Below are 72089 nucleotides of genomic sequence, written 5' to 3'. Positions count from 1 at the left end.
TTCTAGGCAGCATGTTTAAGAGGAACATGGGCAAATACAGCACAGGAATGTTTCTAAGTAGAATGAGCGTGAGTGTAAGGGGGTTTAGAAACCATCTCAAAGAAGGAACAGTCGAAAAAATCAGAGCATGGTGGCTTAAGAGGAGACAAGATGCAAAAATCTGAAGGGCTGTCACAAAAGGGAGAGAAGAGCCTTGGTCTATTGCACTAATAGGGTGGTGTAAACTTCTCTGAGAGTCACTGCTACGTTCCAGGAAGCGCGAAGAGTGGAAGTGATCATTGAGGATGTTGCTTGCATTGCAACAGACATCCCCGTGTCCTGGCTGTGGGTAGGCAGGAACAGAGGTGCTGTCAGAACGTGCAGTGGGGGAATTCCCTGGTGGTCCAGTGGATGGGACTCCCAGCTTTCACTGGTGAGGGCCCGGGTTCAATCGCTGGTCAGGAACTAAGATCCCACAAGCCTCGTAGTAGTTAAAAAAAAAAAAGTACGTGTAGTGGTACCTCTGTGAGGCCTCCTCTTTGGGGATCGTTCGCATAGGGCAATTTCAGTTGATTCTGGAAGACCAAGGCTACATTCCGGAAATAGGCATGTGGACAAAGCATCCCCCTACCCCCCAGCCTCTCCACCCAATTAGGCTTTCAGAACGGTCTAGCTAGAGACCCAGCCCTTACTTCTTCTGGTCTGCTATTTGCTTTACCTTTCCACTCTATTTTTAAAGTATAGGACTTTATTAGACTGCGGTTTTGAAACTCACCTACATTTTAAAAGCCATTCCTTTCCAGTTCAAGGACAGATAGACTTTGGATTTCAGGACACATGCTGGGCAATACAGATTTATTAATTGAATAACTAAATATGGATTAGCATTCTTCCAGAGGCAGAAACATGAAATGACCCTGTTGTGTGTTCCCTTTCAAGGGTAAGAGCGTTCCTTCCTGAGTCCTCCCTGTAGACTTCCTTCCAGTCTCACTGGCCAGGATTGTCTCACATGCTTGTTGCCTAAAACAAATCTCTTTGGCAAGAGAAATTACCTCTGTGGGGCTAAAAAGAGACTGTGCCTCCCCTGAAGAGCATGGCTTCTTGGAGGACAATGAACATTTGGGTTCTATTAGCAAAAGGAAGAAGGGTGAGTGGCAGGCATAGCCGGTTGACTATTGGGTAGGCACCTGAGTTTATCTGCCACAAGATAAGATAAACTGAAACCCTCAAAGTGATAATCTTGCCATTTCTCCCTTCCTGTCAACCTCAGGAAAGTCCTTCGTTTATTTATCCAACCAACCGTCAGTCATTTCAGTTCTGGATATCTTTTGGAAATGGGAGACTCCTGGGTGACAGGCTTAGGGCAAAGCACCAGAGGAAGTAAACCCTTAAGTTCAAAGGATGTATCACCAAGTTCCATTCATAGATATTAACCCATGATACCTACTCTCTTCTTGTACTGGTACTTTTCCTAGTATACAAAGGCCAATCAGAGAACGAGCTCTAATTTTAGGGGAATAGCACCATCTCAGTGTGGTTGCAATGGAATGTTCCTGAGAAGATCCATTTTTATGAGTGTCTTATGCTAAGTCCAAGAAGCTTGCATACATTTTTCTGCTTACTCAGTGTCTTGTCAGTAATGTTTGCTTCCCCCCTCCACAGTAATTCTAATCTCAAAGGAATGTGCCTTTTCCTTCTGGGATGATCATCTGGGGGGCCCCACTTTCCAAAGAGCCTGTGTAAGCCTGGGAAATGCCACTGACAAGCAAAGGTTTTCTGGTCAGTCATTCTTCCATGGGCATTTTACTGTCTCTTGATAATGTCTCGGATGAAACTTAGGCTCTCGCCTGATGCTCATATTCTTTTCTAGGCTCATTACAGTCTCCACGTTCCTGAAGGATTGGTCCATTGGTAGAAACTCAGTTATTAGGCACTGGTTTCCAAATTACTATTAATGATTGCTATCATGCCTCTATTATAATAATCATTATTGTACTTTAGCTCACTAGCTGGTTGTTTCCACACCAGTCTTTTTTTCCACTGATGCGGTCGTTATTTCCACGCCAAAGAAGAAAGTATGAGTCCTTGTGATGTTTTCTCCATTTACAGAGTTCTCCACCAATTTATCTATTTGAAAGAGGTATAAGATGATTGCTCCGTTCCTTCTTCTACTCTGCTTGCTGTAGTTCAGTGCATCAGTAAAAATGATATGTATATGCAGTTTATAAGTTTATAAGTTAATAGTTCTCAGTAAAATACCTGCCTAATTGATCATCACCTTTCATAAAACATCTTTTAAATGTATGTAGATAGAAACTTTGAGTTTTAATTAGATCAAAAACTTTCACGGTAAGTACTTAGAGGGGATAACACACATATGGCAATTAACCTTTTATGTCCTTCAGTGCTAATTTTTTTATAGCCATATTTTTGGTTCCCCCAAAGATTTCCAAAATGGCAAGGATTGTATCTGACATGTTTTTGTATCTTTGACAATACTTAAAGCAATGTGTGGGGACACATAATAGATGTTAAATAATGTGAATCATATTGAACTGAAATTCTAGCCTTGCCTTCCTGTGATTCTAGAGTAGCCAAAATAGATGGGATGATGATCAATCTCTTTTGAAATCTGTCAACAAAATAAAGTTAAAAATTTGGCTCAACAATGAGAAAACAAATACCCCTATCAAAAAATGGGCAAAAGACCTGAGCAGATACCTCAGCAAAGAAGATTTATAGATAACAAATGAGTGTATGAAGAGATATTCACATCATATGTCATCAGAGAATTGCAAATTAAGACAACACTTACTGGTACCACTACATACCTATTAGAATGGTCAAAATCCAGAACACTGACAACACCGAACGTGGAGCAACAGGAACTCTCACTCATTGCTGATGGGAATGCAAAACAGTACAGTCACTTTGGAAGACAATGTGGTTGTTTCTTACAAAACTAAACACATTCTTACCACCTGAGCCAGCAGTTATGCTCTTTTGTGTTTACATGAGTTTAAATGAGTTGAAAACTTATGTCCACACAAAAACCTGCACATAGATATTTATAGCAGCTTTATTCATAATTTCCAAACCTTAGAAGCAGCCAAAATGCTCTTCAGTACGTGATTCCAAGTAAATGACATTCTAGAAAAGGCAAAACTATGGAAACGGTAAAAAGATCAGTGGTTTCCAGGAGTGGCAGGGTCAGAGGAGGAGGGAAGGATGAATAGGCAGGGCACAGAGGATCTGGTGGGCAGTGAAATTATTCTGTATGATACTATAATAATGGACACATGACATTATTTATTTGTCAAAACCCATAGAATATACAACACCAAGAGTGAACCCTAATATGAGGTGTGGATTTTGGGCGACAATGGTGTGCCCATGTATGTTCTTCTATTGTAACAGATGTACCAATCTGGTGAGTGATGGTGATAATGGGAAAGCCTATGCATGCGTTGGGCAGGCGGTATATGGGAAACCTCTATACCTTCTGTTCAACTTTGCCGTGAACTTAAAACTGCTCTAAAATAAAGTCTGTTTTTTTGGTTTTTTTTTTTAAATTGGGTATGATTGTATAGAATAGTATCGTGTTGAATAAGGTCCCCATGAATTTATGGCTCTGGGTCATTTTTTGAACAAAGTCTGCCGAGAATTGCCATTTCCCCCTTTGCAGAAATCACTTTGAACGTGCAAAGCAGATCTGTATGGAGTGGCATTTCTCTAAGTATGTACAAAACGGTACAGGAACTCAGGGCATAGCCAAAAGCTTTAAACCTGTCATCTAAAGGTTCTGTATCTGTTTCATTTTTTCTCACCAGGCCTCAGATTGGGAAAAGCTTTCAGCTTACCAGTTATTATTCTGCTCTGCCATCATTCCCCCATGTTTATAGCAGAATCTTCAAGCATTTCACACTGAAGGTTGAAGTCCCTGAAGGCATAAACCACATTTCCTCAGCCGGCTGGTTACTGCTGCCTTCCCTGCTGACTCCTGACCATCAGTGATCCACAGATGTGCCCACTCTGCACAAACCCTACCATGTCCTCTTACTTTGCAACTCATTTTGCAGTATAAACAAGCTCAAATTCAGTCGTATTGGGTGGAATGATGTAACTCTAGTTGAGATCATCAGAGATCTGCTATATACATTCTTATAATATTTCAATAAACATTCATTGAGCATCATTTGTGTGATAGACACTTTGTGTTGGGGGTTATGTATCACCCCCAACGAGCTGATTCTTATATCAGTTAAGATGCTTTCAGCAGCAGGTAACAGAAAATTGTGTGGCGTAAACAATAAGGAAATTTCTTTTCTCTATTGACATGAAGTTCAGAGGGAAGGCTATTCCACGTGACTCAACACATGATCAAGGATGCGGATTTTTTCCATTTTTCTGTTCTGCTACTCTTAGGGCTTTGGCTTTGTCCTCACGTCATCACCCACCCCGGGAGGAGAGTCAGTCCAAGTGTCCCTGCTGCATGCAACAATGTCGAGAGGAAGAAAAGGAACATCTCTCATGATGTCTCCTTTTTAGGAGGAAGAGAATCTTTCCCAGCAGCCCCCAGTCCTTTTACATCTCATTGGCCAGAAGGGGATCACAAACTCAACCCTAGAATAATCCTTAACTAGGGAAGGGTGATAACCACAATAGACTTCAGCAAATCAAGAAGACTCTCCACGTAGAATAGAATCGCTGTGTGAGTCAACTGGGGTAGTTGGTGACGAAAACAGATGGGGGAATGAATGTTGAGTTGGTAACCAACAGCTTCTGGTTGAGGACACAGGTATGTATAACAGGATGCTAAAGATGACTGTTCCCTTTTCCTCAGAACTTTGGATGAAGCCCGAGTAGAGGACACATCCCCGCACATTCTACGGAGAGGTGCTAGAGATGCCTGTAGTACAACACTTGACCCCTCAGCAGGCAACAATACTCACCCTCTTCAGACTATGTACCCTCTGTGTACTCATGGCTCTGGCTGCCTTTACTCAGCATATGTTTGAGATCCATCTATTATTACAAAATCAGTAGTTTGTTTCTTCTCATCACTGAGCAAAATTCCATGGTTTGTTTATCCATTTATCAGAGATTATACCCCATGAGCATTTACAGTTTAGGATGAGTGAGTGAGTGCATCAGCTCCTTTCCAGAGAGCAGGATTTGGCCCCAGGGGCTAGAGCTCTGGGGTGTTCCCACTGCAGAGGGATGACCCCCAAGGCCAGAAATGTGCTGAGAGCAGACGACACTGTGCCAGCGAGCTGCTTCCACCGGTGGAGGGGGACCAGATGCAAGTCCCAGGGAACTCCTGGGGATTCTCTAAGAAGGTGAGAAAGCACAGATTTCCCTCTCCTTATAACTTGTCACCAGGGCTCATTTTGTTCTGAGATTTTTGGGCAAGAATCCAAGTTATACCATGGGCTGCTGCAATGGAATTTTTCCCCTCCTGCCTGACAAAGTCCTGGAAAACAGAAGGCAGAGGGAGACAGGGAGGTTCCCCTACCGTCTCAACCCAGCAGGATACATTATTAGCAAACTCTTGGCCTTGAACTTAGGAGTCAAGTCCAGTATATCTATTTCAATTCCAATTTTCTGTTGGTGTTACAGTAATCCTAGACCTCAGCACATCCAGAGCTATGAGCTAAACATTTAATTCCTTCGTATATTTAACTCATGTGGTTATGAGTCACTGTTAATACATTCAACAGATATGCCGGTCTCCAAGCTGAATATACAAAGTCAGGGTTTTAACTGTTTTTCTTAGTGATTTACTCATGTCTGCATACCGGCCGTCCAGCTTGGCCGATCAAAGCCATCTTGAAATATTTAACTTAGAATTCAGTATAGGACTAAAACATGTCAACTATTTCTAAGATCTCTATCCAGAGACACAGATCACTCATCAAAGTCAAGTTTCAAACCAAGTTACAGTAGGAAGTAAAATCAACTATGTATTTTATACATTAATATTAAACTTGGAATAAATGAAAATTTACATCATGTAGGAAATTTTCATGCATATAGAAACAAGCATATTGTGTCTTTCACAAAATTGAAAAAAAAAAGGAACATTTATCTGGTGAGCAATAATTTTCTTTCTTTCTTTCTTTCTTTCTTTTGGCCACACCACGCAGCTTGTGGGATATCTTAGTTACCTGACCAGGGATCGAACCTGGGGCCCTGGCAGTGGAAGCTTGGAGTCCTAACCACTGGTCTGCTGGGGAATTCTGGGACTGAAGCCTTAACCTGTTTCTGTCTCCAGACGGCCAGTGTCAGAATTGAATTAACTGCTTGGTGGTGTGGAAAATACATCCACGTTGGAACAGATTTTCTATAACCTGCTTTTTTTTTTCACCACTGATACTTCCTGGACTTCTTTTCCTATGAATATTTAGAGTTACTCCTTGTTTTTTTTTTTTTTTCTTTTTAAGGGATATTACGGAACATAGGTTTTTTTTTTTATTTGTTTTTAACAAACTGTGTTGGGTCTTCGTTGCTTCGCCCAGTCTTTCTCTAGTTGCCGCGAGCGGGGGCTACTGTTCGTGCGTGGGCTTCTCATTGCAGTGGCTTCGCTTGTTGCAGAGCATGGGCTCTAGGCATGCAGGCTTCAGTAGTTGTGGTGCGTGGGCTCAGTAGTTGTGGCTCGTGGGCTCAGTAGTCGTGGCTCGTGGGCTCTAGAGTGCAGGCTCAGTAGTTGTGGCACACGGGCTTAGTTTTTCCGCAGCATGTAGGATCTTCCCGGATGAGGGCTCGAACCCGTGTCCCCTGCATTGGCAGGCGGATTCTTAACCACTGCACCACTAGGGAAGCCCCCTCCTTGTTCTTTATAATATTTTCACAGTATTCCATTCAATGGAATGAATTATATAACGAGTTGCATATTTGTAGACACTTAAGTTTCTGTTATAAATGATGCATCAATTAATATCATTGAATAATATTCTAGTATAAAGCTTATCCCTATCTGAATTTACCTTGATGGTTTATTCAGTTACTTGCTTATAGTCTGACACCCCCTGGGATATGAGCCCCATGAAAGTAGGGTCTTGTCTCTTGTTCCTCATTATATTGCTAGCACCCAGGAGTTAATATTATTTGTTGTTATTTCTGGGAGCACTTGGACATTTCTAGATCCCTTCCACGAGGCATGAAAGCCAAGGGGAACGTGGCGGGAGGTAGCTACTTCTGCTCTCTCCCTGCCTAGTTCCCTCACTTAGCCACTTAATAACTCTTTTCTGCCTAAGCAGTGCCCTTTTGGAGATTTGCTTCTCTGAAACCTTCAAAGTTTCCAGTCTGAAAATTAGGAACCAGTTCAGGTCTCTGGAATTCCACCCCCCCGCCCAGCTCCTTTCCTTTTTACAACTTATCTGGCTGCATGGGGTAGGTGGGGAGCCAGGACACGTTCAGTCACTCACATCCCTAGACCCCTTTGCTCCTGATGGAATCCAATGGATTATTTCCCATCTGTGTATCTTCTTTGGTGATGTGTCTATTAAGGTCTTTTGCCCATTTTGTAAATCGGGTTTTTTGTTCTTTTATTTTGAGTTTTAAGGGTTCTTTATATATTTTGGATAACAGTCTTTTATCAGATGTATCTTTTGCAAATATTTTCTCCTAGTCTGTGGCTTGTCTTCTAATCCTCTTGACTGTCTTTCATGGGGCAGAAATTTTTAATTTTAATGAAATCCAGCTTATTAGTTATTTCTTTCATGGATCATGCCTTTAGTGTCATATCTAAGTCATCTCCAAACCCAAGGTCATCTAGGTTTTCTCCTATGTTATCTTCTAGGACTTTTTTGTATTTTACATTTAGGTCTATGATCCATTTTCGTTTTTGTGAAGGGCATAAGTTCTATGTCTAGGCTCTTTTTTTTTTTTTTGCATGTGGATATCCAGCCGTTCCAGCACCATTTGTTGAAGTATGTGAATTTTTTCAATCTTTACTTTGACCTAGCCAACCCTGATTAGCAACACAGGGTTTCAGGAAAGCAAAACCTGTCTTTTTCCGTTTGATTTTCCAAAATCTCTATGGCTTGTCTGAGTGGTTCCTCGTTTAGTTTTACCGCCTTAATTTTCAAGACTGCATGCTAAATTTTTGTCTTTGGAGGTCTCTGATAAATGATACCTCCGTCTGAAATCAGTTGAGAGATTGATACAGGAGTCAGCCAGATGAAGATAAAAATCCTACTTTTGTTAACATTAAACACCTACCGGAGAAAGTGGTTTATTGTGAGAGCCACGTGGGCTCGCGTGTGCTCCTTGCCTCCTGACCCTCCAAAGTTGAGACCTCAGAACAGGTCACCCAAGGGACAACTGGAGCTTCCAGAACAGACTCATTTGCCTGAGTGTGCATGATGGAGGCTTGATGTGGGGTTTTCTTAGAGGTTCCCAAGCTTACACCCACTCCCATCACCCTCCAACCCCCCCCCCACATTTAATATTTATCCATTTTAAACTGGAATGCCAAGAGCACCCTTTGCTTTCCTTCATGAACAGGCTTTTACAACCAGGAAATGATCCTGTTTCCAAATCCAAAGTGATATGGAATAAGTGTCTTAGCAAAATATTTCAAAAAACAAAGTTGTCTTGTTGTCATGGACCCCTGTTCTTTGTATGAGACACATAATGTTAACTGCTTGGTGTATCTGGAGTCCCGTTCCAGGAGGAGTTTGCCTGCAGCCTGGGGTCCGGACAATGGCTGCCTTTGGGACCTCACCTCCACCGCCTGGAAATGCTAAGGAGGGACTGTAGCACCTGCCTCTTGGGAGGAACACAATCCAACTTGGACACCAGCCTCTAGTTTTGCAGAAACCATAAAACTGAACCAAAACATACAAACAAAATAGCTACTGGGAGTTCCTGAGTTCAGGTTTACAGTGTGTGCGTAATCTTGCCAAAATATAACTTACCTTTTCTTCTTGGCTTGTTTCTGGAGCTGAATGGCAGACCCAGCAGTGGGAGGCTCTCATGGCCCACAGCTGGGCCTTGTCTTTGGCTGATATATATAGTACTCCTATTGGCACATTTAGTGAATCTTTGGTTTAAGTGTCAGGTGGTTAAGAAGGTTATTTTTGCTCCTGGCAAACATGTTAAGAGGAGAAGTTGACTCACCTGGTCTGGAGGGAAAAGACTATGTCAATTGCTAAAATCAAGACCTAATCCCTTAGCAGTTTAGGCAGCAGGAAGGTACAGACAAGAAACTTATTCCCTTCACACTCCAGCCTAAATTTGGAACTACTAAGCCAGCTGGGAACGGTTGAGCAAAACTAGGTGGTCCCAAGAGGACCTAGCCAGGCTGCTAGGACAGAGCCGGCATAAACAGCCAACTTCTTTCTCAGATCCGTGGGCCCCAATCGCTCAGCCCAGGACTCAGGAGCCTGGGCCAACTGCATGGCTCTAAGGGGTGGGTGACTACACGGGGGGAGTCGCTAGAGAAAAGCAGGGGTCTGCCTTCTTCAGAAAGCCACAAACGCCTTAGACTCTCCCTGACTTTCAGATCCCAGACTCTAGCATTCACTTTTGACCAGCTTCTCAACCTGAAATTCATGAACACGGAAACAAGTTGTATGTTGAATTACCTACTGCTGGAGCACTTGAGGTGGTGGTGGTCTGTGTGTAGGGGGGTGGGAGGGTGGAGGGGTGGTGGATAGAAAGGATTTGCCGTTGTGGTTGTTCAGCTGAATTCAGCCTACTGCAGCCTCTCTTCCTTTCCTCGTGTGCCCCCGTATCACACTCTGTGGGGCTGGTCCTCTGGTCCTCTGTCTCCCAGTGCTGGATCAAGTCAGCAGGCCTAAGCTTTATTTGTGGGAATGGGAGTAGAGTCTGGGGAAGGGACATTCTCAAAGCCCATATGCTGATTGCCACCTAAAGGTTGTTTCAGGGGCAGAGAGAAGCACAGGAGGGAGGAAGCAAAGGGAGTTTGAACTGGATGAGCTGGTGGCCTTTCCAGATCTCACTGGTGTGGGCTGCTGCCCCTCCCTGGCCTGTAGGTGTGCACATCAGTGATGCAAGGACCCTTGAAGCCAGATGTGGGTGGACCCACTGTGTCGCCATTAGCTAGACATGTGCTTAGTAGATCTTCTATTAAAAAATTAATTCTTAATTATACCATGTGATATATTAATAGATCTTCCTTATAAACATTTAAACATTACAGATCAGGCTAAAGTCTGCTTTGATCATCACCTATGATGCTGGTCCCCTCCACAGAGGTAACCCACGTTACCACATTTTCCAGAGTCCCTGCTTATGTAACTAGAGAAAACATACAGCATTATTCTGCGGCCTGGGGGTTGTTCACATACGTGCTGTTACCCTGTAAGTATAGTTTTGCCACTTGCTTTTTTGTGCTGAGCGATATTTTGGAAGGCTTCCATGTCAGTGCCTTTAGATTTCATGCTAATTCTTTAGATGTTCTTACCTCTTGCATGTGTGAAGTCAGCCCCTTCCGTCACGCTCTATGCTTGCTGAATGGAAGGGACATCATCTTATACTGTCTTTGGTCTCTTCAGGGTATCCAGACTGCCCTGCCTCCAAAGTCCCCAAGGCACCCTGTCCCTGAGACAGGCTAAGACCTGGGACCCTTTGCTGAAGTGCTTGCACTTGGAGAAACGTCTCTCTGAGCCACGGAATACAAAGAAACTAGAAGGCAGGGGTCCCCAACAATTTTGGCACCAGGGACCAGTTTTGCGGAAGACAATTTTTCCACGGGGGCAGTGGTGGGGGATGGTTCAGGTGGTAATGAGAGCGATGGGGAGCCCCGGATGAAGCTTCGCTCACTCACCGCTAACCTCCTGCTGTGCGGCCCGGTTCCTAACAGGCTGCAGACTGGTACCGGTCCATGGCCCGGGGGCTGGGGAGCCCTGCTCTAAGGGACTGAAAATAATTGCATGCCTGCACAGGTGGGGCAAATTATGAACAGTAAGGTACAAAACGACCAAAACCCAGCTTCCACTCATGAGGTGCCAGGAGCAAAAGCAGGGGCTGCGCACGATTCCTGCACACGGCACCACCCGGGGGTGGGCAGACCACCTAAGCCGTCCCTCTGGCCTGACCCACCAGTCCTCCCCCATCCTCCCCCCATTTAAGGGACCAGCCCACCCTTGGGGGACAAGCAAGGGCACCTGTTACTGGTTTTCCCTCGCTCATACTGCAGCGTGAGTCCCAGTAAAGCCTCGCCTGAATTTCTCGTCTGGCCTCTTAGCAATTTCTATTGATTAAGGACTCTGAGAACTCTGGTCGGTAACAGCCCAGTTTTGGATGTGCTGCATGCCCCTCTCTTGGTTTTTGTTTTCATAAAGAAAACCTTTGGATCTCTCAGTGTCTGCAGGGCCAGCCTGGAAAGCCCTACCTGGAGTCTCAGAACAGTGACAAAGAGGCAGTGATGACTCAGTTGAGAAAACACAGTCCTCCTGTTTTGTTTTACTGTACTTTTTATTTGCACACAGCCTGCCAACTAGGTCAGCTCTAGAAACACAGTGTGTTATTCTTTTTCACTTGGACTCTGAACTAACAGAGGTGGCAGCTAAGAGGCTGAAAATGCCAGCAAGGGGTTTTGCCAGTGGTCAGCTTGGTTTACAGGCTCCGGAGGTTCCTGTTTTATGAAAGTTTTCATGGGGGCACTGGACTGGCCATTCAGAAGGACTGAAACCACTAGGGAGCTTGTACTTTGCTGGTGACTTTTCCCAGATAAAGTCTGGAGTCTATATATTCAGTTTCATATATTTCCTGACTGTGAAACTAATTAGCTCCTAGAATAGGCCCCCAAGGAAATAAACTCACAACTAGACAGTTTTGCTTTGGTTCACACTCTGGAAGATAAAATGGAGAAGATATTAAGATATTTTATTTCCTTTTGAGTTTAGGAAAAAGTTTTTCTTAATCTCTATTGATTTCATACCTCCTTTCTCAACATATCCTAAATGTAATAGTATGCAATAGTGTAGTTATAAACATAGGTATTAAACGTAGGGTTTAATAAACACTTTGCACTTAGGTATGTTAAAACCCAGTATAGGAACTTCCCTGGTGGTGCAGTGGTTAAGAATCCACCTGCCAACACAGGGGACACGGGTTCAATCCCTGATCCGGGAGGATCCCACATGCCGTGGAGCAACTAAGCCTGTATGCCACAACTACTGAGCCGGCACTCTAGAGCCCGTGAGCCACAACTACTGAGCCTGCGCTCTAGAGCCCGTGAGCCACAACTACTGAGCCTGCGCTCTAGAGCCCACGAGCCATAACTACTGAAGCCTGCACGCCTACAACCCGTGCTCCACAACAAGAGAAGCCACCACAATGAGAAGCACGCGCACCGCAACAGAGTAGCCCCACTCTCCACTAGAAAAAGCCCGCGCACAGCAACAAAGACCCAATGCAGCCAAAAATAAATAAAATTAATTAATTAATTAATTTTTAAAAACCCCAATATAAGTGAAACCAAATAAGTAGGAATTATTTAAAATAGGACCACTGTAAATGAAAATGAACTATGGCATGCATTTGGAAGATAGTTTATCTGCAAAAATTTCTCCAAGATGTTTCTATGAAAACTTAAGTAGCTTAACCCACTCTCACCCCCTCCTTTTGTGGTGGAGAATTAGAAAACCTACTTAGACCATTTTCCTGGTTTTTCCCTTTTTTTCTTCTTGGGATGGAAAATAAAAACCTCCAATTTGCCTGCTAAAATGTATTCAACTAGCAATCATTTTTTCATTTGTTTTCATTTCTAACTAGTGTTTACAACTTCCAGTTCCACCTTCTTTTTCTTTTATCACCCTTCTTTCATACTGCTTCCTTTGGTTTCCACTCCTCCCGTTATGTTCACAACAAACTTTACTATGCCACTTCCATTACTGTTTAGCTCTGCGTCCCAGTGTCTTTTGATACTTTTGGATTAGCCTTTTAATCCTTTCTTCTCTTTTCTCTTTGTTGATTCATTGCTATTGTGAGTTAATGAAAGTGTGATTCTTCTGCACATGATAAATCCCAGTGGCCACTGTAAAAAGCTTTGGCATCTGGAATTTTAAGTCTTTGACCTGCGGTGTGAGCAGTGAGGTATTAAAGATTATGCTTTCCATGCAGCAAAGTAACAGCAGGGCTCCTGTGGTTATTAAAAAATTATATCTTTCATTTCCTGAGAGTACCAGTGTTTAACTGTCTTGGCAGCGTTAAAACTTTCCAGCAGTATTAACTGGAAACTCTCACCAGTGGTATAGTTCCGAGAAGTAAGGAAACACTAAAACTGTGATTTTGATGATGGGTGGCAATTACAAGCTGTTTTCCATCCAGTTTTTCAAGGAGAGTGTAGGGCAAGCTTCCTTCTGTACCACCAATAGCCCAGCAGTGATGGATCCCAATGAGGTACCGAGTTTTTTTGAAAGATGGCATTCCATAAAGTTCTGTTGAGGATTTGTGGCTGTCATAAAAAGCAGTGAAATGCTGCTTTATCACATCTTTACTGCTGTTGAGTTCAGATGCACATTGCTCATGCCAAACTTGTCATTGTAAATGTAAACATATTACGCAATTTAGGTTAAAACGTTCTTGGTTAAAAAATGCTATGTAAATTCTTATAAAAATTAATATCACCAGCTCTGAAATAGCAGGCTCTTTTTGCATCAAAGACTCTCGTTCCACGAAAAAGAGAAACTGCCCTTTTCTTTTGAATTAGATGATGGTTTTGAAGTTTGTAATTAAAAATGAATACTTAAAAAAATTCAAGCTTACTGATTACAAATATTATGCCATGGTTGAGACATCATTTGGAATATAGGTGGATATAGATGAAAATTTTTATCCTAAACAAGTCACTAACAAATCAAATCCAGCAGTATATTAAATGATAAACCATGATCAATTACAGTTATTCAAGGCATGAAAGGATGACATTATACATACTAGGAAAAGTACTGACTATGTCACATTTGTAGATTGAAATATTGCTGTCCAGTTGCTCATTAAGCCTGTTTCTTCGCCCTCCCAGGCACACACCTAGACCACATTTCTTAGCCTCCCTTGCACTTAGGTATGGATCCTTGCCTGAGTTCTGTCAAATGGAATGTTAGCTGAAAATGATGTGAGCCAGTTCCGCTCCACCCATATTTTTGTGTGTGCAGTGGGTTACTCTTTGCCTCTCTGCCTCCACCTGCTGGCTGGGTGCAGAGAATCTGAAGCCCTAACGGATGGCAGCGTCACAAGATGGAAGAGATGGGTCCTTGAATAATCACTTGGAAGACTACCTCAAGGACATTTGCATCTGTCGTGTGAGTGGTAATAGTTTCTTAAGCTACTAAAATTTTGAGGTTTGCTAGAGCAGTTAGCCCCCTTGACTAACACTGATAACAAAAAGGCATTTGATAAAATCCAACACCTACTGCTAATTTAAAAAAATTGTCAAATGGAACAGGATTCTTTATTAACTTGTTAAAAATATCTACCTTATATCAAATGCAAACATCGTTCTTAATGATGGAGTACTATAGGCATTTTCATTAAAATAAACAAGAATGCCTGCTGCTACCACTATTAATGATTACTGGCTTCAACAGGGGAGAAATGAAATTATCATTATTTGAGATGAAAAGATCATCCACCTAGAAAATCCAGGAAAAATCAACTACAAAATTATTAGGGACTAAGGGACTTTAATAAAGTCATCTTACAAAATAAAAATTAAACATTCATATATTTTCTATGACCTTTAAAAAGTAAATTATATATCTTCCAATATATATAAAAGAGTCATAAAAACAGGAAGATACTACTTAAAAAGAGATAAAATGCTCTGTGAAATTAAAAAATGATAGCCAAAATAAAAATTCAATAGAAATTTAGAAAAGTTTGAGATATTTTCTTAGAAAGAGAACAAAAATTCAGAGATGAACAAAAGGAGAGGGAAGATAAGAAAACTGGAGCATCCATCCAGCTGGTGAAAAGGAATTCCAGAGACAAAGAGCAAGCAGAAGGAGGAACTTATCACGTATGTAATTCAAGAATATTCCACTGAATTGAATGACAAAACTAAAGCCCATGCTTTACTCAGATTTTGTTAGTTTTTATCTAATGTACTTTTTCTTTTCTAGGATATGTTACATTTACATCATGTCTCCTTAGGCTCTTCTTGGCTGTCACCGTTTCTCAGACTGTTGATCTTGATAGTTTTGAGGAGTACTGGTTTTGAGGAGTATTTTGTAAAATGTCCATCTGCCTAGATTTGTGTGACTGGACAAGTCATGACTAGAATGAAGTTATAGATTTTGGGGAGGAAGATCACAGAGGTCAAGTGCCATTTTCAGCACACAGTGTGAAGGGTACATACTCTCAACATGACTTACTACTGTTGATATCGACCTTCACCTGGTGGAGGTAGTGTTTGTCAAGTTTCTCTACTGTAACAAATACTCATCCCCCACCCTGTTCCCATACTGTACTCTTTGGGAGGAAGTCACTATCTGCTGTCCAGACTGAAGGAGTGGAGGGCCTTATACTGCACCTCAACGGTGGCACATCTTTATAAATCAGTTGGATAAACACCTAGGAGTGTGATTGCCTGATCATATGGTAAGACCTTATTTAGTTGTGTGAGAAAACGCCCAACGGTTTTTAAAGTGACTATACCATTTTGTATTTCCATCAGCAACGAATGAGCTTTCCTGTTGCTCTGTAACCTCAGCAGAAATTGACGTTGTCAGTTTCTTGGATTTTAACCATTCTAACAGGTGTGTAGCGGTATCTCATTATTGTTTTCTTTGCTATCTTTTTAAGTTATATGAGTTTAATGAACCTGTGCCTGGTAATTTAGGAGTATCTCTTTCTCTTGTCTGATGCTTGCGCCAATTCTTGTTCATGTATTATCTTTTTGCATACCTGATTATGTTTGATTATATGATGGACGTTACATTTGAAAAATTATTCACAGTGTATGTAAAATGACATTTTCTTCCTCCAGAGAAGATTTTCATTTGTTTCTGCCTGGTGCCTGAGGGTACTAGTCATCCAGAACTACAGTATTCTAATTCCAGGGTTAGAGATTTTTCTAGTCCACCCAGATAACAAAGCAGGGTTGCTTTCCCTATAGTTCATCTTACTCCTAGATGTATCCCTTGGAGGTCAAAATTCTGACTCCCTTCTCCTTGTCCTCCAGACTTTGAGGCTGTTAATAGCACTGTTAATGTCTCAGCCAGCTTTTCCAAATCATCAAATGCTCCCTAGGCAAAAGAAGCGCCAAATGTTGGGCTTGGCAGTATGAATTTCTCTTCTCCCAGATCTTAACCTGGCAATTTCACATGATCTTATTAGGTTTTTCTAATGTTTTCAGGATGATCTTGTTTTATTTCCCACTGTCAGGAGTGAAAGCAGGGTCCTGGGTTCCCTTTGCTTTACCCCATATCCCAGGTCTAAAACTGGCTTAAAAAGGTTATGACAAATATAGCTCTGTAATTATATTTTGGGAAGAAACTGTGACAAAGAGAAAATAACACAAGTCCTGACTGTCTTCTCCTTCTCTAGTTAAAAAGAAGCTACTGGTAGGGCTTCCCTGGTGGCACAGTGGTTGAGAGTCTGCCTGCCGGTGCAGGGGACACGGGTTCGTGCCCCGGTCCGGGAAGATCCCACATGCCGCGGAGCGGCTGGGCCCGTGAGCCATGGCCGCTGAGCCTGTGCGTCCAGAGCCTGTGCTCTGCAACAGGAGAGGCCACAACGGTGAGAGGTCCGCATGCCGCAAAAAAAAAAAAAAAAAAAAAAAAGAAGCAGCTACTGGCTTATTAGTCATGGAGCCACTGATCTGAAAAATTATACCACTTCCTGGGCCAGAACCACTGTGCATAACCACAGAATACTGTACAATCTCATATACAGAGAAAATTTTATTACTGAAAAGGTCACACAAAGTTTTTGTATACAAAGTTTAAAAATGTGTTAAAGTTAATATTTACAACCTTTTTCATACAGTACCTGATAATTTTCTTTTTAAGCTTTAACAGAATGTTAAATAGAGAAAAAAAAGCAAAAGTATAAGGAAACCTTGTTCAAGGAATAATAGTCATTGGAAACAAAATTAAGAAAGTTCTTTAATATTTCAAAGTATGTTATATGAAATACATTTTATTCTGTTTATCAGGACTACATTTTTTTTCATTTGTTTGGCACTAACACTTCTAGCACATTTCTGAATGTTCAGCAAAATCCTATTTAGCTGCAGAGATGAATTCTACATGATGTCTGAGAAAGATACTGCACAAATGCAAAGGGTCTGTAGTATTCTAAATGTTAAAAAACAAAAGTTAAAACAAAAGTATAAGCAACTGTAAATGGTCATACAAACATAATCTTGGGTGGTCATGATATATTAAAAAAAGGAAATCAATTGCACTTGGCTTAATTTATAAAGGAGTAACATTTCATCTACTAATCCTTCAGGACATTTTATTTTAAAAAGTCAGAAGGATCAGCCAGCAGCATAATATTATCAACAGTGGACACTCAGTAAGCACCTTATTTCATCTGCATAATAGATCTGTGAAATTCCTAAACCAACTAGACTTTATAAAATTCACACACTGAAGATGATAAGGTAGAGTAAATGGATTTTTTTAGTTGAATTCCCATTATAACATCTTTTGGTGTATCAACTATTTTTTATATTATAAAAGAACACTATTTTTCAATTTTCTTAGAAATTCAGTGTAAAAGCTACCAAAGCAGTGCTAAAATAAGGTACTGGAATAATGTAATAAAAATATTTGAAAAGACTTTCCAGGATTTCTAAAAAAAGCTCAAAACATATAAACTTGTTTTCAAATATATAAAAAAAAGATACAAAGGTAAGTTTTAAATACTTCAGCAAAGAAAAATCTTGATTTTATACCATAAAAGTGAAATAGCATAGTACAACTTAAAATACTTTTAACAAGAGTAGAATCTTCATAAATAGAAAAGGAAGGTTCCTCTAATACTCCCTCCTCCCACACCACTTAAAAAATATCATTAACCTGCACATTTCCCTTTTGGGGGTATACTGTTGTCAATTAACCTCTATGTGAAATGAATCACATTCTCAGAATCTATTGTTTCCAGTGTAACAGGAGGCAATGTAGCTTTAAGTGCAGAAGAAGAATATAACAGTGATTCTTATGAGACAGTGTACTGTTACCTCCAGTGTAACAGGAATTCACTTCTTAGTAACGCGATGATCTGGTTTTCAAGTATCTGAGTGACCACCAGTGCCCTGCTCTTTTCCAACTCCTGACGCTGAGTGAACAAGCAGTGATGTGGAGCCTTTGAGGCTGCTTGGCTCTGAAGACCTGGGAACATGCAAGCTGTTGCTCTGCACTGGGCCAGTTTCAGTGACATCACTCTTTGGAGTCACCCTAGGTAAAAGAACAAAAGCTGATGTACATACACACCAAAGCACAAATGTGATGCCAGTTGTCCTCATAATTGCTGTTTCTTTTTCCATGAGTTTTACTCCCAAGCAGTATCCACTTTTATCAGAAATAATTAACTCTTTATGTATACTCTTAACTCCTCAAAGTACAAATAATTTATTTTCAAATACAATTTTTTGCTAACTTCAGAAACTTCAACAAGCACCACCCATGTATGGGCTGAGCATGGTATCTCATGGGGAATAAGACAGCTTGATTCCTGCCTTCAGTTTAGCAAATTTTTTATTGATTTCCTACCATGGATTGGACACCGTGTAAGAGGTTGGGAGCACAAAGATGAGTCCGACCTCAGCTCTGCCTTCGAGGAGTTTACAAATCTAGTGAAAGATAAAGGCATGTATCTAATCATACATAATCCAGTATGCAAAAGCTGTTGGAGGTATATTTGGCCTATTTGGGAGGAGATGATGTAAGACAACCTTGGCTAATTTGATATTTACCTGTGTTTGGATCATCTATGACCATTCGGAAAAATTAAAGATAATGTCAATATCCTTTCATGTTCAGAAAATAAAAACATTTTATAATCATCTTCATATAAAATGACAAATACCTTTTATTTATTTTTTTCTGCATCTATTGAGGTGATCATATGGTATTTATTCTTCAGTTTGTTAATATGGTGTATCACATTGATTGATTTGCGTATGTTGAAGAATCCTTGCATCCCTCGGATAAACCCTGCTTGATCATGGTATATGATCCTTTTAATGTGCTGCTGGATTCTGTTTGCTAGTATTTTGTTGAGGATTTTTGCATCTATATTCATCAGTGATATTGGTCTGTAATTTTCTTTTTTTGTAGTATCTTTGTCTGGTTTTCGTATCAGGGTGATGGTGGCCTCATAGAATGAGTTTGGGAGCGTTCCTTCCTCTGCAATTGTTTGGAAGAGTTTGAGAAGGATGGGTGTTAGCTCTTCTCTAAATGTTTGAAAGAATTCACCTGTGAAGCCATCTGGTCCTGGACTTTTGTTTGTTGGAAGATTTTTAATCACAGTTTCAATTTCATTCTTTGTGATTAGTCTGTTCATATTTTCTTTTTCTTCCTGGTTCAGTCTTGGAAAGTTATACCTTTCTAAGAATTCGTCCATTTCTTCCAGGTTGTCCATTTTATTGGCACAGAGTTGCTTGTAGTAGTCTCTTAGGATACTTTGTATTTCTGCGGTGTCTGTTGTAACTTCTCCATTTTCATTTCTAATTTTATTGATTTGAGTCCTCTCCCCCTTTTTCTTGATGAGTCTGGCTAATGGTTTATCAACTTTGTTTATCTTCTCAAGGACCAACTTTTAGTTTTATTGATCTTTGCTATTGTTTCCTTTGTTTCTATTTCATTTATTTCTGCTTTGATCTTTATGATTTCTTTCCTTCTGCTAACTTTGGATTTTGTTTGTTCTTCTTTCTCTAGTGCCTTCAGGGGTAAGGTTAGATTGTTTATTTGAGATGTTTCTTGTTTCTTGAGGTAGGCTTGTATAGCTATAAACTTCCCTCTTAGAACTGCTTTTGCTGCATCCCATAGGTTTTGGATCGTTGTGTTTTCACTGTCATTTGTCTCTAGGTATTTTTTGATTTCCTCTTTGATTTCTTCAGTGATCTCTTGGTTATTTAGTAACGTATTGTTTAGCCTCCATGTGTTTGTGTTTTTTACTTTTTTTCCCTGTAATTCATTTCTAATCTCATAGCGTTGTGGTCAGAAAAGATGCTTGATATGATTTCAATTTTCTTAAATTTACTGAGGCTTGATGTGTGACCCAAGAGGTGATCTATCCTGGAAAATGTTCTGTGCGCACTTGAGAAGAAAGTGTAATCTGCTGTTTTTGGATGGAATGTCCTATAAATATCAATTATATCTATCTGGTCTATTATGTCATTTAAAGCTTTTGTTTCCTTATTTATTTTCATTTTGGATGATCTGTCCATTGGTGTAAGTGAGGTGTTAATGTCCCCCAGTATTATTGTGTTACTGTCAATTTCCTCTTTTATAGCTGTTAGCAGTTGCCTTATGTATTGAGGTGCTCCTATGTTGGAGGCATATATATTTATAATTGTTACATCTTCTTCTTGGATTGATCCCTTGATCATTATGTAGTGTCCTTCCTTGTCTCTTGTAACATTCTTTATTTTAAAGTCTATTTTATCTGATATGAGTATCGCCACTCCAGGTTTCTTTTGATTTCCATTTGCATGGAATATCTTTTTCCATCCCCTCACTTTCAGTCTGTTATGTGTCCCTAGGTCTGAAGTGGGTCTCTTGTAGACAGCATGTAGATGGGTCTTGGTTTTGTATCCATTCAGCAAGCCTGTGTCTTTTGGTTGGAGTATTTAATCCATTCACATTTAAGGTGATTATCGATGTGTATGTTCCTATAACCATTTTCTTAATTGTTTTGGGCTTGTTTTTGTAGGTCCTTTTCTTCTCTTGTGTTTCCCACTTAGAGAAGTTCCTTTAGCATTTGTTGTAGAGCTGGTTTGGTGGTGCTGAATTCTCTTAGCTTTTGCTTGTCTGTAAAGCTTTTGATTTCTCCATCGAATCTGAATGAGATCCTTGCCAGGTAGAGTAATCTTGGTTGTAGGTTCTTCCCTTTCATCACTTTAAGTATATCATGCCACTCCCTTCTGGCTTGTAGAGTTTCTGCTGAGAAATCAGCTGTTAACCTTATGGGAGTTCCCTTGTATGTTATTTGTCATTTTTCCCTTGCTGCTTTCAAGAATTTTTCTTTGTCTTTAATTTTTGCCAATTTGATTACTATGTGTCTCGGTGTGTTTCTCCTTGGATTTATCCTTATGGGACTCACTGCGCTTCCTGGACTTGGGTGGCTATTTCCTTTCCCATGTTAGGGAAGTTTTCAACTATCATCTCTTCAAATATTTTCTCTGGTCATTTCTCTCTCTCTTCTCCTTCTGGGACCCCTATAATGCGAATGTTGTTGCATTTAATGTTGTCCCAGAGGTCTCTTAGGCTGTCTTCATTTCTTTTCATTCTTTTTTCTTTGTTCTGTTCCACAGCAGTGAATTCCACCATTCTGTCTTCTAGGTCACTTATCTGCTCTTCTGCCTCAGTTATTCTGCTATTGATTCCTTCTAGTGTAGTTTTCATTTCAGTTATTGTATTGTTCATCTCTGTTTGTTTGTTCTTTAATTCTTCTAGGTCTTTGTTAAACATTTCTTGCATCTTCTCGATCTTTGCCTCCATTCTTTTTCTGAGGTCTTGGATCATCTTCATTATCATTATTCTGAATTCTCTTTCTGGAAGGTTGCCTATCTCCACTTCATTTAATTGTTTTTCTGGGATTTTATCCTGTTCCTTCATCTGGTACATAGCCCTCTGCCTTTTCATCTTGTCTATCTTTCTGTGAATGTGGGTTTTGTTCCACAGGCTGCAGGACTGTAGTTCCTCTTGCTTCTCTTTATTTTATATATATATATATTTTTTAATGTATTTATCATTTATTTTTGGCTGCGTTGGGTCTTCATTGCTACGTGCAGGCTTTTAGTTGTGGCGAGTGGGGGCTACTCTTCGTTGTGGTGTGCAGGCTTCTCATTGCAGTGGCTTCTCTTGTCGCAAAGCATGGGCTCTAGGTACGCGAGCTCAGTAGTTGTGGCTCGCGGGCTCTAGAGCACTGGCTCAGTAGTTGTGGTGCACTGGCTTAGTTGCTCTGTGGCATGTGGGATCTTCCCAGACCAGGGCTCGAACCCGTGTCCCCTGTGTTGGCAGGCAGATTCTTTACCACTGCACCACTAGGGAAGTCTGACAAATACCTTTTAGACAGTACTATAATGTAGTACTAATCGAAACTTAATGGCCTGTATTTTATATGAATCTTAAACATTTCCCTAAATATACAAGCAGCTGTTAACAATTACCACAGAAATGAACATTACTTTTCTATTTGAACAATAAACATCAAAGGGTCTTCTCAATGCTAAGAATTAAACTACGAAATAGCATTATAGGCAAAACCCAAACTTCCTTGGATTAAGTGTATAGACATGTCATCTCAAGAATGCTTTCTTTCCAGATATGTCATGCTTTAATGAAAAATGTGCAATGCAGTATTCAAAAGAGTCATGGTTTAAGATAGCAAAGTCCAAGCTCACCTTCCTTCACTCCGTGCACTTTCAGACACACTGCTCTTATCATTCACATTGGCTGCCTGGCCTTTCCCGTCAGTCTGTTCCCCGCAGAGTTTGGAGCTGGATGCTGCTGGGGAGGCAGGTTCCTCACAGTCCTGTTCTCGTAATTTGGAGGTGCTCGCTCCATCTGCTCTCACCTCTCTCACTGATGTTTCTGGTGAGGTTTGTATTTCTGTCAAAGTTTCTTGTCCTAAGTAATCATGGTTAGTGATTGCTACTGCAGAAGTGCCATGATTTGCTGTAGCTCCTGTGCTGGTTCCCATGGATTTGGAAATGACCTTCAGCTTATGTGAACTTGGTTTGTAGTGCTTCTTTTTGTGTTTAACTTTAGAATTGTGCTTTAAGAAAAACTCACACGACTCCTGTAGTACTCTTCGACTTTCACTGATTGGACTGTAAGAAAATCCAAGGAGAGAGTTTACTTGATAAATGTTAAGTGTTATAACAGAAATCATAAAGCATATCACATATCTTGTGTCAAAAGTCCTAATTCATTAAAGTTACAAACTATATGATTTAAATTATTTATAAAATCTGGGATTATAAATACTATGAGATATAAGTAGACTGCCATGAAATGAAATCTTTTTGTGCATACACTGTTAGTTGCTTTTGTCAGCATAAAGAGTAGAAAAAAATTAAATAGACAAAATCAGAAGATGAGGGCAAGAAAACTCAAACCAGCAAAATGTAGGGGATTATCTGTATGTGTATCATATATAAATATATCAAATATGAAAGTAAACCAGAGAGAAAGAACACAGAATATAATTAATGGTCTTTGTTTAAATGCAATTGTTTTCTTTCTAACATTCAAGTTATAGCAAGTTATTCTGAAGTTAATGTGGGTATATAAATACAGGATAGAGATATAATAATAGTTCAGTTAAATGCAATTCTTCAGACTTCAAAAACTTATTTGTGAAAAGGTTCTGAAATTTTTACCACAAAAAGAGTTCATTAATCAAACCAATTGGGAACAGTTTAAAAAATTCTATACTACATTGTTGATTGTACACAATGTACAACATATATAAATAACAAAATGAACTATTTACTCATAAACGTAAATCTACTATATTGTTACAGAATATTCCATAAGCTCAAATTTTTACCATCTTAAGCAAGGCAAATAAGTGACATGTTAAGTCAGTATTATGTGTAGTAAAATTTAAAGGTAATGATTGTACATCACATTTGAATCGTACTCTATAGACTGCCTTACATATATTTGACCCATTTCATCTTTCATCATTGATAAAAAAGGATAAAATTATTTAAAATTCTGAACCCAAAACAATGAACTTAATGATAGCAGTAATAATACTAGATATATTAGAAGCCATGGAAAGGAAATGCACTTTTTACAAACTTTTCATTCATATTTCAATAGAATAGTACATGTCAAAGACTATCGTAACAAATGCTAAAAATAAAGCATATCTCTCCATGAAAAAGATTTCAACTTGAAACAACAGTTGACATAATGAAACTCCAGTACAATGATTTGGTATTTGATCTATTTATTTTAAAACAATGTCAGATAATTCAATAGATTCTTACTCTTTCTTGCGATTTCGTTTAAAAAACCCAGCCCATTCTGTGCATGTCTTTTTGCTTCCAACCCAGAAGACAGCAGAGATGCCAACAATTAATGTCATCAGATATTTTATCATAAATAAAGCCAACTCTGGTCGAGTTTCTGTTTTGGCCTACAAAAAAGTAATGAATAAGAATTTTAGTGATACATTTAAAGTGGAGAAAAGTCTATACAGTCAATGCAAAACTTGAACAAAAAGTATAAATCATTTTGTCTTATTATGAAATGTTTGATATAACATAATATGAAAAGTGCTTTAATTGTAATATAGAAGTTCTGAACAAAGACCTTTTATCAAAATATATAGCTAGAAAGGGAAAAATACTTATTAAATATATTTAGGAAGGACGTCTTACATCTTGGCTTGATATCTGGCATTTTTTTCCCCTATAAGTACAGCAGCTTCTTATAATTGCCAAAATATCTGCCTCTCAATATTTATCTTTTCCTTCACTATAATCTATAAAAAAATACATTTAAACTCATTATAACAACATACTTTATGCATTGTTGATGTTTTATTACAAAAACTTAGAGCAAAATAAGTATCAGTAAAATGTAAAAATGTGAAAATTCTGTAAAAATTAAATCATACATTTCTTTCAAGCATAAACTTTCAAATATTATTTTTTAAATGTTACAAGTATCAAAATACTATATATTATGCATTATATCTTGCTTTTTGCACTTAGTAATATTTCTTGGAGACCATTCTAGAGCACTTCATTCTTTTTAAAGGCTGTTCCATTGTGTGGATGAACTATAATTTATTCAGCTATCCCTACTAATAGATACTCAGGTTACTTCCAACCTATTGCCATTGCAAATAATGTTGCAGTGACTATCTTTGTATGTATATAATTTCTCACATTTGTGAACAGAGCTGTTGATAAATTCCCAGAAGGACAGGATCAAAGAGTATGAGCATTTTAAATGCCAGATATTATCAAAATGCTTTCCATAGAAGGTTGAACTAATTGAACAGCAAAGTCTAGAATGTGTATTTTGCCAGTTTCATCAATACAGTGGTTATAAAACCTGTCATAAGCAGACATATAATTTTATTATAACTTTAATTTGCATCTGTCTTATAACATTTTTCATATGTTTAAGAACAGCTTTTTTATTTTCCTTTTTTGTGACCCCTCTATACATTCTTTTCTCATTTTTATATCAGGTTGTTGGTTTTTTTCTTATTGATCTATAGGAACTCTTTTTAAATAAGGAAATTAGCCCTTCAATTGTGATGTGATGAGTGAATAAATCCCAGTTGGTCTCCTGACTTTGATTATGGTGGGGTTTTTTGCCATGCAGAATCTGAAAAAAGTTTTTTCCTTAGTCAAATTTAGCAATCTTTTCTTTTATAGCTCCTGCATTTTATATCATAAAGTCCTTCCCCACTATAAGATTAGAATTTTCTCACTTTATCTTCTAATATCGTTTCTTTCTTTACATGAAACGTAATCTTAAAAAATCATGTATCTTGGGCTTCCCTGGTGGCGCAGTGGTTGAGAATCGGCCTGCCAGTGCAGGGGACACGGGTTTGAGCCCTGGTCTGGGAAGATCCCACATGCCGCGAAGCAACTAGGTCCGTGAGCCACAACTACTGAGCCTGCACATCTGGAGCCTGTGCTCCGCAACAAGAGAGGCCGCGATAGTGAGAGGCCCGCGCACCGCGATGAAGAGTGGCCCCCGCTTGCCACAACTAGAGAAAGCCCTCGCACAGAAACGAATACCCAACACAGCCAAAAATTAAAAATTTTTTTAAATAATAAAAAATCACGTATCTTAAACTTTTTAGTAGTATGTTACAGTTGCCTTCCCCCCCTAGTTTGCCAAAAATACTGAGGAATCTAGGAGACATTTAATACAGCAGTATCACTTTAAGGGAGCTCGCTTATTAATCATATAGTGAAAACAGACAATGGATAACACACTATGGACAGGATGTAAGGCAAGTAAAACCATTATCCCCACATATCAGTATGTAAAATAGATTTCACTGTGTTACAGTGCAGTAATTTTCTAGAATATAAATTATGTAAAATAATTCAGCCCACACATTGTTTGATCTGATACACTGTGATGACATGACAGCACTCACACTCAATATAATTAGTTAATACCATATATAAATATTCAAGAAAATATATAAAATCTATTAAAAACAAAGTTTCTATTTAAAAAAACTCAACTAAAATGCTTTAAGAGATTTTCTATTTTCAGATATTTATTTTTTTAATCTTAAAATCACCACTTTAATCCAACCAGAAGCATCAGAAACATATGAAACGTATTTTGTTTTAATTGCGCGTTTTGTCATAAGAAATGACAGGGTGGTTTCGGCATAAGTTCTGTTTTTATAAGCATATACAAGCAAAGTATAAGATGATATATACCATTTTATTATAAACTCAAATAAGGGTTTCCCCAACTAACTGAAGAATTAAAAACAACTACTTCTCTCTCTCTCTCTTTTTTTTGGCTGCTCTGTTCAGCTTGCAGAATCTTAGTTCCCCAATCTGGGATTGAACCCTGGTCCCCTGCAGTGGAAGCGCCCAAGTCCTAACAACTGTACTGCCAGGGAAATCCTGCAAGTTACTTCTCTTTTTCTCCCTATGACAAGACCTGTTCCTCTGATTCTGTTCTGCAGTACTATTCATTTGCCTTTGCAATCCAATTTAATTTTTAAAAGAATAGCTAAAGGAGGCACTTTACTATTGTAACTGAAGCTAAAACTTCAGGAAAGAACTTTTGGGACACTTACCCTAGTTTCAACTGAGGCGTAGGGAACAACTCCCTCTGTCTATTGGATTTTCTCACCTGAAATCTAATTTTATGGTCATGACTAATTCAAAGATATTTCCAGGGAACATTTGCCATGTTAAAATTAAATAGTGAAATAACACAAATGATAGGTTTTACCTGGTAAGGACATGGGATGTGGTATTGGCGACAATGGTCAGAGACCCAAGTTATCTCCCAGGTTATCCTGTTCACTTGCTCATAGACGTAACATCCAAGAAGTGTCACTAATGGCACAAGATACAGGCCACTGAAGACTCCAATTCGAATCATAAATTTCTTTAGTTTCTCTTGGTTCCGGCCATCATGTTGTATAACTTGTCGAACATGGTTTAAGGAAATAATGCCAGCTAAAAGAAGAGAGAGCCCAACAAACACACAAAGGCACAGTGGCAAGAGTACAAAGTAGCGAGAGGCATCCAGGTCATAAAGGCCAACAAAGCAAACTCCACTAATATTGTCTCCTTCAACTTTGTTCATAGCAAGAAGCATAACGGTCAGAAAACCTGGTATTCCCCATGCAACAGCATGAAACCACACTGCTTTCTGTTCAATGGCTTCACAACTCCATTTTCTCCCAGCAGCTAAGAACCAAGTAATGGTAAGAATCACCCACCACACGGTGCCAGCCATTGTGAAAAAATACAAAAACATAAACAAAACGGTGCAAGCCTTATTTTGAGAGCCTAGAACAACTGTGTCACCAAGTTCTAGTTTCTCATCTGCCTTATTGCAGGCTGTGCTATTGCCTAGCAAGAATCCAATGAAGTACATAAGAGATACAATGCTGTAACAGACAGAGTAATATATAATTGGTCTCTCAGGGTATCTGAACCTTCTAACATCAATTAAAAAAGTAAGGAATGTAAACAGAGTTGCACAAAGACAAAATATTGAAACTATTCCAATAAAACTTTTTGCAAACTCTAGCTCATCACTTTTAAAATACATGTTGGGGCATGGAGGTGCACATTGGTCAATTCCCAGAAACTTATAGCCTTGTCCCCCAGAAGTCTTAAGATGCCTTGGACACCAAAATCCAATGTCTCTTTGGACTTGTTCTGTTTTCTTGTGAGGACTGAGAAACTCTGTGTGTTGATCAAAAGTTACAGGAACAGACTCGTCACAGTATTGTAATCTGTAAAGATTTTAAAAAATAATACATGAAGTTGACATTTTTGAGTCACTATTTTAATACTCTGCTTTCCAACTATAAGATATTTCCTTATGCATTCGTAACTGATGGGAAGACATATGAGCTTAAACAGATTACAGCTTTAGAGCTGGGGAGAAAGTTTTGAAGTTGACTAAAAACTTGTAGGTGCTAATGAGGCCCCAACACACTAACAAATATATTAAGTATCAGGCAAGTGAACATGAAAATTCCCTTACTCAGAAAACAGTCAATTAATAATTGTTAAATAAAAAAAAAAATAATAATTGTTAAATAAAAAAAAAATAATAATAATTGTTAAATAATTTCTGGTTTCAAGACTAAGTACTTAAGAAAGAATGTATCTTGATTGGTATTCTTTAGACAAAAAAATGCTGGCTTGTCTGTTTAAGCATTTGAAATATGTCTTGGGGAAATTAGTTTTTATTTTCTAGCGTCCATGAGCAAAGTAGATCAGCCACATAGTAAGATGATGACAACTAAAATGACTGAAATGAGATCATTTCCCGGATGGAGAGGACAGAGTTCAAGTGATACCTAAGTTCATAAAGAAGGGCAAGAAGAGGAAGGCCGAGGACCAGCTTAACTCACATCACCATTTTGTTGCAGTGTGGCTGTTTGTCTCCCTTGTTTATGGGCAGACCGGAGAGATAGAAAGGGATATTGCTGTTTTGTGCAGAACTTTATCACTGAGTTGTCTCCACACACCAGAATTATTTTGGAGGATCTACATAGTTTAGAAATTAGTGGAGGTTTTTAAGGAGAAAGCATTTGAAATACGCTTTAGATAAGAATAGAAAATAATAAAACATATGCCCATAAAAACAACACAGATGTATCTACAAGCTTTTTCAAAAGGTGGTATGTCAGTTTTGTTTTATATCTTTTTAAATAAAGCAATATAACATTACACATACAGTCTGGACTCCTTTCTGGTCCTATTCTCTTTTCTCTCTCTTCCAAAATATTCATTACTACAAGTTCAGTTTTTATTTCTCCTCATGCATTTTTAAATATTTTACTATGTTATTTTCCAACTACAATGTTATATAGTATTATTTTACACGTTTTGAACTTTATATAAATGACATTGTGCTATATACATCATACTTTTTTTTTTACTTACGCTATAATTTTTAGATTTATCCATATTGACAGATGTGGGTCAACTGCATTCATCTTAAAACTGTATAGTAGTATTCTAGTGTGTAAGTACATCACAATTTACTTATCATTCTTACAGTGGACTTTCAGACTTTTTCTCATTTAAAAAAATTACGAATAATGTTACAATAAGTATTCTTGCATACGATTCCTTGTTTGTGAAAAAGTTTCTATAGAAGGGTAACTCCTAAGATGTATGGCATGAGCATCTTCACCTTTACTATGTACTAAGTTGTTCTGGAAAGTGATCAGGTATCTACCAGAAATGTATGAGTTCCACAAGGGTCTGTAGTTTCTTCAGTCTACAGATAAGAACAAAAAGGGAGGCACCTTCCTTCCCAGATCTATTATATGAGGTGTCTTTATGTTAGTAGAATATTTCAAATTACAAGCTCCCAACATCTAGAGAATAGGAGATAAAAGTAATCAATCAAGACAGATGCAAAAAGGTCCATGAATTGATAATAAGGCCCATTTCTCCCCAGTTTAGGGCAAAGGCACCATCACACATTCTCACAGAACTATGCACCCTCACTTGTTGTATTAACACAGTTGTAATTTTGCATTTATTTTTATGATTATTGGATTACTCTCTGTTCCTCCCACCCCACTGTGAGTTCCCTGAAAACAAGAACCAAGTCTGGTTTTGCTCACCACTGTTTACAGTGCTGATATATAGTAAGTGCCTAACATATATTAAGTGTGCAGTAAACAGCTGCTGACTTAAATAATGAAAGCCTGTCACTAATATTTTGGAAAATTAATACCAATATTGAAATATCATCAGTAGCTTTCAGCTGAAAACATAATTTACCTGTCACATTCAAGTTCCTCAGGCCATCGGATCCCAAAAGTGTCCATTAATTTTTTGCAGTCAGAATACACTTTCTCACAAAATTTACGACAGGGTGGAACCACATCAATTTGCTCTGTGCAGGTTGGTACAAAAGCTTTGCAAAGGAAAGTTTCAACATTTGGTGAACATTCCAGATTTGCAAGAGGAAGAAAAAGCTATTAAGAAAAACAGTAAGATAAGGTTAGAAAACATTTTAATATAACAAATGAATTTTTTGGTATATACTTTTTCACTTAGTCTCCAAAAGAATCTTTAAATCCCACTCTCAATATAATCAAATTTGAGGAGATAATTTTGTTTAGTTAGACATAAGAACCCTTAATACACAGTGAAATATTATTTTATTCAACTATGCATTTTTCAAGAAGACGTGCTAAATCAAAACAAATCAAAAGTATGAGTTGACTGCTAGATGAAATAGATCATACAAATATTTAATATGTAAATATATGCTGAAATACCTTAACACTTTACTGTGCATTCTAGAGAATAAAGGAATGTTTGGGGTGGAGGGAACAGCATGAAAAAGGCATGAGGATCACAAGAACATGGAGTATTCAGGGCAAGAAGTCCAGTATGACTACAAGATAAGGTCAAAGAGGTGAAGTCAAGGGCAGAGTAGAGAGAGATGAGACTGGAGAGGTTCTCTGGACCTGATCATAGGGAGCACAGATGACATGCTAAATTGCTTGGATTTAAAAATAACGAGTGGGGGGCTTCCCTGGTGGTGCAGTGGTTGAGAGTCTGCCTGCCGATGCAGGGGACGCAGGTTCGTGCCCCGGTCCAGGAAGATCCCACGTGCCGCGGAGCGGCTGGGCCCGTGAGCCATGGCCGCTGAGCCTGCGCGTCCGGAGCCTGTGCTCCGCAACGGGAGAGGCCACAACAGTGAGAGGCCCGCGTACCGCAAAAAACAAAACAAAACAAAAAAAATGAGTGGGATACTATGGGAGAGTTGTAAGCAGGAGGTGTCTCTACAGTCTGACAGCTAAGTTTGAATGCTAGCTCCACATTTACTAGTTTTATAACCTTGGCAAGTTACTTAAATTTTCTGTGCCTTAGTTTCTTCATCTGTAAACTGGCAATAATAACAGTACCTGTCTCATAAGATCATTGTGAATACTAAGTTAATAAATGTAAAGCATTTATAACAGTGTCTGGCATACAGGTAAGTACTCAATAAATATTAGTTATTGTGATTACCGTTTAGACAGTGTGGATAGGTTCTGGAAAAACATGGTGGATTGAGCACATATGTTTATCTCCTTTCCCTCCGCCTTGCTTCCTTAGTAATATGACAATAAAGAAAAAAAAAGGTACTAATCTATTAGTAAGTGAACAAGAGAAACTACATTAGCATATCTGAGTTTTCCAAAAAACAAAAATGAAACAAAACAACAAAAAAGAAAGCCCTAAACTTTGAGCGACAGAAAGCTATTAGAGGAGTGATAAGTCACTTAATGGGACAAAGCTGGAGTGGAGGGATTCACATGAGAATGAGCTGATTTGCCCTAAAGAATCTGAGAGTCTCAGTTCTTTGAAGCACCAAGTAGCATAAAAGGCTAAAATTGGAGGAATGTTTACAAAATTACTTCCTCACTATGTCACCCCCCCATCCCCACCCAGGCAGCCAGATGACCACCGCATTCTACCAGAGCTGTTTCCAGAAGAGATGGCACTAGAGACGTTCTGCACTTGGGTATCAGGCACAGAGCAGGGCAGAAGTACAATCCACAGTGACGAAAGGGGGACTGAGTAAGAGTCTACCTACAGAAACAGGAAGCCCTCATCTTTTCCTGCTCTATTCCCAAAAGGTTGGCAAACAGGCATATACCTACCATCCCCAATCTTTGAAAAAACCCAACAGTCTTGGAGAAAAGACCTCTCTCTACACATTGACAATGAAAAAGCTAGTCAACCTCAAGCTCACTTTACCACGAAGCCCACCGGTGACCAGTCCCATTCATGCACACAGAGCTTTTCAGGGCCCCACAAACATGAATGGGCAGCCAAGGATCATCAGGCATTTGAAGAAAGCATCATGAAAGACAGAGACCAAAACAAGCAAGCAGATAAAAGGAAATTTGGAGGAAATAGAGACTATGCAGGGAACAGAAGAAAACAAATCACAAAACAAACAAAACCCTGAATAGCTTAAGTGAGAAGCTATCGCTTCCATTACAAAAGAATAAGATGCTATGGAAAATTTAAAAATAGTAAGAGCTGAAATTAAAAACTCTATAGAAGGATTAGAACATAAAGCTGAAGGAAGAGATGGACAATAGGAGGATCACTCCAAGTGCCCAACTCCTGACTAAAGGACTTCCAGAAAGAAACAAGGAAAATGCAAGTCGGGGTGATAATCAAAGAAGAAATTAAGAACATTTCTCAGAACAGAAGGATACCAGTTTCCACACTTAAAAGGTTGGCAGCACACTGCAATCCTGCTACTAAAACATTTCTGGGCTCAAATGTCAGTCAATGAACTCTCTTTTACAGAGATCTCTCTCACATTCTCTTCTTTTTTCAAACCTCCAGTTCCACACCCCATCCTCTCAGTTGATGATTCTGTTCCTAGTTCACTGAGAAATCAGAAATAACCAGAAGACAACTTCCTTATTCTCTCACAAAAGGCACCAAACCTAACTGCAGCTTATCCACATTCTCTGCCTTCACTATTTAAACGGATGAACAACTTGAACTCCTAACCAACCAAGTCTTCCATTTGTACACTGGATCTCTTCCCACTTGTCTAGTCAAGGACTTTGCTCTGGTAACTGTCCTGTCTCCTATTCTTGCAGTAATTTCCCCCTCTGTGTTACAGTGATTCCCCCATCATACAAACTTACTCTATTATCTCTCACCATAAAAAAAAAAAAAACTTTCCTTGGGCTTCCCTGGTGGCACAGTGGTTAAGAATCCGCCTGCCAACGCAGGGGACACAGGTTCGATCCCTGGTCCGGGAAGATCCCACATGCCACGGAGCAGCTAAGCCTGTGCACCACAACTACTGAGCCTGTGCTCTAGAGCCTGTGAGCCGCAACTATTGAGACTGCGTGCCACAACTACCGAAGCCCGTGAGCCTAGAACCCATGCTCCACAACAAGAGAAGCCACCGCAATGAGAAGCCCTCACATCGCAATGAACAGTAGCCCCCACTCGCTGCAACTAGAGAAAGCCCGCGTGCAGCAACAAAGACCCAATGCAGCCAAAAATTAAAAAAAAAAAAAACTTTCCTTGACTCTACATTCCCACCCCCACCCAGCTATTACTTCATTTTTCTCTTCCTCTTTATAGAAGAAACCCTGAAAACAGTTGTCTTTACCCACTTTCTCCAATTCTGCTCTTCCATTTCCTTTTAAGCCCACTCTCCAGTCAGGTTTTGTCCCCATACTTCAATTAAACAGCTTGTCAGAGTTACCAATAAACTTCAGATTGTCAAATCCAATGGTCAATTGAGTCCTCATCCTACTCAACTCTTCAACATTTGACACAGTGGGATCCTGTCTTCCTCCCGAGACGCTTTTTTCAATTGGCTTCTAGAATATGAATTTTCCTGAATTTCTACGGATCTCACTGTCTGTTCCTTTTCTGATTTCTTCCATTTCTCAAGTCTCAGTATTGAAGAGCTCCAGGGCTCAATCCTCAGACCTCTACCCTATGTATTCCCACTCCTCAGGAGAAACTAATCCAGAATCATGGTATTAAATACCAACTATACATGAAGGATTCACAAATTTATTTCTGGCCTCCATCTCTCCTGTGAACCCTAGACTTGAATGACCATCTGCCTTCTGGACAACTCCACTTGGCTGTCAACACATTATCTCAAACCCACCATGTCCAAAACACAACTCAAACCCACTACATCCTATCCCCCAAACACTCCCTTAGTCTCCCCATCTCAGTAATGGTGGTACCACCATTCACCAAGTTACTCAGGCCAAGAATCTAAATATTCATCCTCTACTCCTCTCTTTCTCTCACCCCATATCCAGTCCATCAGCAAATCCTATTGGCTCTCCTTCCAAAATATATTTCAAATTTGACCACTTCTCACTGTTATTAAGTTACTACATCTCAGCCAGTATATATTTCACCTTAGACTACTGAAATAGCCTGCTAACAGGACTCACTACTTAACCACTCTTGCTAATCTTACAATTTCTGTACCAATCCATACTCCTACTGATGTGATTCTTTAAAATGCAAGTTTGTCCTTGTTCAAAAGACCCCAATAGAAAAAAATTCAAAGTCCTTTAAGGCCCTAAATTTCCTGGCCCTTAGCTATGTCTCCAGTTTCATTTCGTAACTCCTTTTCTTACTCCATTGCCACCAAACTGGCCTTTTGCCTCTCAACATTCCATGTATATGTCTGCTTCAGCATTTGCATTTGCTGTTCCCTTCATCTAGAACACTCTTCCACCAGGTAGTCACATGGCTTGTGTATCTGCTCAACTGGGTCTCTGTTCAACGGTTACCTCAGAGAGGCATTCCCTGCCCACCCTACATAAAAAATTATACTGTCATTCTCAGTTCCATTATTATGTTTTGTATTTCTTTATAGTCCTTATCAGTATGTGACATTTCATTATGTTACTAGTTTATTTCTTAATTTCTAACTTCACCACTAGAATGTAAATTCCAGGAGCAGAAGGGATTTTATCTATTTTTTTTTTTACTGCTGTATCCACAGTGCCTAGAACTGTGTGTGTGTAGAGTGATTTCTCTATAAATATTTACTGAATAAACAATAACTATCTACATCAATGAATGAACAATGACAAGGCATGTCCAAAAATTTCAGAGCATCAAGATAAAGAAAAGATCATAAATATTTCCAGATAGAAAAAAACAGGTCACATGCAAAGGAATTAAATTCTGACTATCTGGTAATATCAGATGCTAGAAGGCAATGCAGAAATAATTTCTAAAATTCTGAAGGAATATTACTTTCAACCTAGAATGCTATACCCAACCAAACATTTAGGTGACAGTAAAATAATGACCTTTTTGGCCCTGTAAGGAAGCAAAATTTTTAACTTTCAAATATGCTTTTTTAGGAAGCAACTAGAGGATGTAGTATTCCTAAAACCAACTGAAGGAGTACATGAATAAACTAGGAAGGAAAATGACATGGGACTCGGGAATTAGTTGATCCAACACTAAGCATGGCAAGAGGAAGCCACAGCACGACAGCTACGCATTTAGACCAGAAAGAAGTCAGAGCATATTGATAGGAGGACAGACAGCTGAAGGAGGAAGATCTCCAAGGGGATGGGAGTGGGGGATTGGAACTGACAGATTATATGATATTCTGAACATCTGAGATAATTACTGCTATATGTCTAACAGGTCTGCTGGGATATCTAAAAAAAAATTAACCATAGGCACACAGAAAACAAAGCAAATGGGGAAAAATGCAATTGCTATATTAACTATGTGGGGGGCGAGGTTTTATGGAAATAAATGCAATCAAAGTATACTACTTGATTCAGCAGTGAAAAAAAATTGTATTAAGAGGTTGAGAGGAGAAGTAAAAGTGGTAAAGTAAGAGAAATATATTATCAACTACCATAATGAAGGAAAGACTAAAAGTCTACTGCCTGAAGTTCTAAACTGACGAATCCAAATAACACACTACGCATATTAGGTAGAATATGGCCTATGTAGCAGAGGAACACCTAAAAGAGTTCAAAGTGGCTGCCACTGGGGAGGAGGACTGGGTGGGGATAGAAAACAGTGGACAGGGATTATTGTTTTTCTGTTAAAAGTCGTTAATAATGAGGGTTTTTTCCCAGCTTTATTCAGGTACAATCGATGTATGATAAACTGAACGTGTATAAAGTCCACACATTGATGGGCTTTGAAACCATTACCATAATCAAGGTAACAAATTCATCCATCACTACCAGAAGTTTCCTCTTGCCTCTTGGTAATCCCTCCTCTTATCTCCCCTCTCATCAACACCCTCTTCCCCGACCTGTAACCTTCCCTGGCAACCACTGATCTGTTTTCTGTCACTAAAGAGTGGTATTTTCTAGAATTTTTCATAAATTTATACAGTATATTTTCTTTTTTGTCTGGCTTCTTTCACTCAGCATCATTTTGAGATTCATCCTGTTGTTCTGTGTATCAATACTTCATTCTTTTTAATTGCTGAGTGGTACTCTATTGTATGGCTATACCATAATTTGTTTATCCATTCACCTGTTGATGGACAGTATGAAGTACCTGTGGGACATTTAAGTGTGGATGTCTACTAACAGGAAGTTAAACAAATAGAGCTCTGTAGGCGAGAGACTTTAGGTTAAGGATATAGATGTGGAAGTCATCATTATAAAAACAGTAACTGAAAGAATTGAATGTAATTATCCAAAGAGAACATGTAGAGTTAGACGAAAAATTGGATTCAAAAATCTGATTCAGGGGCTTCCCTGGTGGCACAGTGGTTGAGAGTCCGCCTGCCGATGCAGGGGACACGGGTTCGTGCCCCGGTCTGGGAAGATCCCACATGCCGCGGAGCGGCTGGGCCCGTGAGCCATGGCCGCTGAGCCTGCGCGTCCGGAGCCTGAGCTCCATAACGGGAGAGGCCACAGCAGCGAGAGGCCTGCGTACCGCAAAAAAAAAAAAAAAAAAAAAAAAAAAAATCTATAGCTGTACAAAAAAACGGGAAGGGTCTCATCAGTGAGCTACGAACACTGAGACATCTCTGAAAAATAAATAGGAGAATGAGGACTTCTATTTTCAGCACTGTGACCAATTAAGTATCTCTGGCCACAACACATTCAGATTCTAGATAAACTGCAACAGATATACATTAAAATGCATTGCTGAGCACTGCATACGCCTAATAAAATAGCATAAAATATGTAAAATGAAAAGCAACAAATCTACAAGGAGAAGTGGACAATTCCATGATCACAATCAGAAATTTCAATTCATATTTCTTAGTAAATGAAAGGCCAAGCAGACAAAAAAAATTAATAAGTAAATATGAGATGTGATTACAATACTACAATTAACAAGTCTCATTTAAAGGGCACGTAGAGAACCCACTCAACAATTAGAGGACAAGAGCTGTGGAGGACTTTGGACCAGTGGAGAATTCACCCTGCCCTGATGGGGCAGACTGAGCAAAGACAGGGCTGCCACGGTTGTACACTGCATCTCCCTTATCTGAATGGTGCTGAGGCCTAGACCTTTGCCACCTAACAAGAGCTTGTTGGAGAGCAAACAGTAGGGTACTTTTCTCAATTTTCTCTGTCTGGAGGGGGAGAACGCCCAGCTTGTGTATCTTCCTCTCGACTGAGGTGGAATAAAGGGAGGCATGGGCAACTGGTAGCATTTACCTCTTTGTTTCCTGTTCCAAGTAAGCCTAGTTCCTACAAATTTTGAGTGTCTGGTAATCAACTCTTATGATGGAAATAATTAAAACACACTGTTTAATTCTTCTAACTCAGAAGCCATTCTACAATAGCTATAAATAAACTGATGGTCAGCACTTAAGAACTATTATTGTCCAGGGCAGACGAAATGAAAGTAACACGTGTACTTTTTGCTATATTAGAACAATTTTCTTATGGGGCAAACATGCAAGTCACATCCTCTGTTTAATTCTTCTAGAGTGCCAACACTGGTTAATCCAATAACATTGCTGTTCATGCAATCTGCAGGGATAAATCAGATGCTGAAAACTCAAATACCTTCAGTGGCCAGGCAGATAAATTCAGAAGGGTATAAGACAGCAGGAGTAGTTGGGGAGCAGCTGCTACTCAGTTCTAGTGGACTGTTATTGGAGAGTGGGAGCACAGAGCTGTTAGGCATTTCAATTTTTCGTAAGAAAACAGAACCCGATTTGTACACGAAATCTCCAAATTTAAAAAAATTTTAATGTGAACATTTAAAATAATGTACAGGACAAACAAAACATGTCTTCAGATCAGATCTAATGTGGGTCACTAATGTTCAAGCTATGTTGCAAACTAATAGACATAAAGAAATTTTTTTAGATTTGGAAGGGACCTGAGTAGACTTTTAAGACTGTTGTTTTTAAAATATGTGTGTGCATTCTGCCAAGGATTAGTTTCTTTAAGAGGTTACAAAGAAGCTTAATATATTAAATAAATAAAAGCACAGCTGCTCCCGCTGAACAGGAAGCCCTCCCTCTGAGACACCTCTCACCACTCCCCTTCCCCACCAGTGACCTCAAAGCACCTCCAGAGATCACAGTTTGAAAACTACTGAGCTAATCCATTTTCTCAGATTACAAGTGAGAAAATGAAATCCAATTTCTCATTGAAATTGTTACTGAAATCCCCAAATCTAGCCTAAATTAGAATTAAGTGCCCTTATTCCTGAGCTAATGCTACTAATAATAAATGAGATTTATTCAGCACCTATCATAAACTAGGCACTGTGCTTTCTCATATACCAGTTGTTTTTACAACAATCCTGTGAGAGGGATGTTGTTTTTGCTCAGGCTTCTCATTGCGGTGGCTTCTCTTGTGGAGCACAGTCTTCAGTAGTTGCTGCGCATGGGCTCAGTAGGTGTGGCCCACGGGCTTAGCTGCTCTGCGGCATGTGGGATCTTCCTGGACCAGGGATCGAACCCGCGTCCTCTGCATTGGCAGGCGGATTCTTAACCACTGTGCCACCAGGGAAGTCCCTGAGAGGGATGTTCTTATCTCCACTTTGCAGATGAGGAAACTGAGGCTCTTAGAGCACCTTTCATAGGGTCACATAAGTAGTAAATGGCAACCAGGATAGGAACCTGGGTCCAAATGATTCCAGATCTGTCCTCTGTAACTCTGATACTAAGTTGCCACCCAACTCTCCCTGAAAATTACCCTTCCCCAAAGCATGAGACAGGCAGGAATGCCAATAAGAGTGAAGGGGAAGAAGGATATCAAAAGAGGACTGAGAATCTTCTAACATGAAACAAAACTCAACAAATGTTCACAGGACACATTAATCAAAGACAGTAAAACCTCAAACTATGTTTATCATATTCAGATGATACATGTACCTCCTGAAGCAGGTAATTCTGGAACAGGTAATTTTTAAAATCAATCAATCAATCTATCTAAAAAAAATTTTTTTTGGCCACACCACGCAGCTTGCAGTATCTTAGTTCCCCGACCAGGGATCGAAACCGTGCCCCCTGCAGTGCAAGCTTGGAGTCCTAACCACAGGACACCAGGGAATTCCCTGGAACAGATAATTTTAGAACAAATAATAGCACTTTAAATAATGGATAGTCAGCCTGTTATTGAACTCATCCCAAATGGTTGAAAAAACAGAATGAGCATATTTCCCTAATTGTTTAAATAAAATTCTTGACAGGAATCTTTTATGTTCTTCCACAAAATGTCCTAGGTATCATTCTCAGAAACCAAACCTTGACTGAGATGGAAAGACTACTAACCTGACTCACTGTGACATTTCTTGTGTCCTTAATCTTTTTTTTTTTTTTTTTTTTTTGCGGTACGCGGGCCTCTCACTGCTGTGGCCTCTCCCGTTGTGGAGCACAGGCTCCGGACATGCAGGCTCAGCGGCCATGGCTCACGGGTCCAGCCGCTCCGAGGCATGTGGGATCCTCCTGGACCGGGGCACGAAGCCGTGTCCCCTGCATCGGCAGGCGGACTCTCAACCACTGCACCACCAGGGAAGCCCTTGTGTCCTTAATCTTATACTCAGAATATCATATTATTAAACTAGTATTTAGCATGGTAAGTGCTATGTAAACCCATGAACTGAGCAATGATTCAAACTTTCTAGGCTCTTCAGTCCGTTCCCTCTCTCCTCCCTGAACGACACACCTTCTTTAACTCTCTCAGTAACCCAGAGCCTTCATGGTCTCATGCAAGAATTTCTCCTTTTCAAATTTTATTCTCAAAGAAGGCTCAGAAACTCACCCAATAACTAACCACAGCATAAAAAAAAATCAATGCTGCTTTTGAAATTCTAGCATTAAGTAATAATTAAAATAGTCCTGTTGATTATACTTTTAACACTCAGAGAAATAAAAGGTAGGAAACTTTAAGAAAATGGTCAGTTCCTGGTAGAAATCCTGTGGTAGTTACTATCAGTACTAGCAAGAACAAGAAAGAAGAGGGCAATTAAGAAGGCAAACTATACCTCCATTCTGAAAAAGAGCAGAGCCAAACTATGATATATAGACAATGAGAACCAAAATACATGGAGTATTTTATATAATCCTTTGCTGGAAATAATACCAGCATTGTAATTCTGGTTCCAGCTCTGTCATTAACTGCTGGTGTCACCTTTGGCAGATAATTTTCTGTCTTTGAGTCTCAGAGCATTCATCAGTAAAATGAACATGATGAACTACTGGATGGTCTCTAAGGACACTTTATGGCTCAGAAAGTTTATGAAGAGGGTAACAAAGACTTGAATTGCAGAGCTGGACATAAATTTCAAAGCAACTGTAGGTACCACAGTGAAATTTTCTCCTTGTTAGTTAACTAACTCTGTCTTGCACTGAGCTTTACAATGAACATTTCCATATCCATCTGCCCAGCAGTCCTATTTTGGGGAATCCCAAAGTAGGTGGTATGCTACAGAAGCTTAAGGACAGATGCAGGGGTGCAACCTGACAACAAAAACATAGGGACATAATCTAAGCTTGGCCAGGTGGATGCTCCAGGTATTGAGATTCTTGTATAAAAGAACAGTCAGATTATCTGAGGCAGTTGCAGTGGGATCAATAATACCCACAGTGCCAAAATAAGTGTCCAGGGACAATGGTTCAGGAAGTGTCCACTGGCATTGGCACTGGTGACAGACTGATCTTATGGTATGATCTTAGCTGTGTTCTGGTTCCCTATGCTTCTCCCTGGTTCTCCAGCCTCTCCATTGATCTGACAAGCTACCCAACATCCACCCATTTTCTGCTTCAGTTAGTCAAAGTTGGTTTCTATTGTTTGCAACCAAGAAGACCAACTGGCATAAAAATTATATAAAGAACAATTTGTAAGTGACCTCGGTGAAATGGGAAGAATTCTAGAACTGGTTTTCTGGACTAACTGGGGTCAAAAGCGAGCAAACATTCTGTCAGTATTTAAAGATGGAAATCTGGCAGCCCATGGTATATAGCAGAAAAACAACTAATTGTATTATCCTTATAATCACTTAGATTCAAAGAACTTCTTAGAATTATGTGCCCAGTGAAGACAAGGCTGAGTGGCTGCTGCCAGACAAGCAGAGAAAGGTATAAAGACCATCACGTATTCAAGGACTATGGGCTGAAGTGAGTGCTTCTAGGGGCGCTGTTCGGCTTAGGAAGAGAGCGACATACTGGCATCCCTGAATTCTTGGCTCAAGGTGTGGAGTGAAACAGAAAGACTAAAAAGATGCAGACCACTCCAGATTGGTAGGTGGCAGATTTAATAAGCAAGAAAACTTAAATACGAGGCTTGTCTTGGGATGAGCAGATCTCCGTACCCGCCCGCCAGAATCTTAAAAGTTTATATAGAGGCCTTCACTGGGCTCAGTCACACATACTGTCCAGGTGATCTCAGCACCACTTTACTATCTCAAGGCTGAAGGTGAAAACCAAAGGCACAGTTTGATCCTGCAGGTTGCCAAATTATAGCAGTTAAATTTGCTTCCCTTTCACATTGGAGATCCAGTGATATTGTGATAAGAAGGCAGTGTGACGTCAAGATCTGAAGCAGGGATACATGACAAGGTTCAGAGTCCCCACACAGGACTCTGAACCCCCAGCCCTCAAAGCAGACCCTCATCCCTGGTCTGTTGAGGCACTCATCTGAAAGATTTACTTTGTAAGAAGCAAATAAATAGCCTCATACCCCATCCCCACCACGCTTCAATGTCTCAATCTATAAGAAGAGTTCAACCCCATCATGCCCTGGGAGGGTCATGTCAAAATTAAATCTGAAAAAAAGGATTATACATTATTTGTAAGACACTATACATTTATATTGGTTTGAGGATGCTGGATTATGGAGGAAAGAACAAAATTTTAGATGGTGCTAATACTGATAGGAGTGTATTGATTCTAGATTCAACGTGCTAGCTTCAGAGACTGGGCTTTTTACAGGGGCTTGGTGGGACCCTGTTGGAGGAGATAATCGAGAGGACATGACCCATGAGCTGGACCCTGGCAAACGGAAGTCCCTCATCCCCTCTCCTGTCCTTTGAAGGTATGTTCCACTGGCCTTCCCCGCACCACAAGCTGCCCGAGGCCTCAGCCTTGAGAGTAAAGTGGTGCTGAGATCATCTGGACGGTATGTGTGACTGACACCAGTGAAGGCCTCTATATAAACTTTTAAGATTCTGGCGGGTGGGTGCGGAGATCTACTCTTCTTGTGGCCACCCAAGACAAGCCTCATATGTAAGTTTTCTTGCTTATTAAATCTGCCACCTACCAATCGGGAGTGCTCTGCCTCTTCGGTCTCTCCCTGCCCTCCGTGTACGGGGGCCAATTTCAGATTACACAGGGGCAACTCCAGAGAAGGATGCAAACTAACAGATCCCAAACCCAACCCAGTGTAATTTCCCAAGCCCAGGTGTGTCTACTTCAAAGAGCTGTATTTCACAATAGCACAATCACCATACTGGCTTCCTGGATAAACATTTTTATGGTCGAGGTGGCAAAACAAAAAACATTAGAGGTCCCCCTCTACCATGATAGAAAATCAAAAGCAATACTGTAGACAGGGCTTTCAGAGATGAGTGACATCATCAAAAACAGATTCAGGGGTAGTAATCGGTGGCACCTGTCCATTTTAACTGGATATGTTATTAATACATTGTCTTAAGCAACCTTAATCAAATGGCTAAAGTACTTTCCCAGATGTGATCTCTCTACTATAGCAAATCAGTACAGCCTTGGCAACACATATGCAGCTCTAATCTGGCCAGTGCTTTTTCCTCCAAAAGGAATTTACTTTCACCTAACAAGGACAGCAACACATCTTCCCCAACTTGCCTCAGAGCAGTCATTCTCAAAGAGCGGCCCCTGAAGCAGCAACAGCATGCCCCACTGGAAACTTGTTAGAAGTAAATTCTCCATTCCACCCCAGATCTACTGATTCGGGAATTCTGGAGGTGGTGTCAGTGATCCGTGCTTTAACAAGCCCTTCAGATGATTCTGATGCACACCAGAGTGTGAGAAGCACCACCTTAGAGTAATAGCAGCTCTTCAGCTCTGTGCCTCAATTTCATTTGACCAGAGACTCTAACCATATCACTATTTCACAGGACATCACGCTGGCCCATCATATTTAGGACATAAAGCTGGTGAGGCCATAGGTATGTACCAATGAGGAGATTAACCCTACATAAATAAGAGGAACCTTCCACTTTGATTCTGCTAATGGTTCCTGGTAGACATTGGACACAATTATGGGATATCTAGAGATCATCAGCCCAAGACCTCTCATGAACTGGGTGTTTTCTAGTCACCTATTTATGACATCAGGTGTAGCCCATGTGATTCCCTCTTCAAGTGGCCGGAGTAGATTTTAAAGACACAGGAAAGCAGCATGAGCGTACTACTCACACTCTCAGAATGCCTACTTCTGTCATACTGCACCTTGTCCTTAAAACACACCAGCTAGCTCCCCATGATCTAATGACATGATAATGGAAGGGACCATAGTATAGACCCGGGGTTGCTGGTGCTATAAGATCCTGAAGAGAAACTCTGGGTTAAAAGGCTAATAGAGAGGGATCAAAAGAAGAAAAATATTTTGATTTTAAGAAATACATAAAGCTAAGCCTAAGCAGAGTGGGCTTGTGGCAGTATCTCGCCTGCACCTTGCCTCCCTTAGCAATAAAGATGCAGGTTATATAGACATTTGTCACTTTCCTGAAGCATGAATCAGAATCCCCCGGTACATGGAAGAAGCCACTTTACTAGTGACCAAGGCCAAGTGACCGTAAAGCATCTGATTCTCATCTCAGGATTTGTGCTTTCTCCTCATGGTGTCACACAGTAACTCTCAAGAAGTGGTAAGAGCTTTATTTCTTACTTTAAAATGTCACCAAAAAGAAAGCCAACCTCTAGTGATAGTAATGAAAATTGAGAAAAAGTGAAGAAGTTTAAAAAAATGATTGAAAAAAAAAAAGTGGTGCGCCTTAGGTAGGCAACAGACTCACTAAAGATCTAAAGGGGTCCTTAAATGTTTACACTTCACAGAGCAAATACTGTCAAAGTGGTTACGAGAGTTGAGTAAATTCTTTGAGATTGTTAATGGACTACTGTATAATCAAGTGGTACAAACTCTGGCACTTATCATGAATGTGACCAATCTCAGGCAAGTCAACTTCTTTTTAAAAAATGCAAACCAGGGCCTGGAATACAAGACAAGAATAAAAAACAGAAATTTGCATTATTTCCACAACAGAAAACATGTTATTTTTTAAGTAGTTCTTAGCGAGCACGACAAATTTTAAACTATTTCTCCAAAAGACCTTTCCTTTAGAAATTAGACAAAGATATATAGTAAGTGGTTGGTACTGCAGAATAATCTGTCCACTGAAGAGTCAATTATTTAATTTAAAACTTGTAACTTAGAGAATGTGGCCAAGATGGTGGAATAGGAAGACTCTAAGCTCACCTCCTCCCACGGGCACACCAAAATTACAGCTTTACAGAGTGACTACTGATGAACACAACCTGAAGACTAGCAGAAAAGATTTTCCACCTCTAAGAATATAAAGAAGGAACCACAATGAGACAGGTAGGAGAAGTAGTAATACAGTACAGTCAAGACCCACTCCCCAGGGTAGGCAACCCATAAATGGAAAGATAATCACAATTGCAGAGGTTTTCCCCAAGGAGCCAGGGGTCTGAGCCCTACATCAGGCTCCCTAGCCTGGGGGTCCCGCGCTGGGAAGATGAGCCCCTAGAATGTCTAGCTTTGAAGGCCGGCAGGGCTTGCATACAGAAGAGCTGGAGAGATGCAGGAAACAGACACTCCACTCTTAAAGGGCACATGCAAAACTTCACACACTCCAACTCCCAATGCAGAGGCAGTAATCTGACTGGGTCAGACCCTCTTACTGATCTCAGAAAGGCTCCCAGAGAGGCAGAAGGCCGGGGCTCCTCCTGGAGAAACAGACATTGGCAGCATCCATTTTGGGGAGCTCAATCTACCACAAGGACACTGGTCCTGGCAAGCACCATTTTGGAGTCTTCCCTCTAGCCTATTAGTGGTAAGTGGGTACCACTACCTCTGGCAGCCACCACACAAGGCAGGGACTTGCAGCCAGCAGGGCTGGGGACCAGCCCCACCTACCAGGGTGCTCACAGTTGTTAGCCCCGTCACAACAGAAGGGCCCACACAGTGGGCACCCTTTGAGCATACAGCTCTGGTGGCCAGAGGGGAGTGTTCTACTGGGCCCCACAGGACGTCTCTTACATAAGACCAATTCGCCAAGATTGGGAAACATAACTTACCTACCCAATACATAGAAATAAGCACAAGGAATTTGGCAAAATGAGGAGACAGAGGAATATGTTCCAAATGAAGGAACAAGACAGAACCTCAAAAGAAGAACTAAGTAAAGTGGAAATCAGCAATCTACCAGATAAAGAGTTCAAGACAATGATCCCAAGATGTTCAACAAACTCAGGAGAAGAACGGATGAACACAGTGAGAAATTTAATAAAGAGTTCAAAATTATAAAGAAGAACTAAACAGAATGGAAGAATACAGTAACTGAAATAAAAAATACACTAGAAGAAATCAACAGTAGATTAGATAATACAGAGAATCAGATCAGTGAGCTGGAATACAGAGTAGTGAAAATCACCCAAGCTGAACAAAAAAAAGAATTTTTAAAAAATGAGGACGGTTTAATTTAAGAGACCTCTGGGACAACATCAAGCATACTAACAATCTGCATTATGAGGGTCCCAGAAGGAGGAGAAAGAGAGAAAGGGGCAGCTAATTTATTTGAAGAAAACTTGTAACTTGAAAAACTATAATTCACATTCAGGTACACATTCAACAAACATTAATGAATGAATACATACATATATACAAACTAGAGTAATAAAACTTCATTATCTACATGCCACATTCTCAAGGAAAGGAAAAAAATCACAACACAACAGTCTTCCCATGGTCTAAAAGAACCATGTCTCTTTGCGGACAGGCTCTCCTGAAGGCATAACTAATAATATCCCAGACTGTGGAATAACAAGGAATGACCCTAGGGATTTTGTGCCTATCAGCAGAGACTCCCAGGAGAAATACTGTCCTCTGTTCACATACAGGTCTAACCCTGATTCTGCAGACTCAGAATTAGTCAAGGTACTTTCCCTACTACTGCAGTACAATGTCAGAAAGGAAGGTAAGTTTATAGTTTCTACATTTAAAACCCAACAGTAGCCACTATACACACAACTGATCTGGAATACTTTTCTATATTTATTTCATTTTAAATGACTCAATAGCTTACTTTCAGAATAATTACACCTATTTTCAGAAAGTCTTCCCTAAAAAATAAAGAGGTTAGTCACACTAAACATTTTCTTTCCTTTTGTATGGGGTAGAAGAGTGGAGAATAAGGAGGAAAGGAAGGGGTCCACTAGACTCATCTAAAAGCAGATGAATATGTTTAAAAACCAATAGAAACAGATTTTTTCTTTAAAGTTTGTTTATACAGTTTTTCTCCATCCCTTTATTTTTAATTGAGTAGAGACATTTTACTAGTGCATGCTAACAGGTGGAAAGGAAAGGAGTTTGTTGTTTTTTTTCTGGCTCACTTCCCTTTAGACTGTTCAAAAGTAGAACCACCACATGCTGTTCCAAACACAATACATGACTTAGCTTTGCCTAGGTCTTAATGAAGGCAATTCAAAAAGAAAAATACAGAATTCTGGTCTCCATTTTCCCTAGATCAGTCTCAGCTCTTTCTGGATGAAATCAGTCTCTCAAGGGACATCAACCTCACAATTTGAGAAACAATGCTCTAGATATGAAACAAAAAAGCAACACAATGGAAAACCAGCAACCATTTGTTTTTCCACTTGGGAGAGTTAGACTGTACAACATCCTTTTCATTACAAAGCCAAGTTACTATTCAGAATTGTAAATTAACTCTTTGTAGTAATACAAATGACTTCAGTCTCAGATAATAAAGTAAGGAAAAAATCAAAGTCCCTTTTTTTCAAGCAATCGCTGAAACAAAGCTAAAGGACCAGGATATCTCAGTCAAATCCTTTGGTTTGTGATAAATTTGACTTAAAATTATCTGGAAAGAAAATAACACATATGGTAACATATTAATAAGAATGCACAATAATGATTTTTATTACATGCTTTATGTGTGTAATCCTTAAGAACATTTTCAAGTACTTTAAACCAGGGTTCAGCAAACTACAGTCTGTGGGCCAAAAGTGATGCACTATCTGTTTTTATAAGTAAAGTTTTATTGAAACATCCACACTCATTTGTATTGGCTACAATTGAAGAGTTGAATAGCTGTGACAGAGAGTGAATGTCTTGCAAAGCCAAAAATATTTATTATTTACCCCTTTAAAGAAAATGTCTGCATTCCCTGCTCTAAACCACTGGGTCTCAAATTTTAACACTCATAAGAAACACCTGGACAGCTTGTTAAATCAGTTTCCTGAACTCTACTTTCACAGATCATGATTCAGTAGGTTGGAATGGGGTCCATGAACTTGCATTCCTAACAAGTTCACAACCTGCTGGTCTATGAACTAAAGTTTGACAACCACTGCCCTAAACCATCTCATATAATCACAGATCAGCAATGACCACAAATGTTATAAATTCTATAAACCAGTATAACTATCATACATAATGAAAACTAAGGCATAAAAGAGGAGGGAAATAGATCTCTTGACTTACATGAAATTCTTGGTAGCTAAGAAGGCACAACTGGTTGCCATAATCATCAGATAATTCTTCAGCCCCTCATCCTAACGTTAATTCATAGTAAACACTGGAAATTCAACCAGGACCAGCAGGAGCCAAAGGCAGTTGGGTTGGAAGTGTAAAACACAATCAGTTCTTTAGAGAAACTATGAAACACTTTTTAAAAGTAAAAGCTGAGGTATATTCAGTTATAATTTAGTATTTGACTGGACTATAGATTAAGTACTAAAGTACAATGTTTGAAAAGAAATCTGACACATATAGTTTATAATACAATGGTCCAATCAAAAGATAATTCTTTCACTCCATATAAATAAATATAAATGGTTAAAAAATCTAATCTTTTGAATAAATTCAAAATAAACACGTGTCACACTAATAATGGCCAAGAACATAGAGGATATCAACTGATGTATTTTATTAGAACTAGGCTCAGGCAGATCAAAGGTGGATGATATGTAAACCACATAAAAATATTACGGCCTTTCAAAAACAGAAATATGGATCAATGGAACAGGATAGAAAGCCCAGAGATAAACCCACACACATATGGTCACATTATCTTTGATAAAGGAGGCAAGAATATACAGTGGAGAAAAGACAGCCTCTTCAATAAGTGGTGCTGGGAAAACTGGACAGGTACATGTAAGAGTATGAAATTAGAACACTCCCTAACACCACGCACAAAAATAAACTCATAATGGATTAAAGACCTAAATGTAAGGCCAGACACTATCAAATTCTTAGAGGAAAACATAGGCAGAACACTCTATGACATAAATCACAGCAAGATCCTTTTTGACCCACTTCCTAGAGAAATGGAAATAAAAACAAACAAATGGGACCTAATGAAACTTCAAAGCTTTTGCACAGCAAAGGAAACCATAAACAAGATGAAAAGACAACCCTCAGAATGGGAGAAAATATTTGCAAATGAAGCAACTGACAAAGGATCAATCTCCAAAATTTACAAGCAGCTCATGTAGCTCAATATTAAACAAACAACCCAATCCAAAAATGGGCAGAAGACCTAAATAGACATTTCTCCAAAGAAGATATACAGATTGCCAACAAACACATGAAAGAATGCTCAACATCATTAATCATTAGAGTAATGCAAATCAAAACTACAATGAGACATCATCTCACACCAGTCAGAATGGCCATCATCAAAAAATCTACAAACAATAAATGCTGGAGAGGGTGTGGAGAAAAGGGAACCCTCTTTCACTGTTGGTGGGAATGTAAACTGATACAGCCACTACAGAGAATAGTATGGAGGTTCCTTAAAAAACTACAAGTAGAACTACCATATGACCCAGCAATCCACTACTGGGCATATACCCTGAGAAAACCATAATTCAAAAAGAGTCATGTACCAAAATCTTCATTGCAGCTCTATTTACAATAGCCATGACATGGAAGCAACCTAAGTGTCCATCAACAGATGAATGGATAAAGAAGATGTGGCACATATATACAATGGAATATTACTCAGCCATAAAAAGAAACGAAATTGAGTTATTTGTAGTGAGGTGGATGGACCTAGAGTCTGTCATACAGAGTGAAGTAAGTCAGAAAGAGAAAGACAAATACTGTATGCTACCAGCTACCACATATATATGGAATCTAAGAAAAAATAAATTGTCATGAAGAACTTAGGGGTAAGATGGGAATAAAGACACAGACCTACTAGAGAATGGACTTGAGGATGTGGGGAGGGGGAAGGGTAAGCTGTGACAAAGTGAGAGAGTGGCATGGACATATATACACTACCAAACGTAAAATAGATAGCTAGTGGGAAGCAGCCGCATAGCACAGGGAGATCAGCTCAGTGCTTTGTGACCACCTAGAGGGGTGGGATAGGGAGGGTGGGAGGGAGGGAGACGCAAGAGGGAAGAGATATGGGGACATGTGTATATGTATAACTGATTCACTTTGTTATAAAGCAGAAACTAACACAGCATTGTAAAGCAATTATACTCCAATAAAGATGTTAAAAAAATAAAAAATAAAAAAAATAAAAATATTAGTGCCTTTCATGTAGACTCTACAGAAGATAAAGGTGGAAGGTAAAGATTTGGAGGGAAAATTCTCATTGATGATTTATTAGAATAAGAAACATCTCCCTTTCCTTTATTTAGCCTTCATTGAACATCTACCATGCTCAGAGGCACTGTACACTGTACTAGGCATTAGAAATAGAAATGAATAAACATCCCTACTCTCAACAACCTCAAAAGCTAGGGAGAGAGCCATGTAAATAAGTGCAATACAGCACGGTAAGTATAAGAACAGCTGTATATATTATGTACTATCAGAGTGTAGAGAGTGAGCTGACTAAATATGCTTGGGAGAAAGGTGAAAGGAATACTTCGCTAAACACAGAGTTATTGCTTTAACTGAGATGTAAAGAAACTGAGCAGATGAAGAAGGGTAGGTAAGGAGCCCAGGAGGCAGTGGATACAATATGTGCAACTGTACGGAAGTGAGAGGGAGTAATATGGATCTGAATTCTACATCTACAAACAGGTCAGCTTGGCCAAAGCAGAGTGTGTAACATGGGAAGCAACGAGATGGGAAGCCGGACAGGAAGGCAGGGTCTCATATAAAGAACCTTAGGTGCTGCACTAGTCAGGTCTTTATTTTTCCAGCTTTAGGGAAATGGTGAAGAATTTTAACCCCAGAGTGGATTGCATGGATTTGCATTTTACTGAAATCACTTTGGCACCACCAGAGGGGACAGGCTGAAGCCAAAGGATTTTATTTTTGATCTAAAAATTTTGACAAGACTTTGTATTCAAGGCATGGATGAGAAACAGAAAGGTAGAACTGATTAGAGGTTAAAAAAAAAATCTCCCAGCTTAATTTTTATCAAAATGAAGTTTAGGAAGAAGCAGCAAAGATTGAAATTAACACAGGACATTCTAATCTTAGGAAATATTTTCTTTTTTATCTAATAAGGTCAGGGATAAAATAAACACCCCACAAAAACCGTTAAAGATGACATTATGGTCCATGTTGACAGAGAAGACTGAATCAGATTATAGCGCTCAGATCTTGGACAAATCATAATTTTTCTGGGCTTCAGTTTCTTCACCTATATAATGACAGGTTCAAAGCTTCCTAACCTGGGCTATAAATAGATGTACATTTCAATATAGTTGGTTTCCTCTGTAATCCTACTCATGTTATTTAAATTTTAAAATTCTGAGAATGGGTCAATGGCACAAAAGAGGATAAGAAGCTCTGCAAGATATTTAAGTCACAACTCTCGAATTATAGAATTTTGGACATTCAATACAGGAACTAAAAGAGAATGCCACTGGCTAAGGAAAAATAAGAACGGGGCAATAGGAAACGTGTAATACACTGGACCAAAAAGATAATTTATAGGGATTTAAAGTCTGATTTAGGTTGATATTATTTTGCCTTTCCATTTCCCTTTCTTCTTTTGTAAACGTAGGTTAATGCTGGTATTAAATGACTGCTTGATGGCTTTCTTTTATATCCTTAAACCAACTGAAATGTGATTTATGGAATAAAACTTAATAGTAAAGGCTAAGAGAAAGTGTAGATTATATAATGAAGAGATTAGTAATGTCAGCAATCAAATAAAGGAGGGAAGAACAAAAATGCCTTCTTAATATCAAGTCCAGACACAAAACTACCTGGGAAAGAAGCTAGGTAAATGAAAAATAACCTTTTTTGGGTCAGAAACAATTGGTTTTAAAAAGACATGTCTAGAACAAAAACTAGTTCTTATCATCTTATAATGGTACTCTATGATAAGGAATTCTAAATTATCTGAATTTATAAGGTCAATGTCAGCATTCAAAATGCATGTAGCTACTACACAAAAAGGAGACCAGATTTAAAAAAATTTTTAAGAACTCTATAAGATATGAGTTATAAAACACTTATCAGAAAAAATGTGAATGAAGGTTATAATTATTCCTTGAAGTTACTCATACCACATACTTTATTTAATCAGATTAAACAATCAAAATGGTTCTGATTAACCAATGGAAGTCTCACCACATCATCTGTTCAGTGTTCAAAAAGACACCTTGCACTGGTTTGAAAAACCATTGAAAGATTATAGTAATATAATTTGCAATATCTTTTAAAAGTACTTCTACTTAGTATTCAAAAGCCTTCCTATTTTAGACATGAGTCTACAATGAGGTAACTGGACAACTATTCAACTAAACAACAATGGAAGACTTCAGAAGCTGCGAAAGCAAGTCTGGTCAGTTTTTAAAGCTGTGTCTATATTAAAACTGCCGGGGTTTCAACTTTAAGAAACAATCTGAAAAAAAAATAAAAAAATAAAAAAAAAAAGAAACAATCTGAGGGGAAAAAGCCTTTACTATCCTCAGTTTTTCTGGAAAAAAACTACAGAAACATTTGTCTTCTTTCCTTCATGAAAGTTATCCACCTAACAGATCTGTAGGAGAGGACAGGTTTCTACAGGTAACTCTTCCCACACCTCCCTAGCAATCTGCGTATCTCTAAACCAGAGGCAGGTAACTGAGGCACCTGAGGCAATCTTTAGTGTCACTCCGCTCCTCCCCTGACATGTGTGTTGTTTTTTGGTTTTTTTTTAAATAGGTATCTTACAAAGAATACTTGAAGCACTATGCTTAAAGAAAAAAATCACTTTTTAGCAAAACACTATCTACAGCCCCAAAATCTTCTAGTCATTGATTTGCTTCAGAAAAACAGGGCCAAGTGAACATAACAACTACTTATGAAAATATATGTAATCCAAGCACTTTTAGTCCAGGCAATAGAGATTACACGTTCAATCAATTAGGAAAATTCAGAATTCACATTTCTAAAGGAACTACCTAAATTTACTCAGGAGAGCAAAATATTTGACAGGTGCAAGACATTGCAAAATCATTCATAACTATACTTCGTATAAAATGAACCCGATCTTAAGCAAATCCACTAAGCAGGGCCACAGATGTACACGAGCGCAAGTTAGTAGGGAGATTTAATTCTCAAAGGGATTTATTCAAAGTAGGACTTATATACAACTTGAAGAAATCCCCTACTGTGTCTGTGTTTTTTTTTTTTAAAAAAAGGTCCTACTTATAGTTTATTCCAGAAAAGAGCATAAACTATTTTTCCATAAAGATACGAAGAACTACTCACCTCCATTTCCACAGCCGCAATACTCTGGTCATAATGACCCATCAGATTAGGGAAAAATGTCATGTTGTAGGCCATTTTCATACATCTAGGAACAGTAATTGGTTCACAGGTGAAAAGACTGTGCCCTCGTATGAGGGGTAGAAAAATACATGTCCACAAAAATGTAAACGTTTCCATTCTCTTCAAATTCCTAATTTTACCACATGGCTTGGATTAATCGCTCTTTTCATTCTCAGATTTCCATCCAAAGATAAAATGCTCAAATTCCTCGTTTAATTATTTTACCATTTTGAAGGAAGCCCTTTTTCCTGAAAATGAGTTCTGGGTCAATTACTGTAAAAACAACCAAAAGGGTGTATCAGCAACGTTTGTTATAGACTCAAATGCGTACGTCAAAGTGCAGAGTTAAGATTTTCACCCTAGGTAACTAACACCGGAAAAACGACGGAAAATTTCGTCCCATCGAGATCCTCTTCCACCTGCCTTGGCACAGAATCCTATCGCCTGCTGAGGAAGTCTCATCTCTAGGGAACGGATGATAGGAGGCTTGCGCTGTACGGAACACAGGGTAAAAGGGGGGCACTGGATGAGTGAGATGGAGAAAATGGTGGGGATAGGAATAAGTTAAGAAGGGCTGATAGAATTGTAAAACCTAAAAGCCCCTGTTGTCTATCTTACTACGCACAAGAAAACCGAGTCCCGGGGAAATTCCTTAAGATCTCATGAGTTCTTCAATTCTTTAAAGACTCTAAAGGGCGAGTTTTTGTGGCACTCTTCTGGAGACATACTTTTACGTTTTTAAAAATGCCAAGTAGAGGGTGACTTCCAGGATTCCTACTGCGGAGGAGCGAAACTAGTATTCAAGGGCTGGGGTGAGTAGCGATCTCACGGAAAAGGGAAATGAGCAAAGCTGTCCCGCGGCGGCGACGGAGTTTCGGTGGGAGGGAGGCTGTGGGCCCGGAGCCACGAAAAATCGCACGCCCTCATCCCATCCCCCAACACACACCGATGCCCCGACTTCCAGTGCCAGGCAGGGCAACTCACCCCACCCCCGGGCACCTGCCCCGGGCCCAGGGCCGGGCACCTGCCCCTGGCCCCGCGGGGACCGGCATCGCCTTTCCCCAACTTCCGGGAAAACTTTGGCCGGTGCGGACCGTCCCGCCGCCGCCGCCGCCTTCCCCACACCTGCGGCAACAAGCGCGCGCCCCCCGCCCGCCCCGCACCCCTCGAGGCCCGCCCCCGCTCACCCCGGCACCCGCCCGGCCGCGGCCGCCCGCCCAGTCGGGGCCCGAGGACCCTCACCTCGGGCGGCGGTCGAAGGCACCTTCCTCCCCGTCCCCGTCCAGCCCACCGTACCCCTGCGACCAGAGACGGCTCCCGGGAGTGTCCGGGACTCTAGCCACCTCAGGAGCCGCACCGGGAGCGAGAGCTGAGGAATCCCGCGAGACTGCGCCGCCAGGTCTGGCGGGCAGGTCACGGCTCGCCGCGGCAGCGGCGGGTCTGGCTCTCCGCCCGGGCCCCGCCCGCGCTGCGCCGCCAGGGCCTGGTTCTGGGCTGGCCCCGCTGGGCCGGGTTGAGCGGTGTCGGGGTTCCTCTGTTGGGCCGGGGAGCCCCCTTCACTTTGCCGTCTCTTATGTGCCGTCCAGAAGGGTTCAGCCTAGAATCCCAGATAAAGCTTCTTTTAGAAGAACCCAATTTATTCCGAATTTCAGGAGCCAAGAATTCTTAAACGGGGCCAATTTGCTCTGGAAAGTCAGTTGCCCAAGTGACCTTAGTTGGAGAGTGGGTAACTTGCTGGGTATCTGTCTTAAAAAAACAAAACAAAAAACCAAAAAACCCTTGTATTAATTCAGGGAGTCTGGTCACCAACTGGAGGCACAGGTGGCAATGGGATTTCAGCCCTGGCAGGTCCTATGTTTTGCTGACGCAGAACCGTAATAGAAAGTTCAACTGCTTTAGGAGTCAACCCAGTTTTTAGTACCAGCTGTGCCACGCGTCATCTCACAGTGCTTACCTATTTATCCCTTCCCTCTAACGTTTGAAAATCACCAGATCTTCATACTGTCACCAAGTTTGGTCTTTTCCAGAATGTCATATATTCTGTTTTCCAGTGGAATCGTACGGTATGTAGCCTTTTCAGACTGGCCACTGTCACTCAGTACTATTCCTTCATGTCTTCTCATGGCTTGATAGCTCATTTCTTTTTAGTGATAAATAATATTGCATGGTCTGGATGGACCACAGGTTATTTATCCATTCACCTACTGAAGGACATCTTGGTTGATTCCAAGTTTTGGCTCTTATGAATAAAGCTGTTATAAAAAACATCTGTGTGCAGGTTTTTGTGTGGAAGTAAGTTTTCAGTTCCTTTGGGTAAGTAGCAAGGAACCAGATTGCTGGATCATGTGGTAAAAGTATATTCAATTTTATAAAAGAAAAAAAAGTGCTAAACTGTCTTCCAAAGTGACTATACCATTTTGCATTCACACCAGCAATGCTTGAGAGTTCCTGGTGTTTAACCCCTTGCCAAGGTTTGATGTTGTTACTGTTCTGGATTTTGGCTATTCTAATAGGTGTTTAGTGATATCTCTATTTTAATTTGCACTTCCCTGATGAAATAAGATATGGGCATTTTTTCATGTCCTTATTTGTCATTTGTATATCTTCTTTGATGAGGTGTCTGTTAAGGTCTTTGGCCTGTCTTTTAATTGGGTTGTTGGTTTTCTTATGTTGAGTTTTAAGAGTCCTGTGTATATTTTGGATAATAATCTTTTATCAGGTATATCTTTTGCAAATATTTTCTGCCATTCTGTGGTTTAACGCCTAATTCTGTAGACCTCATCTTTCACAGAGCAGAAGTAATTAATTTTAATGAAGTCCAGTTTGTTAATTTTTTCTTTCAGGGATTGTGCCTTTGGTGTTGTATCTTTTTAGATCATCACAAATCCAAGGACTTCTAGATTTTCTCCTATGTTATCTTCTAGGAGTTTTATAGTTTTGTGTTTAAATTTAGGTCTGTGATTCATTTTGAGTTAATCTTTGTGAAACGTGTAAGATTTGTGACCAGATTTATTTCTTTTTTTGCATATGCAGTTATTACAGCACTGTTTGTTGAAAAGATGATCTTTGCTCCATTGTATTGCCTCTGCTACTTTGTCAAAGATAAGTTGACTGTATTTATATGGCTCTATTTCTGGGCTCTCTATTCCGTTCCATTGATCTATTTGTCTATTCTTTGACCAATACCACACTGCCTTGATTACTGTAGTTTTGTAGTGAGTCTTGAAGTCAGTAGTGTCAGTCTCCAACTTTGTTCTTCCTCAATTCCTCAATATTGAGTTGGCTATTCTGGGTCTTTTTCTTCTCCGTATAAACTTTAGAGTCATTTTGTCAATATCCACAAAATAACTTGCTGGGATTTCATTAAATATATAGATCAATAGATTTGGGAAGCACTAGTTGGGAAGCACTAGCATCTTGGCAATATTGAGTCTTTTTATTCCTGAGCATCAACTATCTCTATTTATTTATTTCTTCATTGATTTCTTCCATCAGAGTTTTGTGGTTTTCCTCATATTGATCTTATATATATTTTGTTAGTTTAATGCTCAAGTATTTCATTTTTCAGGATGTTTATGTAAATGGTATTGGGGTTGTTTATTTGTTTTTAATTGGTATTGTATTTTTTATTTCAAATTCATTTGTTCATTGCTGGTATATAGGAAAGCAGTGAGATTTATGTTAACCTTGTATCCTGCAAGCATACTATAATCACTTATTAGTTACAGGAGTCTTTTAGTAGATCTTTCCAGATTTTCTACATAGACAATCGTGTCATCTGTAAACAAAAACAATTTTATTTCTTCCCTCCCAATCCGTATACTTTTTCTTTCTTTCTTTCTTTCTTTTTTTGGTCTTATTGCATTAGCTAGGACTTCCAGTACAATGTTGAAAAGGAACTGTAGTGAGAAGGAACATTCTTGCCTATTCCTAATCTCAGCAAGAAAGCTTCTAGCTTTCTAGGATGATGTTAGCTGTAGGTTTTTTGTAGATGTTCTTTAGCAGGTTGAGGAACTTCCCCTCTATTCCTAGTTTGCTGAGAGTTTTTATCTTGAATGCGTGTTGGATTTCATCAAGTGTTTTTTCTGCATATATTGATATGATTATGTGATTTTTCTTCCTTAGCTTGTTGATGTGATGGATTACATGAATTTTCAAATGTTGAATCAGGCTTGTATACCTATGATAAATCTGAAGTCTGCTCTTCTGAAATTAATATAGCTACTCCAGCTTTCTTTTGATTAGTGTTAGTGTGGCATATCCTTCTCCATTCCTTTACTTTTAATCTATATGTGTCTTTATTTTTCAAATGGGTTTCTTGTGGACAACACATTGTTGGGACTTGTGTTTTCATCCACTCTGATTATCTCTGCCTTTTAATTAGTGGATTTTTACCATTGATGTTTAAAGTGATTATTGATATAGTTGGATTATGATACTATTTTCTATTCATTGCCCTTGGTCTTGTTGCTATTTTTTTCCTTCCACTCTTCTGCTTTTTGTGGTTTTAATTGAGCATTTTGTATAATTCCATTTTCTCTCCTTTCTTAGTATATCAATTATACTTTTTTTACTTTTTAAAAAAAATTGGTTGCCCTATTGATTGCAATATATGTTTACAACTCATCCAAGTCCACTTTCAAATAACACTATACTGCTTCAGGAGTTGTGCAAGTGCCTTATAATTACAAAGAATTCTTAATTCCTCCCTCCCACCCTTTATATCACTGCTGTCATTTATTTCACTTATACATAAGCTATAATCATTGAATATGTAGTTGCTGTTACTGTTTTGAAAGAACTGTTATCTCTTAAATCAATTAAGAATAAGAAAAATAAAAGTTTTGGTTTGCTTTTACTTATTCTTTCTCTAATGCTTTTCCTTCCTTTATTAGATCATGTTTCTGACCTATATAATTTTCGTTTTCTCTGAAGAGCTTATTTTAACATTTCTTGCAAAGCAACAAATTCCCTCAATGTTCTACTGAGAAAGTCTTTATTTTTCCTCAACTTTTGAAGGATGACTTTGCAGGATACAGAATTCTAGGTTGGTGGGTTTTTTCCTCTTAACACTAAATATTTCAGTCCAGTCTATTCTTGCTTGCATGATTTCTGAGGAGAAGTTGGATATAATTCTTGTTTTTCCTCCTCCATAAGTAAGATTTTCCCCCCACTCTGGCTTCAAGATTTTTTCTTTATTTTTAATTTTCTGCAGTATGCATTTGATATGCCTAGGTGTAATGTTTGTTTTCTGCATTTATCCTGCTTGGTGTTCTCTGAGCTTCCTATATCTGTGGTTTGGTGCCTGACATTAATTTGGGGTAGATTCTCAGTCATTATTTCTTCAAATATTTCTTCTGTTCCTTTCTCTCTTTCTTCTCCTCTGGTATTCCCATTACACATATGTTACACTTTTGTAGTTGTCCCAGAGTTCCTGGACATTTTATTCGATTTTTTTTTCAATCTTTTGTCTCTCTTTGCTTTTCAGTTTCGGAAGTTTGTATTGACATATCCTCAAGCTCAGAGGTTCTTTCCTCAACTGTGTCCAGTCTACTAAAGAGCCCATTAAAAGCAGTCTTCATTTCCATTACACTGTTTTTGATCTCTAGCATTTCTTTGTGATTCTTTCTTAGAATTTCCATTTATCTGCTTACATTATCCATTTGCTTTTGCATGTTGTCTACTTTTTCTCTTACAGCTCTTAGCATATTAATCATAGTTATTTTAAATTTCTGATCTGATAATTTCAACATTACTGCCATATCTGAGTCTGGTTCTGATGCTTGCTCTGTTTCTTCAAATTGGGTTTTTTGCTTTATAGTATGCCATGTAACTTTTTGTTGAAAGTCAGACATGATGTACTGGGTAAAAGGAACTTGGGTAAACAAGGCTTCAGTACTGTGGTGTTAAGGTGGGGGTGGTGTGGGAAGCATTCTATAGACCTATGATTAGGTCTCAGTCTTTTAGTGAGCCTGTGGCCTTGGGCTATGAACTTCACAAGTGCTTCTCAGTTTATATCCCCATTAGGTGGGATAGTATGGCTAGAGTGGGCTGGGATTGGGTATTTCTCTTCCCCCTGGTCAGTTAGGCTCTGATAAAACCCCAATAGATTAGCCTCTGGTAAGATAATTTCTCAGAAGAGCAGGTCTGGTTAAGAACAGAATGCTCTGACATATTTCAAATTTTTTCCTTTGTTTTCCTCCCTGCCAGAAATGTAAGGGGCTTTTTCTCCAATATTCACTGTGAGAATCTGGTAGAGCTTCAGAAAATAAAACTCACAAAAGTGTGGGTATCCCCCAAAGACTGGGTCCCTATGGAGTTTTTAACTCTAGCAGTCTTCTGCACTGAGTCTCCAGGAGTTCATCTATTACAGTTCAGGTTTTCATACCGCCTACTGGTCCCCCTGGAGGTTTCTGCCCAGTAAGTTGTTATCCTCTGTTCTGCCTGTTTGTCTCTCCAATTTTGGGAGCAGCAGTTTGTTTTGTGATCTCAATTCTCTAACAGATCTAAGAAAGAGTTGTTGATTTTCAGTTTGTTCAGCTTTTTACTTGTTAGGATGGAGTGATGGCTTCTATACTCTTTACATGCCAGACCAGAAACCCCAATCCTTCATTTTCTAAAATAAGTATTGTTTTAAGAATTTGATTGACAATTCCAACTGCTACTGCCTTAGCAGAACAAAGTTTCTCCAAGAAATTAAATTTTAAAATTCCAAAGCTACAATATTATGTAATTTGGCATTATTATTAATAGAACACTGGTTATATCAATATGAAAATCATGATTATAACAGCATATTAATTGATTTTGCTGAAATGAAGGGGAAAAAATAAATTTCATAGAGTAAGTTGTGTGAATTTTTATTTTATTACTTATCCAAACATCTACAGCCTATCACCAGACTATGCAGACACACACGATATTAATTAAATTTTTTCATCGCTGATAGCTTGTCCATACTCATTAAACTACAGCTGTATACATTACAAAATTTTTATCTTAGGATAAATGTAGGAAGACTGAACATATTTTATTTAACAGTTTGTTAGCTTGATTTATGACTTTTAACTATGTAAACATAGAGGCGCAGCTACTATGGAAAACAGTATGGAGGTTCCAAAAACACTAAAAATAGAGTTGCTGTATGATCCAGCAATCCCACTCCTGGGCGTATATCTAGACAAAATTATAATTTGAAAAGATACATTCACCTCAACGTTTATAGCAGCACTATTTACAATAGGCAAGACATGGAAACAACCTAAGTGTCTATTGACAGATGAATGGATAAAGAAGATGAAGTATATATACACAATAGAATACTACTACTCAGCCATAAAAAAGAATGAAATAATGCCATTTGCAGCAACATGGGTGGACCTAGGGATTATCATACTAAGTGAAGTAAGTCAGGAAGAGGACAAATACCATATGATATCCCATACATGTGGAATCTGAAATATGACACAAGTGAACTTATTTACAAAACAGAAACAGACTCACAGACATAGAGAACAAATTTATGGCTACCAAAGGGGAAAGGGGGTGGGGGAGGGATAAATTAGGAGTCTGGGATTGGCAGATACAAACTACTATATATAAAATAGATAAAAACAAAGTCCTACTGTATAGCATTGGAAACTATGTTCAGTATCCTGAATGGAAAAACCATAATGGAAAAGAGTATGAAAAAGAATATATATACACGTATAACTGAATCACTTTGCTGTACACCAGAAATTAACACAACATTGTAAATCAACTATACTTCCATAAAAGAAAGAAATAAATAGAGCACGGTGCCCTCCTTTGTACTCTTGCCTGGGGCCTACAAACATGTGGATAGGCCTGCTTGTGACCACTCACCTGATGCCCAGGCGTTTGGGGGCTGGGGAGCAAACAGCAGTAGGGGGACCTCCACTGGAGGGGTCTGAACTGAGCAGAGGCATAGAAAAGAACAGAGGGAAAGAGAGGAACTTGGGCTGCATGTGCTACTTCCCTCCTGAAGTTTCCTCCCAAACTCTTCTTGGTCTAACCCTTGAAAGCTCTCCCCATGGCTCCAGTCCCTCCAGGTGACACGTGTGAATTTGATGGCTTATTGACTTAATTTAGGGGAGTCTACGGGCACAACATCGAGGATAACCTTTATTTAAAAGCTTTTACTTGATGTTGCCTGTCGAGCCCTGCTTTAAAAGCTAATTACTGCCCTGCAACTAGGTTCATGGGTACCATATGACCTAGAGGGGTGGGATAGGGAGGGTGGGAGGGAGGCTCAAGAGGGAGGGGATATGGGGACATATGTATGCATATGGCTGATTCACTTTGGTGTACAATGGAAACTAACACAGTATTGTGAAGCAATTATACTCCAATAAAGATCTATTCAAAAAAAGAAAAAGCTAATTACTGCAGTGTTTGTAGCATAACAATTAACCTTTTGCTGTGGTTGTATCCATTATGGTTGGCCAGAAATAATACACCTTCTAATTACTACCTCCAGTATTACTGGAAAATAAAAATTTTGGTAGTAACGTGACACTGCAGGAAAGAGCCACATATTTTCATGACAGTTTGATGTATAAGATTGCCTTGTTGGAGCTCTGGTATTGTCATTTGCAGGTAAAGAGTTTCATAATGCGAACAAAAAACAGCTTCAGCTCTACTAATGCTTTGAGTTGCATTCTGTGCCTGTGATTTTTACCCTACTTGGTTTTGTTTTTAGTGGCTTCACTACTTTCCATCTGGTCATCTTTAATATTTAATATTTTGTCCCTTTTTCTAGCCAATCAGCTATATTAAGTCAAATACTAGAAACTGTATTTCCCTAAATCTTTTTGCACCTAGAAAAGGGCTTCTGCCTCAAATGTAATGATAAAGATAATAACTAATGTCCTTTGATATGCAAAGCCAACTTTATACCTAATTGTGCATCATGGGCTGCTCATGACTATATGTCATTTTCTAAAATGGACTTAAAACAAATGGGATAAGTATGTGTTGTAGGGTGATAAGTGGAGGAAAATATGGAATTAAATTTTAGAGAAACTGGAATTAAAGAAATATCACTGTTTCTGCTGTTGAGTAGAAAAGATTTTATAGAGGAGGTGGGCTTTCAGAAGCAATGGAATGTAAAATTTTTGAGAGATTTGGTGTTCCAGACATGGTATGTGGATTGGGAAACAGGATAGTTTAAAACAATAGGCCTTGTGTGTTTTCACTGGAAGGCAGAGGCAGATTTACCATGAAGCTCAAGCCTCAGAGCTCCATTTAATTTTACATTTGAAATCTGACCTTCTCTTAAAAAGAGTCCCTAGGGCTTCCCTGGTGGCGCAGTGGTTGAGAGTCCGCCTGCCGATGCAGGGGACACGGGTTCGTGCCCGGTCCAGGAGGATCCCGCATGCCGCGAAGTGGCTGGGCCCGTGCGCCATGGCCGCTGAGCCTGCGCGTCCGGAGCCTGGCTCCGCAACGGGAGAGGCCACAACAGTGAGAGGCACGCGTACCACACACACAAAAAAAAAAGAGTCCCTAAAATTTGTAATCTTCAAGAAACTTACAATCAGAATTCGTTCCTCTTGAAAGGAGGAAAACAAGATAGTGGAGGCCGGAGAAATGGAGTAATTCAGGTGGACTTTGAGGCAGTTAATAACAATTAAAAGAGTCTAACTGATTTCCTCTAGGTAAGGGGAAATAACGGGAGGTGAGGTTACTGACCTATGTTCTTATTAATAATAAACCTGTATAACTAGTTAACTTTTGTTTGTATAACTTTGGCAAAGCTTAAAACTTTAATTAATTAATTTATTTGAGGGGAAATGGAGTGCTGAGCAGGACATGTACATGCCCGTTCTTGTTGCAGAAATCTTCAAGCCAGGGAAGGCCGCGCCAGTCTTTGGCCCTCCACCCCTTCCTCCAATCTAGAGGCCCTTGCTGCCAAAGGGAGAGTTCATGGGAAAAGGAAGTCCTTCTCCCGCATTGCTTGGCCTGGCCCTTCACCTTCTCCATTCACGATGAGGCATTTCTTCCCATTGGGGTGGAGGTGGAGGGTGAGGATGGGGGATGGGGAAGTGGTCTTTATCACCCTCTTCCATTGGGTGGATTTTCTTTCCCACACTGCCTTATCGGAAAGTAGAATCCACACTCAAGGTGGATTCAGCTTCCAAATAAACCTACTAATGAACAACTAAAACCACAATAAAAACTTGGGTCAATTTCAATCTCTTTTTATGGATAATTTCATATAATCACTTTCATTTTTAATTTGAACATGTACTTTTTACTTAAATAACTATACTTTTGCTCAAATTGAATGGATTATAATCTTAAGGATAATATTTTATTTTAAAAAGAGAGGTAATTTAAACAGGAATTTTATGAATAAAATATTTCCCTTTTAGTAAAAACTCTGGATAAAATAAATATTGTATTTGAATTTGATGAATAAATCCACTGTAGCAAAAACGACAGTAAGAGAATTACATGGGTAGTTCAACAACCAGAGACACCAGAGACTGTAAAATCGTTTCTCTGGGCTTACTGTAATTATAAAACAAATATGAAAGTTACAGAAAGTTTTCCTAAATAAATTTAATTATTTAAAAGCAAAAACACACTGACAGGTCTAGGCTTGAGTTGGGTGAGACCAGGACATGGTGGGAGGGATAGAGATGCAGAGGAGAGATTAAAAGATATACTTCTAAGGAGGTATAAGAAACTGTTGATGTTGGGTCCCTTGTGGCTGGTTAGAATATTAGAGTCTAAGGCAGAGGCTGATGTGCAAAGGGGACTTTTATAGAGCATATATTACTTTTATAAAAACATTTTGTAGGAAAATCTTACAATGTAGTATATATACAACAGAAAAGAAAAAAGAAAAACACAGTACTAAAACCAACAATGAGATACCACTATACATCTATTAGAATGGCCAAAATCCAGAACACTGACAACACCAAATGCTGACAAGGATGTGGAACAACAGGAATTCTCATTCAGTTGCCAGTGGGAATGAAAAATTGTACAGCTACTTTGGAAGACTGTGTGGCAGTTTCTTACAAAACTACACATACTCTTACTGAGATAGGATGGGACCTGGGACCTGGGACCCTTTGCTGCAGTGCATGCACCTGGACAAAGATCTCCTCGAGCAACAGAATACAAAGAAACTACAAGGGACTAAAAATAACTGTGTGCATGTGCAGTTGGGGTAAGTCATGAACAACAAGATACAAAAAGGCCAAACCCAGCTGCCACTTCTGAGGTGCCAGGAGCAAAAGCAGGACCCTGTGCACGATCCCTGCACACACGGCATCACACAAGCCACCCCTCCAGCCTGACCCACCAATCCACTCCCACCCTCCCCCCCTTTAAGGAACCAGCCCACCCCCTGCCACCCCTCGGGGAGCAAGCAAGGGCACCTCATACTTGTTTTCGCTCCCTCGTGCTGCAGCATGTGTCCCAGTAAAGTCTTGCCTGAATTCCTTGTCTGACCTCATCAATTTCTATTGATTAAAGCGTCCAGGGACCCTGGTCGGTAACTTTCCATGCAACCATATGATCTAGCAATCAAACCCCCTTGTATTTACCGAAATAAGACGAAAAATTATGCCCATGCAAAAACCTGCTCTCTGATGTTTGCAGCAATTTTATTTGTGATAGCCAAAGCTTGGAATCAACCAAAATGTCCTTCAGTAGTGTTAGGGACTGAATGTCCGTGTCCCCTCCCCACTCCCAAATTCATATGTTGAAGCCCTAACCTCTAATGTGATGTTATTAGGAGGTGGGGTCTTTGGGAGGTAAGTAGATTTAGATGAGGACATGAGGGTGGAGCCCCCATGATGGGATTAGTTCCTTGCAAGAGGAAGAAGAGCACCAGAGCTTTCTTTTTCTACCATGTAAGGATACAGCCACAAGGCAGCCATCTGTGAGCCAGGAAGTGCACCGAATCCACTGATGCCTTGATCTTGCACTTCCCAGGCTCCAGAACTGTGAGAAGTAAATGTTTGTTGTTTAAGCCTCCAAGTTTATGGTGTTTTGCCATAGCAGCCCAAGCTGACTGAGACAGTGGGTGGATGGATAAATAAACTGTGGTACATCCAGACAATGAAATAGTATTCAGTACTAAAAAGAAATGAGCTATCAAGCCATGAGAAGACATGGAGGAATCTTAAATATATATTACTGAGAGAAGACAATCTGAAAAAGCTACAGAACTATAGTATGATTCCAACTCTATGACATTCTGAAAAAGGCAAAACTATGGAGACAGTAAAAGATGGGTGGTTGCCAGGGGTTAGAGGGGAAGGAGGGATGAATAGGAAGAGCACAGAGGATTTTTAGGGCAGTGAAACTATTCTACATGATACTATACTGGTGGATACATAGCATTAGACATCTGTTAAAACTCACTGAAGGTACAACACCAAGAGTGATCCCTAATGTAAAGTATGATCCCTGAGGGATGATGATGCCGATGTAGGTTCATCAGTTGCAACAAATCGCACCACTCTGGCGGGGATGTTGATAGTGGGGCGGCTGTGTGTGTGAGGGCAGGGAGTATATGGGAACTCTCTGTACTTACCCCTCTACTTTGCTGTGAGCCTAAAGCCAGTCTGAAATATAAAGTCTATTAAAAAGAAGAAAAGAAAAAGAAAAAGAGAAAGGAAGAGGAAAAGAAAAAGAAAGGGTTCCAGGAAAACTTCCCAGAAGATTGGAATCTTGCTTTTGAGAGCTTGATGGTTAGGTGAGCTTGATGGGGTAGGTGAAGTTAGGAGTCCCTATCAGGGCCTTAAAAAGCCACAGGCAAGAAGGAGTTGAGATTACAGAATAATATAATTAGTTAGACAAATGGGTAAAATAAAGGGAAGGTCTGCATGCAGACACACAGGCATTCACACTACTCTGTTAGGGTCAAATCCCTAGCACTGGGATGGGAGTGGAAAGAGATAGAGGATACCCACTCTCCCACGAGAGGTCTCTAAACACACACAGAATGAGAGGGACATGCGTGCTACCTCCTGCTCTAATGGAAAAATTAGATAAGGCAGAGGAAATGTCTAGAAAAGTGTGTATGCTTTGGTCATTTTTCATCCAGTTTGGCAATTGGTGTTCTCCCAAAGAGCTATACACTAGCAGACTGCAAAAAATGTTGGAATGGATATATTCCTTGGCTCTTTTCCTGTTGGACTGGTTCACCTATGGTTGAAGTGTTGGCAGTCCATTTTATTCAACAAGAAAAACAGTGATTTGAGACATTTTGTAAATATATGAGCTGCAGGGAAACTGTATCATGGAGGAAAAAAACCCAATACATCTTGGACATTAAGATCTGCTTTTGTCATTTTATTTAGCATTTGATTCCCTGGTTAAGCCTTTTTGCATAAGCCCATCTCATATATTTTTCTAAACCTAATTTATGCACATTTTCATTCCTGGGTAGGATGGAAACTCTTATACTGGAAAATTGATTCTCTTTTGGAAAAGGAGGTTTTTGTGTTTTTTTTTCCTAATTGCTCCCATGCTTTGGGTAATGAGTCTTTTAAAACATTTCTCCTGATCATGGTTCTAAACTTTAACAATGGAATTCCTTAGGAACGGGAAGTAAGAAAAACAACTTTGAGATGGGAGAGGCCTGGAAAATGAATGAGGTATTCGGTGACATCCCAGGCTCTGTAAAGAGAGCCTGGTGAGAGGCATTGGGGGAGTATTTACAACTACCAGGTTTTGTGAAGGTATATATAGTTCCCGCAGGCAATCTTCTCCTTTATGTCAGACAGCAAGAGGCAGAGTAGTATGGCTAACAGCTAGGGCTGGAGCTTTGGACTTCCTGAGTTCAAAACATATGCTAGACGTTTACTAACTCTGTACCTTAGATAAGTGCCTTCAGTTCTCTGGCGTGGTTTCTATATCTGTCAAATCAGTTCAATAATAATACATTTCTCACTAGGTCTTTTGAGGCTTAAGAATTAATTTACATAAAGCATTAAAACTATGGCCTGGAGAGTAGTAAGATGCCCAATTAATGTTGACCACTAAGTCCATTGAAGAAAGTCCCTGGAGGCCTTCTGGAATACAGGTAGATGATGGTGGCATGACCTATTCTGATTGGGACATCGGGCATTCCCTATCTCTTCCTTTCATCTCAGGAGGTGCTTTTGAGAAACACACAACAACCACTATTGCCCATGAATTTAAAGGTTAAGCTCTCTCATGTATCTGTGATCAGCTACAGGTCAGCTAGGCGACTCTGCTTCCAGAGGTAGGATGGCTATTGGCTGTGATACTTCTCCATATGGCCCGGCATTCTCCAGCGGACTACTCTAGCTAGGGTTTGTTCATATGGGTCTCAGAAATTTCTAGAACGAGAGTGAAACTCTGCAAGGCCTTTTGAGATCTAGACTCAGAACTGGCATAGTATTGCAGTCCACAAGGCCAGCCCAGATTCAAGGGGTGGGTAAATGCCATCTCTCAATGGGCAGAGCTCCAATGTCATCTTGCAAAGGGGAGTGGAAAAAGGGAAGAAAATAATTGCAGCCATTGTTTTGCAAACAATCTTCTACAGTGCCCAATTTAATAATTTCTTCTACAGATTTTCCAGCAGGTGGTCATGTAGCTGGAACACCCTCAAAAATGGGCAGGTCACTGTTTTACCAGGCAGCTCTCATTGTTAAAACGCTTTTCTTTATTATGCCTCTGTAGAGACACTGACTCTCACAGAATCTTTGAATCACAGAATTAAAGGTCATCTAGGCAATGAACTTTTTGAAGCCAGATTCCTGTACAGGAAGCCACATGAAGTCTGCAATTTCCACTGATTTGTCCCAGTTCTAACTTTTGGAGCAAAACAGTACATTATGTATGCATTACTTATTTGTTTTCAAAAGATTCTAATTAAGGCCTACTTGGGCATTACATAACAGGTACATACTCTACTCTAGTTCCCATTCGTGCATTTTTTTTCATTCACTTGTTCATGCATTTAATGTTTATGAAACAGATTCCATGGGCCAGGCACTCATCTTAGTACAAATAGCATGGTGTTTCAAAGCACTCATATTTAATGCAAAGTTTCATTCTACCACTTGCCAACTATGTGATTTGGAAAATTTAATTTCTCTAATTCTCAGTTTCCTCATGTGAAAATTGGGTATATAATATCTCTACCTCACAAGGTGGTTGTGATAATTAAATGAAGTAACAAATATAACGTGCCTGGCCTTTAGTAGGCCCTCAGTTAATGGCAACTATCACTATTATTATTATTATCAAGGGATGATTTTAGCCCTGGATATGTTTCCTGGGATCTCACGGTCTCCTGGGGTCTCAAGTTACTCTCCACTTCTTGGCAATGCTTCTTTCTTTAGAATGAGTTATACTGTACACAGATAATATAGTATGGTGTAGCAGTTTGAATACATGGCCTTTCCAGTCAGACATAACTGGGTATGAATCCTGGCTCAGCCATTTACTATTCTGTGACTTAAATTCTCAAAGCCTCAGTTTATAAATCTGCAGAATGAGAATACTAATAATTTATAGATTTGGTATGAGGAACATATGAGAGAATGTACATAAAACCCTTAGCATGGTACCTGATGCTTAGTGAGTCCCTCCACTGCCCACTCTCTACTAGATGGACGCTGTGAATTTTACTTGATGCTTTTTCATGATGTGTAGCATGGCATCATGGAAAGAATCATAAGAAAACTTGGGTCAGGCCACTCTAGCTTTACCTTAATGTGTAAGGGAGGAGATGGATTCTGTGGTCCCCAGGGTAGCTTGCAGCTCTAATAGCCCAAGATTCCCTTCCTCCAGGTTCTCTTACTCCTTTTATCAGAGGTAGAGTTATGCAGGAGTGTTGGGATGACCATAGAGAGTGCCAGAAAATGGGAATTCAAAGCCCTTCCAAGATTAAATAATCTCATATTGTGAGTCTCAGCTCCCCACGAATGTGCCACGCCACGCTCTTGTTGATAATCAAGAATCGTGGTCTAGAAAGCCAAAGTTAGAGAGAAATTACCCCCTTTTGTCCAGGCATCATTCCAGGAGTTTCACACAGTGCTAAAGGGCGTCACAGCAGCTGTAACTCAGGGGACAGCAACTAGACAGAGTCTCTTTTGGAAAGCGGTAATAGCACTGTCAAATGTTACAGGTAAATGCTGAATAAGCTTTCTTATGTTTTCCTTTCTGTGTCCTCCAAAGTGTAGGAAAACAACTGTTTGACTGCCTCTTCATCTCATCTGCATTTTCTCACGTGCATTTCTTCTGATTTTATTCAAGTGACAGTCTCGTATGCATAACCTATGTGGAAATAACTTAAAATTGAAAGACAACACTAACTGATGACCTGCGGCTAATCTCCCGCTGTTGGCTTAAATGTTGTTCAGAGTTAGAAAGGAAGATTGTAGCAAATTACTGACTTCTATGTTCTAGTGCCTTAGACTGCTTTAAAAAAAAAAAAAATGATCCTAGTCTTAGCAAACGCCGGCCTTAAGGATCACTCTCCCAGATGTGAAGACTAGATTTAACATGAGAGGGACAGGATGGCAGAACTGGGACCCTGTGATTTTTTTTTTTTTCTTAATGTAAAGCTCTCCCACTAGTGCTAATAGCATATACACAGGAAAAATTCAGAGCATACACGGCTTTGACTGGCTTAAGTGCCATGGACATGTCATCAGGGAATACTAATCACAGCCCACTGGCTGCTTGCAGCCTCATCTTGCTACTGTTGTGTTAGGTTCCATTTAAAGCTCAACATTCCTTTTATGTTTACCCTTTCCTCATGGGGCTCCCTCATAAGTTATCTAAGAAATGTACCATGTTTAACAATGTAGATGAGCAAATATATATATATATATATATATATATATATTTATTATTTTTTTTTTTTTACACTCATGAGAGAATTATTTCACTCCTGGGTGTGTCTCATTAGCACTGTTTCTGACTTGAACCAAGACAAGATGCTCCTCCAACACCCTTGCAAGGATGGCTATGTCCTGTGAAATTCCTGTCATTTTCAACTGGAATATGTGTTCTGTAAGCAGCTGACAACATATAGGCCATATCAATGTTATTTGTGTAAAAAATAAGTATCCAGATGTTAGTCTGTTTATCCAAACCATCAAAAAAGCAGAAAAGATTGTGGGAAAGATAGCTAGTTTGAGCACAAAATAATATATTTGGTAATAAATTAAGTATCATATTAGAACTATTGTAAAACATTTACAAATCTTTCAGAATATGATAAGGAAAAGGTAAACATAAACATACAGTGTAATAAAGTGTGACTAAAGCCTCAGAGCATGTCATAGTGGTGCCAGAGAAATCACCCCTGGGAACAAAACAGTAAAAAGCAAGAAAACTTCTATCACTGTGTCAAGTCCAACAAACGTTATTTTGGCATAATTGTGAGCTTCTATAACGTATGATAATTAAGTCAGTTTTCCATAATAGTATGGCTTTAATAGTATGGTAATTATCAGTCAAGTTAAAACAAAAAACAACCAAACAGTCTATATATATTATAAGAAGGATAGAAAGACTAAAATCTCTTGCTAGACAAAGAGACAAAGAATAACATAGGAAAGGAAAATGTTCAGCAAATATAGGCATAGAATTATAGCTAAAAGAAACATTGGGAAACAAATTAGACTACCATCTCTCTAAAGACTTCCTGTATCTTACCCTCTCCCTCCCAATAAAAATTTTGGAAATATTTATTTTAGATGATAATTATAATGAACATTTATTTGGTACTTAACATGAGTCAGGCACTTGCTGAATGGTTGCGTCATCTTGTTTGGTTCTACTAATAACTCTCTAATCCTAGGAGGTAAGTACTATTATCATTGCCATTTTTACAGATGGCTTCTAGAGAACGGGTAACTTGCCCAGGGTTACACACTAGTAAGTAGAGAGCAAGATGGAACCCAGGTCTCTCTGACCTTTGACCCTCTACCAGTCATTTGCCTGTTTGCTCTCAGCTCCAATCTAGCCCTTCCATGATCTGCTCTGCATTGCAGGATGCTAAATCTGCATTGTCCAATACAGAAACCACTAGCCACATGTGATTCTTCAAGTTACAAATTTAAAATTAAACACAACTTAAAATTCAGTTCCTCAGTCATAGCAGCCACATTTCAAGCACTCAGTAGTCCCCAAGTGGCTAGTGGTTATTGTATCAGACAGCAAAGATGATAGAACATTTCCATCATTCCATCACTGCAGAAAGTTCTACTGGACAGTGCTGAATTCTAGATCCTGAAAACTACATTTCCTTTCAATAAACTCCCAGTGCCAATGGAAGACACTGATGGGAGGTGGGAGAAGGGGAGAATGGCTACAAACTCCAGTGCCATTAGGCAGTTTTAGTGGCCCACAGCTGCTGCTGGTCAGTGGGTGGCAGCTGTGGAAGCACTGGGCCTCAGTGATGTGTCAGTAGTTCTGGCAACAATAGTAAGCCTCAGTTATTAGAGAAATGCAAATCAGAACTACAATGAGGTACTGCTGAGTACTGGTCAGAATGACCAGCAGCATCAGCATCACTGGGTAACTCCTTAGAAACTCAAATTATCAGATCCACTCAGGACCTCCTGAATGAGATGCTCTGAGGGTGGAGCCCAGTAGATCTGTGTTTTCAGAAGCCCTCCAGGTAATTTTGCTACACACTGAAGTTTGATTACCACTGGTCTAAAGACAACTTTTATTATCCATACCTGTAAATCCTCCTAGAGTTCCATAAGTGGGGTCGTCCAAAAATTTCTGTCATTTAAATTGCAGGGTTGCATTACTGTGGGATT

General features: G+C 39.5%; 1 protein-coding gene across 1 annotated transcript; it reads right to left on the bottom strand.

The window, feature by feature from the left end:
* Positions 1-18065: 18065 nt before the first annotated feature.
* FZD6 (frizzled class receptor 6) lies at positions 18066-54640 on the bottom strand. Its single transcript, XM_065895180.1, has 7 exons — positions 54532-54640; positions 53230-53562; positions 30125-30321; positions 27093-28110; positions 24131-24279; positions 22532-22960; positions 18066-18359 (listed from the first exon to the last, which is right to left on the bottom strand). The coding sequence occupies exons 2-7, from the start codon at positions 53404-53406 to the stop codon at positions 18191-18193; spliced, it is 2139 nt and encodes a 712-aa protein (XP_065751252.1). The 5' UTR covers positions 53407-53562; positions 54532-54640; the 3' UTR covers positions 18066-18190.
* Between the last annotated feature and the right edge of the window lie 17449 nt (positions 54641-72089).

Source organism: Phocoena phocoena, chromosome 17 (assembly GCF_963924675.1).
Source record: "Phocoena phocoena chromosome 17, mPhoPho1.1, whole genome shotgun sequence".
In the NCBI taxonomy this organism is placed as follows: Eukaryota; Metazoa; Chordata; class Mammalia; order Artiodactyla; family Phocoenidae; genus Phocoena; species Phocoena phocoena.
The sequence above is the reverse complement of the archived record's forward strand: the minus strand, read 5'-3'. Positions and strand labels throughout refer to the sequence as shown.

Bases quoted from the DNA above. Each gene is read 5' to 3' on its own strand.
- FZD6 (XM_065895180.1), bottom strand. From the start codon at position 53,406: ATGGAAACGTTTACATTTTTGTGGACATGTATTTTTCTACCCCTCATA. The intron at 30,322-53,229 runs GTGAGTAGTTCT...TTTTCTTAATAG, and splicing joins TTGCGGCTGTGGAAATGGAG to CTTTTTCTTCCTCTTGCAAA. The intron at 24,280-27,092 runs GTAAAACCTATC...ACTTTTTTGTAG, and splicing joins ACATCCCATGTCCTTACCAG to GCCAAAACAGAAACTCGACC.